The sequence below is a fragment of the Oncorhynchus clarkii genome, chromosome 32 (genome assembly GCF_045791955.1).
Source record: "Oncorhynchus clarkii lewisi isolate Uvic-CL-2024 chromosome 32, UVic_Ocla_1.0, whole genome shotgun sequence".
NCBI lineage: Eukaryota > Metazoa > Chordata > Actinopteri > Salmoniformes > Salmonidae > Oncorhynchus > Oncorhynchus clarkii.
In genome coordinates this window covers 22,205,291-22,277,379 of record NC_092178.1, presented here as the reverse complement: position 1 = coordinate 22,277,379, position 72,089 = coordinate 22,205,291, and the positions used below count along the sequence as shown (strand labels likewise).

The 72,089-nt window shown below is 42.4% G+C and overlaps 3 protein-coding genes across 5 annotated transcripts; all 3 read left to right on the top strand.

Moving 5' to 3' along the window:
• The first annotated feature begins 29,989 nt into the window (after positions 1 to 29,989).
• LOC139391668 (transmembrane protein 106B-like) lies at positions 29,990 to 41,755 on the top strand. 3 transcript variants are annotated; one of them, XM_071139091.1, is made up of 9 exons: positions 29,990 to 30,074; positions 30,536 to 30,640; positions 34,589 to 34,780; positions 37,407 to 37,470; positions 37,614 to 37,773; positions 38,069 to 38,209; positions 38,484 to 38,533; positions 39,137 to 39,190; positions 39,502 to 41,755. In XM_071139091.1, exons 3-9 carry the CDS (start codon positions 34,597 to 34,599, stop codon positions 39,641 to 39,643), a joined length of 795 nt encoding a protein of 264 aa, XP_070995192.1. In that variant the 5' UTR covers positions 29,990 to 30,074; positions 30,536 to 30,640; positions 34,589 to 34,596; the 3' UTR covers positions 39,644 to 41,755. The 3 variants fall into 3 exon arrangements, with proteins under 3 accessions (XP_070995192.1, XP_070995193.1, XP_070995191.1); XM_071139092.1 differs by lacking the exon at positions 29,990 to 30,074 and having other exon boundaries at positions 30,628 to 31,739; XM_071139090.1 differs by lacking the exons at positions 29,990 to 30,074; positions 30,536 to 30,640 and having other exon boundaries at positions 34,124 to 34,780.
• Positions 41,756 to 47,270: 5,515 nt separating this feature from the next.
• Positions 47,271 to 62,757, top strand: LOC139392468 (scinderin-like). Its single transcript, XM_071140482.1, has 16 exons — positions 47,271 to 47,586; positions 50,642 to 50,796; positions 51,457 to 51,618; positions 52,248 to 52,397; positions 52,593 to 52,685; positions 52,804 to 52,936; positions 53,058 to 53,146; positions 53,323 to 53,538; positions 53,806 to 53,927; positions 54,044 to 54,134; positions 57,009 to 57,179; positions 57,423 to 57,600; positions 57,940 to 58,058; positions 58,180 to 58,257; positions 58,353 to 58,413; positions 59,968 to 62,757. Exons 1-16 carry the CDS (start codon positions 47,394 to 47,396, stop codon positions 60,135 to 60,137), a joined length of 2,181 nt encoding a protein of 726 aa, XP_070996583.1. The 5' UTR covers positions 47,271 to 47,393; the 3' UTR covers positions 60,138 to 62,757.
• A 1,138-nt stretch (positions 62,758 to 63,895) lies between these two features.
• On the top strand, positions 63,896 to 67,202 carry LOC139392467 (ADP-ribosylation factor-like protein 4A). Its single transcript, XM_071140481.1, has 2 exons — positions 63,896 to 64,067; positions 64,873 to 67,202. The coding sequence occupies exon 2, from the start codon at positions 64,982 to 64,984 to the stop codon at positions 65,588 to 65,590; it is 609 nt and encodes a 202-aa protein (XP_070996582.1). The 5' UTR covers positions 63,896 to 64,067; positions 64,873 to 64,981; the 3' UTR covers positions 65,591 to 67,202.
• Positions 67,203 to 72,089: the final 4,887 nt, after the last annotated feature.

The window sequence follows — 72,089 nt, the reverse complement described above, 5'->3', positions numbered from 1 at the left end:
GCAGCAGCAATGGCGTGAAAATTATAATTTGCGGTGTGAAAAGCAATTGGGGCATCTGTTATTTAAGGTGTGTGTGTGTGTGTGTGTGTGTGTGTATATATGTGTGTATGGGGGGTGGATGGGTGTATTGTGTGTGTGAGGGTTGTTGTGACCCCTTCCCAATCAGGAACAAAGAGACTGAACACTAATCCAAACAGCTCATATCCGTCAAGGCAAATCAACCCTGAAATGAGTTCACTCAGGCGGAATCCCAGGACCTGTGTGTGTGTACATGCATGTGCATAAGTGTGTATGTGCATGCGCAAGTGTTTGTGTGACTACGGACCCTCAGCCCAACCAATGGTCCCATTGTCTTCTGCTCCATTGGTTTAGAGCGCTTCCTAGATTGGGGGAACAAAGCGACCAAAGCACCCTGCTTTTAGCCTGCACGCACGCAAGCACGCACGCACGCACACGCACACGCACACACACACACACAGAGAGGATTTAAAGCACCCCAAAGAGGATTTAAAGGGGTTAAGGCCAACCCCTGGAGATTCACGTAAACAACAAACAACAACGTAAACAGAGGTATTGTCTGGGGGGTCAACATGTGATGCCTGACAAAGGTCTATGTGACCGAATAGGTAGGTTCCTTTGCATAATGTTAGAGCAATCTGTTCAACTGTTCACTGTTAAAATCGGTGAACAATCTGTTTCGTCAGCATGGCTCATAACTCCTTGCTTACACTGACAGTATTTGTCCATTCTTGTCATACAATTTTCTTCCAATTGTCATATTCTAACATAATTACCTGAGATGTGGTAGATAAATTCACAATGAATTTGCTGAAAACAGATATGCAAATAGAGACGGTGGTGGTGGAGGTCATTTATTAACCATCTGAGAGAGCGAGCGAGAGAGAGAGATCCCACCAAATCATGAGAAAACAATAAGATAAAGAATTGACACATTGGAAAGAATGAACAAACGGAGCAAACTAGAATGCTATTTGGCCCTAAACAGAGAGTATAGAGTGGCAGAATACCTGACCACTGTGACTGACCTAAACTTAAGGAAAGCTTTGACTATGTACAGACTCAGTGAGCATGGCCTTACTATTGAGAGAGGCAGACCCGACTCTCAAGAGAAGACAGGCTATGTGCTCACTGCCCACAAAATGAGGTGGAAACTGAGCTGCACTTCCTAACCTCCTGCTAAATGTATGACCATATTAGAGACACATACAGTGCATTTGGGAAAGTAGTCAGACCCCTTGACTTATGTTACAGCGTTATTCTAAAATTGAATAAAATGTTGTTTTTTTTATCATCAATCCACAAACAAAACCCCATAATGACAAAGAAAAAAAACATGTCTTTGCAAATGTATTAAAAATAAAAAACAGAAATATCACATTTACATTAGTATTCAGACACTTTACTTAGTACGTTGTTGAAGCACCTTTGGCAGCGATTACAGCCTCGATTCGTCTTGGGTATGACGCTACAAGCATGGCACACCTATATTTTGGCAGTTTCTCCCATTCTTCTCTCCAAACTAGCTCTGTCAGGTTGGATGGGGAGTGTCGCTGCACAGCTATTTTCATGTCTCTGAGATGTTCGATTGGGAAATTGCCAAGTCCGGGCTCTGGCTGAGCCACTCAAGGACATTCAGAGACTTGTTCCAAAGCCACTCTTGCGTTGTCTTGACTGTATGCTTAGGGTCGTTGTCCTGTTGGAAGGTGAACTGTTGCCCCAGTCCGAGGTCCTGAGCGCTCTGGTGCAGGTTTTCAACAAGGATCTCTGTACTTTGCTCCGTACATCTTTCCCTCGATCCTGACTAGTCTCTCAGTCCCTGCTGCTGAAAAACATCCCAACAGCTTGATGCTGCCACCACCTTACTTCACCGTAGTGATGTTGCCAGGTTTCCTCCAGACGTGACGCTCGGCATTCAGGCCAAATCTTGGTTTTATCAGATCAGAGAATGTGGTTTCTCATGGTCCGAGTCCTTTAGGTGGCTTTTGGAAAACTCCAAGCGGGTTGTCATGCGCCTTAAAAAATGTTTTTAAATAATTTAATCAATTTTAGAAAAAGGCTGTTACAACAAAATATGGAAAAGTGAAAGGGGCCTGAATACTTTCCAAATGCACTGTATTTCCCTCAGATTAAACAGACCCACAAAGAATTCAAAAATAAATCAGATTTTGATAAACTTCCATATCTATTGGTTTAAATTCCACAGATTTGTGAACTGTTGCCATAATAAAAGGGCAACAAGTGAAGAACAAACACCATTGTAAATATAACCCCATATTTCAGTTTATTTCTTCCCCATTTTGTACTTTAACTATTTGCACATTGTTACAACACAGTTTATAGATATAATATGACATTTTAATTGTCTCTATTCCCTTGTAACCTTTGTGAGTGTAATGTTTACTGTTTACTTTTCTATCTATTTCACTTGCTTTGGCAATGTAAACATGTTTCCCATGCCAATAATAATTTGAATTGAATTGAGAGAGAGAAAGGGAGAGGTGGTTTTGGATTTGTCCCTTTCATGCCAATTTGAATATGAACTTGAGAGAGGAGTTGGAGGGCAGAGAGATTCTAACCTCCCCCCTCCCATTTGGCCATTGTATCCTTCAGAACAAGAAACTGCTAAACCCCATGTGACTGTCAGCCTCTGTGTTCAATAGATTCCTTCTGTAATGACCTTGTCTACATGAAGTAGTGTGGTAGCAGGAAGATCTTTCTACCTCTCGTCCAAACTCTAAACCTTTCTTGGAGACAGAAGACAGGTGTCTGCAGGCAGGGCCCAGGGAACATGTGTGTGTCAGGTGCACTCCACTGGTCCTGAAGTACTCAGGCTGTGCTGTCAGAGTGAGGGGATGAGCTCTAGCTGGGGTTAGACCACAACATCTGTTCTAGCTGCTATACAAAGCCTGATCTGAGATTCAGATATCCCTCAGCAGGCAGGCAGAGCTACACTCTTAAAGAAAAAGGTGCTATCAAGAACCTAAAAGATTTCTTCGGCTGTCCCTTTAAAGAACCATTTTGGGTTCCAGGTAGAACCCTTTTGGTTCCAGGTAGAACCAAAAGGGTTCTACCTGTAACCAAAAAGAGTTTGCCTATGGGGACCATTTTTTCTCATTTCGAACACCTTGGTTGCATACACAGCAACTGTCTGTTGAATAAATGGCCACCTAGACATTCTCATCTCAGAGACTTCTCTGTTTCCTCCAGTGAAAAGGCTCTGAGTGGTATAGTCCATGTCCTGTAGAGCATGTCTAACCTGTAAAGGTGAGACTGGTGAAATCTCCTTCCTGATTACTTCTTGACAGATTTGGCATGACGGGGGCAGCCACCCGCCCACCGGTGACCGTGACAGCAAACGATGCCTGGGAAACCACACCAAGAGGTTTGTGTGACACAGCTCGGAACATCTAACACACACACACACACACACACAAAAGGACAAGCTTGCGTGACACTGATTGGCACGTGCTCTGAATGTCCAACTCAATGACACATTCAGAATTGTTCCTGCTTTTACATAAGAGATAAGGAGATGGAGTCCTTCACACACACAATCGAGCATGTCACTGTCTGTGGCAATACTGTATGGACAGCCAGCCATGGCTTTCGTCTTACAGTCTACTATCTCAGTGAGAGAGAGAGAGAGAGAGAGAGAGAGAGAGAGAGAGAGAGAGAGAGAAAGAGATGGGAGAAATAGAGCGAGTGTGTGTGAATGCTTGTGCACTTGGGTACGTGTACCTGAAAGGAGTATAGGTAGCTGAGGACTAAATCCCCCCGGATGGCGCCGAAGGAGATGGCTACGATCCGGTAACCAATTGTGCTATTGTGTGTGTTTTTTTGCGTTATTTGTAACTTATTTTGTACATAATGTGTCTTATGACTGAAAAGAGCTTCTAGATATCAGGACAGAGATTACTCACCTCGTACTGGAGGAACACTTCTTCTTTAACGAGTCAGACGGGAAGGATTTAATTCAGACGCCCGACAAGGCCCTCATCCCTGTCATTCGCAGGAGAAACTCGACACCCTGCGTCATAACATTCTAAATCACCGCAAATCAAATCTACATTTGCATAAGCCGATGGGAAAACAGAAAATATTTATTGTGCCCAAAAAGAGGAAAAAAGTCAAAACACCAGCCACGTATGATACAGCACATCCACACCCAATGTGAATACACAGCTCCCCTCTCTCATTCCCCTTATCTTATCTCAGCACATGCGGCTTTTGATTGATTGATTTCTAATTGCACAAACAGGGCCCAACCTATCCCCCCCCCCCCCGCCATCCGGTCCGATGGTCGGTTTTCAATTCCCAGTGGAATTTAGGGGGAGATGGGGGTAGATTCACACACACAGAGAGAGAGAGAGACACACACACACACACACAATTTAGGGGTAAGATGCTGACTCGACAGCTGTCACAGCCACTTTACCCTGGACCGACAAGATCCACCGATTGATTTCTGATACAACTCTGCTTGACAGGCTGGGGCAAGGAGGGGAGGGGTTAAGAAAACAGACAATAGAAATAGTAAGTGTTCTTTACGGATGTACTGTCGACCAGCAAAGTGGCTAGAAGTCATACTGGTTGCAGGTTTGTGGAAACGCTCTCTGTACGTTGATAATGCAATGGGGTTATTTGTTGCATTAGTGGTGTTACTAGTAGTGGTGGGGAAAAAGTCAATACAGTCACATATTGTGATTTTTGTAAGATAATTGTTTTGGCTAGGTAGCGTTAGCTAGCTCTAGCTCCAAAATCGGTATTTTTCATATAGCTTCTTGTCCATCTTCGTTTTAAACAGTGAGCCAACATGTTTTTTTTTATTTTCTCATGCTTTCTCTTGTCCCTCTGCAGCAGACATTTAGTGAGCAATATGTTTGAAACATCAAATCGCAATAAAAATCACAGTATTGAATCTTAATACATATGGAAATCGGGAGAATCTCAATACATATCGCAAAGGCAGTTATGTTTCGTGATAATATTGTACCGGGGGTCCCTGGCATTTCCCAGACCTAGTTACTAGGTGTGTTAATGAATGTGAGTTCACACCTTAAATTAACAGCTAAGGGTCGTCATTCACAAGAATGAGCTGGTGCCATGTATTATCACCAATCATACTCGGCCTACAATTGTTTTATGTGTCAAAAAGGATTTCTGCCTAAGAAAAGTTTTACTTGTCACTTTGGTTGATATTCAGTCACTTCGAGGGAAACTTTCTGTCGACAAAGCAACCTGTCTGCTGAGTATAAATAAGTTCAGGAACAGAGAGGTGCTGATGAAGACAATTGGGGGAAAAAATGATATTTTACAAGGAAAAAAATAAACATTCAGTGCAGTTTTCATTAGATGTATTTTAGAAATGTATTACCGCAAAAAACATGAACCACATTCCCATGTGCCAAAAAACACGAACCACATTCCCATGTGCCAAAAAACATCAACCACATTCCCATGTGCCAAAAAACACAAACCACATTCCCATGTGCCAAAAAACACGAACCACATTCCCATGTGCCAAAAAACATCAACCACATTCCCATGTGCCAAAAAACATGAACCACATTCCCATGTGCCAAAAAACATCAACCACATTCCCATGTGCCAAAAAACATGAACCACATTCCCATGTGCCAAAAAACATGAACCACATTCCCATGTGCCAAAAAACATGAACCACATTCCCATGTGCCAAAAAACATGAACCACATTCCCATGTGTCAAAAAACATGAACCACATTCCCATGTGCCAAAAAACACAAACCACATTCCCATGTGCCAAAAAACACAAACCACATTCCCATGTGCCAAAAAACATGAACCACATTCCCATGTGCCAAAAAACACAAACCACATTCCCATGTGCCAAAAAACACAAACCACATTCCCATGTGCCAAAAAACATCAACCACATTCCCATGTGCCAAAAAACACGAACCACATTCCCATGTGCCAAAAAACATCAACCACATTCCCATGTGCCAAAAAACACGAACCACATTCCCATGTGCCAAAAAACACAAACCACATTCCCATGTGCCAAAAAACATGAACCACATTCCCATGTGCCAAAAAACACGAACCACATTCCCATGTGCCAAAAAACATGAACCACATTCCCATGTGCCAAAAAACATGAACCACATTCCCATGTGCCAAAAAACACGAACCACATTCCCATGTGCCAAAAAACATGAACCACATTCCCATGTGCCAAAAAACATGAACCACATTCCCATGTGCCAAAAAACATGAACCACATTCCCATGTGTCAAAAAACATGAACCACATTCCCATGTGCCAAAAAACATGAACCACATTCCCATGTGCCAAAAAACATGAACCACATTCCCATGTGCCAAAAAACATGAACCACATTCCCATGTGCCAAAAAACATGAACCACATTCCCATGTGCCAAAAAACATGAACCACATTCACATGTGCCAAAAAACATGAACCACATTCCCATGTGCCAAAAAACACGAACCACATTCCCATGTGCCAAAAAACATGAACCACATTCCCATGTGCCAAAAAACATGAACCACATTCCCATGTGCCAAAAAACATGAACCACATTCCCATGTGTCAAAAAACATGAACCACATGCCCATGTGCCAAAAAACATGAACCACATTCCCATGTGTCAAAAAACATGAACCACATTCCCATGTGCCAAAAAACATGAACCACATTCCCATGTGCCAAAAAACATGAACCACATTCCCATGTGCCAAAAAACATGAACCACATTCCCATGTGTCAAAAAACATGAACCACATTCCCATGTGTCAAAAAACATGAACCACATTCCCATGTGCCAAAAAACATGAACCACATTCCCATGTGCCAAAAAACATGAACCACATTCCCATGTGCCAAAAAACATGAACCACATTCCCATGTGCCAAAAAACATGAACCACATTCCCATGTGCCAAAAAACATGAACCACATTCCCATGTGTCAAAAAACATGAACCACATTCCCATGTGCCAAAAAACATGAACCACATTCCCATGTGCCAAAAAACATGAACCACATTCCCATGTGCCAAAAAACATGAACCACATTCCCATGTGCCAAAAAACATGAACCACATTCCTATGTGCCAAAAAGAAAGAAGAAAGAATGGCGGATGAAATGTGATGAATAATGTTTATACGGGTGAGATCAAGAGAAGCTGTGACACATCCACGTGTGCTCATCAATATATTCAGTATGTGGAATCCTTTCTAAAAGGTGGTGCTTCTTGTAGCTGATGGAGGATCGAGCTTATTTCAGACTTAGGAGACCAAAGTGACAGACGTAAAAAATCCTCCTAAGTCCCTTCCTTTAATTATGGCTAGAAAGACAACGAGGGAGGAAGGATGGGATGAACAAACGAGAGAACGAGAGAAGCGCATGGAGAAGGCATTTTTTCATCTTCCTTAGTCTTTCCATTTCCCTCCCTTTTCGCCCTCCCCCAACATGTGCCCCCACACCACAACCACCGCGACCCCCGGAATCTTCAGCCCAGCACTCCAAGCCAATGAGTGCTCTACGTTCCACATTCCTTCCCGGAGACAGGGGAACCTCTAGTTCGGCTACATAGCAACCCCTTCCTCGTTCTGTTCTGCCAGTCACGCAGCTTAACACCAATCATATGCTGCTACCCCGGCGCATTCCGCATCCCAGATCTCCCATTTGGCAAAGCGCACAATATGGGGCTTTTCAAGTTTTGGTTAGTTACTACCCACAGGCATGACGACTGCCTGAGCCTGGTGAAAGACAGGCAAAGCAAGCCATGCTCACTTACAGCACAGACAGATAAATAATGGGAATTATGTTTGTTACATTCCGGTGTATGATTCTGAGCATTGTTCTTGTCTTTGATTGTGATTGGGAATGTTAGCTCCTTGTGGTTCCTATTGAGATGGATACTGAGCCTTGAAAGTCCGCTCAAGGACTCTTCTGATCAATACCGTTCAGCTCATCGTTGGCTCGTATTATATCTCCGCCTGCTATGGCATATGCACATGCACGCAAAAACACACACGCGCACGCACACACGCGCACGCACACACACACACACACACACACACACACACACACACACGCACACACACACACACACACACACACACACACACACACACACACACACACACACACACACACACACACACACACACACAGGTCTTACTCGACCTGCTTTGGGTCATAAAGGAAACACAAGTGCCTGTAGATTAGGTGCAATCAGCTCAACATCCATTCAGTATCAACAGAACAATATACCATCTGCGTGGAAAGGAGATTCCATTTCATTTTATTTCTAGCTTTCATTCAATTCACCCTCTGTTGTGGGGAAAATCATCTCCTGATGGAAATGATGTGAGCTGAGGGGTTTACATTAGGTTGTGAATTCATAATAGATACTGTATTTCAGAAATCCATTGGGAGAAGTGTAAAAGCCACAACAATGACATTAATAAAGATAGTGAAACACAACAAAGCCGTTCGTCACTGCAGGGCAGTAACGTACTCTACATCATTAAAGTTAATAAGACTGTGTCCCAAATGGCAACCTATTCCCCTTTCTATACTCTTTATATTCCTCCTTTCCTTTACACTATAAAATGAAAGGGAATAGGATGCCATGTGGGACACAGCCTAAGGGATCTCTGAACAGATGGGCCACAATGTCCGCTGCTACAATATGGTTGTTTTTTTTCCTTTCACAGCAATAGCCTAGAAGGCTATAATCAGGTCAGGGAAAGGTGAGAACAGCAGTACCTTCTCTTTCAGATCAACTCAACCACACCACAAGCCCGTGACACAGAAGTAAAGAGAGAAATATGCCAACTCATTTGAAACCAGATCCCCTGACAAGTAGGTGAGCAAAATTGTTTGTGTCTCTCTTCCGTTGCATACCCTTTCCATTTATTTGATCCAAGCAACATGATAAGGGGAAATTCATTAGATCCTAGCTGCATTCGAAGGCAAAAGGAAGTAGCTATCTCCAGGAGTGTTGCCGCACACCGCCTCTGTCCGGCAGGGCTTACCGTACCGTACTGTACGCCTCCCGATTCCCGCCTAGAAATTACCTCTCAATCCTCACCAAGAGGAGTCTGGGTAATGGAAGTGTTCCGCCAGCTGAAGGAACACAGCAGGGTTAATAGGAGCCACTTGTTTCAGCATGGCGACACAAACACACACACACACCACACACAGACACACACACACACCACACACAGACACACACCACACACAGACACACACCACACACAGACACACACAGACACACACACACAGACACACACACACACACCACACACCACACACAGACACACACACCACACACACAACACACAGACACACACACACCACACACAGACACACACACACACACACACACAGAAACACACACACACACACCACAAACACCACACACCACACACCACAAACAGACACCACACACACACACACACACACACACACACACACACACACACACACACACACACACACACACACACACACACACACACCACACACACACACCACACACACAGACACCACACACACAGACACCACACACACAGACACCACACACACAGGTAATTGATGTCCACAGGCGCCCAGCCTGCCTGTTGGATTGGAAACGTTGATCTCTTAACCAGCTCAGCTCACCGTGACAATCAGAGACATCTACTGCTGAGCTACAGAAGGGACATGAACAAGGAAAGAAAAGACAGATGTTTCAGAGGAGGGAAGGAAAGAAAAGAAGGGATGAAAGGAGATGTGTTAAAGAGGGGGGGGATTGTGTTCAAGAGCTGGGGCTTGATATGGAGATAAAGAAGAAAAACTCATGGTAACACTTTAAAGCCAACCAGTATGAAGCTTTGTTACAGCTTAAAAGCATGAATGAACCTTTACGAAGTTTTCCTGTGAGTACAAGAAATGTAGGGAAGCATGTCCTGAAAAGACAGAGGAAACAGATAGGCTGTGCAGGGACACACACACATAGACACAATATACAGGGACACACACACATAGACACAATATACAGGGACATACACACATAGACACAATATACAGGGACACACACACATAGACACAATATACAGGGACACACACACATAGACACAATACGCAGGGACACACACACATAGACACAATACGCAGGGACAAACACACATAGACACAATATGCAGGGACACACACACATAGACACAATATACAGGGACATACACACATAGACACAATATGCAGGGACACACACACATAGACACAATATACAGGGACACACACACATAGACACAATATACAGGGACACACACACACATAGACACAATATGCAGGGACACACACACATAGACACAATATACAGGGACACACACACACATAGACACAATATACAGGGACACACACACACATAGACACAATATACAGGGACACACACACATAGACACAATATACAGGGACACACACACATAGACACAATATACAGGGACACACACACACATAGACACAATATGCAGGGACACACACACATAGACACAATATACAGGGACACACACACACATAGACACAATATACAGGGACACACACACATAGACACAATATACAGGGACACACACACATAGACACAATATACAGGGACACACACACATAGACACAATATACAGGGACACACACACATAGACACAATATACAGGGACACACACACATAGACACAATATACAGGGACACACACACATAGACACAATATACAGGGACACACACACATAGACACATTATACAGGGACACACACACACATAGACACAATATACAGGGACACACACACATAGACACAATTTACAGGGACACACACACATAGACACAATATACAGGGACACACACAGATAGACACAATATACAGGGACATAAAGGATTAGATGCACTGTAGACTGAGAGCTGTAGAAAGGTGCAGAACATCTTGCCTACACACACTGTGACGTTAGGGAAACACGACACAGGGACAGTGATTGGAGCAACAGGATGTACTGTAGGCAGAGGAGGGTATACACAACAAGCTGAGAGTGAGAGAGGCCTGTGATCTGCGATTAAGGGATAATCTGCCATCCGGCCATTTTAAGACACACACCTGCTGGGACTGGCGTGGCTGGCGTGAGCAAAATCAATTACACAGACACAGTGATAAATGTGGTGGGACACACGTACACATGCACACACACACAGGTCGTAATAGTTTACACACACACCACTTAGGTCATATGATTTCTCAAAATGGTCACAAGACCATAAGCCCAAATCTCCAGGGTGAATTTATGCAGACAAATCTGACACCAGAGGTCTGCATTCAAACAGCTTAAAAAAACAAATACATTGTTGGAATAAAAGCGTTTTTTTGTGTGAATATAATATTTAAAGGGTCTAGTTTACATACAACATGTGCCTTCATTTTCAATACATTAGGGCCACTGTATTGTCATATACCATCAGCATCATGGATTCAATGTATTATATACTGTTCAGTATATAGTAGATTCATCATTTTTTCATTAGATTGAAGTTGAGTTGGGTTATGGATATGCTTGATCAAGATGATATTACAGATGATTTTACCATTAGCCATTCACTTTTACATATGTTTAGATTAGTGATGAGCGGGATTAGATGCTTTTGGGAATAGGCAAAAAAAGATCCACGGAGGCAAAAAGGACAATGTTGGAGTTGTGTAACAGAATAGTTGCGAAAGGGAAAGTTGTGTCATGCCTATTGCCGCTCTCTCGCTCCGGTGCTCGACGTTTCTACGAACCATCGGTCTTGGCAACCCAAATTACGCACACCTGGCAACCATCATTACGCACACCTGACAACCATCATTATGCACACCTGGCAACCATCATTACGCACACCTGGCAAACATCATTACGCACACCTGGCAAACATCATTACGCACACCTGCTCCCCATCGTTATGCACACCTGGACTTCATAAACTTTATTAGTCTCCCTTATTCAGCCCTCAGTAGCCTCAGTCTTCAGACAATATTGGTTTTGTTTTCATGTCCAGTATGCTTCTCTTGTTTTGTATATCATCATGGTCCTTGTTATTAAACTCACCAACTGCACTTGCTGTGTCTACGTTACAGAATACTGCCTCAACAAATGGAAGCAGCAGGAAATGAAGACATCTCCCAGAAGGTCAGCGAACAAGGACACCTAATCCGCCAACACCACAGCCAACTGGTGCAAAAGGGTACGGCTATGGATGAGGTCCTCCGCGTTCTCCAACGCCTCTACATCACCCGTGGGGCATCACCTCCAACTAGCAGAGGACCCTCTACAACGAGTCGTCCAAGCTAGCCAGTCTCCCAGCCCATCCAGCAGTCGGCCCAGGTCAGCGATGCCCAATTGTCCCTACCGAACAAATATGACGAGACTCCATCTAAATGCCAGGGATTCCTACTCCAGTGCTTCCTCTATTTCGCCCATCAAACGGGAGCCCCTACCACTAAGAGGTCCAAGGTTACCATGGTAATTTCCCTGCTGACCGGACAGGCGCTGGATTGTGTCAGGACCGTCTCGTAAAGAGAAAGAGCTGGGTTCCTATGAGAGATCCATGGCTCTGTTCAGGGCGGTCTTCGATCATCCACTGAGAGGGAGGTGAGAGCCTACTCCAACTATGGCAGTGTGCCTAGACCGCTGCAGAGTACGCCCTGACCGCTGCGGAGTACGCCCTCACCTTCTGGAACATGGCAGACTCCAGCGGATGGATTGAGACGGCGCTCCACATCATATTCAGAAGAGGACTGTGCGAAGAGGTCCAGATGGTGCTGGTGTGTCGAGACGATGACCTCTCCTTGGACGCACTCATAGCAATGGCCATTCGTCTGGATAACCTTCTTCAGGAGTGTCGGCACCTCCATCGCCTCTCGCCCTCCTCCTTTGGCCGTCCTGAGACAAAGCCTGAACCCATGGAGGGAGGGTTCACACACCTCCCCGGGGCAGAGCGACACCGCCGGAGACAGCTGGGGCTCTGTCCCTATTGAGGTCAGGATGAGCACCAGCTTCAACTGTGTCCGGTGTGTCCCAATCAGGGGTCCACGAGGGCAGCGTGATGATCACGGGGTCGTCCATCTCACGGGGTAGATGTGAGTATTCCATCATCACTTTCCGCCAAACCCTTTCTGGTTTCAATTTCACTGGCTCTCTGTTCCTCATGTATTGTCTCTGCATCTCTAGTGGGCCCCGGTGCCACAGGGAATTTAATTGACCGGGCCCTTGCGCTGTGGACCCTTACCTTAACCATTCCTATGCTTAAGAATTCACTGTTGTGGTGCAGTGGTCTAGGGCACTGCATCGCAATGCTAGCTGTGCCACCAGAGACTCTGGGCCCATACGGGAAGTTATAGCGATGAGACAAGATAGTAACTACTAACAATTGGATACCACGAAAATTGGGGAGAAAAGGGGGGTAAAATTAAAAAATATATATTAAAACAATTCACAGTTAATGCCTAAATTTAACCTTAAACACTTTGAAATTTGGAACAACTGCTAAATTTGACGTTTGAGAAACATTATTGAACGTCTAATACTGATGTGAGACTGAGAGCTGGTAGTGTGAACCTGTTCCATATGGGTATTTGGGCTGAGATATGCAGGTGTAGATCTGGTTTATATTAGTATTGGGACTCAGTCAAAAGTGTAGACCTGGTTTGTAGGTGTACTGGAGCTGAGGTGCAGGGGTATACCGTGTTTACAGTTTATGGGTATTCAGGCTTTGGCACATTTAGACCTAGCTTAGTTGACTAATTGGATTCAAGCACAGGTGCAGACTTTGAGGTATGTAAATTGGAGCTGAAATGCAGGAGTAGACCTGGCTTGCATAGATATTTGGGCTGAAATGCAGGAGTAGACCTGGCTTGTATAGATATTTGGGCTGAAATGCAGGAGTACACCTGGCTTGTATAGATATTTGGGCTGAAATGCAGGAGTACACCTGGCTTGTATAGATATTTGGGCTGAAATGCAGGACTACACCTGGCTTGTATAGATATTTGGGCTGAAATGCAGGAGTAGACCTGGCTTGTATAGATATTTGGGCTGAAATGCAGGAGTACACCTGGCTTGTATAGATATTTGGGCTGAAATGCAGGAGTAGACCTGGCATGTATAGATATTTGGGCTGAAATGCAGGAGTAGACCTGGCTTGTATAGATATTTGGGCTGAAATGCAGGAGTAGACCTGGCTTGTATAGATATTTGGGCTGAAATGCTGGAGTAGACCAGGCTTGTATAGATATTTAGGCTGAAATGCAGGAGTAGACCTGGCTTGTATAGATATTTGGGCTGAAATGCAGGAGTACACCTGGCTTGTATAGATATTTGGGCTGAAATGCAGGAGTACCCTGGCTTGTATAGATATTTGGGCTGAAAGGCAGGAGTAGACCTGGCTTGTATAGATATTTGGCCTGAAATGCTGGAGTAGACCGGGCTTGTATAGATATTTGGGCTGAAATGCAGGAGTAGACCTGGCTTGTATAGATATTTGGGCTGAAATGCAGGAGTACACCTGGCTTGTATAGATATTTGGGCTGAAATGCAGGAGTAGACCTGGCTTGTATAGATATTTGGGCTGAAATGCAGGAGTAGACCTGGCTTGTATAGATATTTGGGCTGAAATGCAGGACTAGACCTGGCTTGTACAGATATTTGGGCTGAAATGCAGGAGTAGACCTGGCTTGTATAGATATTTGGGCTGAAATGCTGGAGTACACCTATTTTTATGATAATTGGGAATGACTTAGCAGATGACCTGTTTTTTTGTAATCAATATTGGGTTAGACGTGCAGGTGTGCACCTGGTTTGTATGAATGTTGAGGCTTGGGCACTTGGTTAGATCTGTTTTATATGAGAATGCCCATGGATTAACAGTGTTTATATGAGTAATGAGGTGTAGGATACACAAGGCTTATACCGGTGATGGGTATGGATTCAAATACTTGGCACAAGTTTGTGGTAGGAAAAAGTGAATGGGGCTGGGGAACATATGTTATACCACTGTACTATTAGTGTATCTATGGTCAGAGGTCACAGGACTAAAATATGCAAACAACAGGGTTGGTGTGTGCAGCAAATAGTTGGGAATACAGGCCTAAGGAAAGTGGGTCACAGGGCTGAGGGAGGAGGGGATTAGGTGTTTTGGCAAAGGAACGGAGTCTATGAGTAACATAAGGTATTTAGGGCTAGGATGTGAGTGTATCTGTACTTGATTGTATCACTATTAGGATATTGACATGTGGGTGTTTGGGTTAGGGCATGGGGGTAACAGGGCTGGGGTGTGTGGGTCACTGGGTTTAAGTGTGTGGGAAAGTGGTCTGAGTTATATACGGTGCCTTGCGAAAGTATTCGGCCCCCTTGAACTTTGCGACCTTTTGCCACATTTCAGGCTTCAAACATAAAGATATAAAACTGTATTTTTTTGTGAAGATCCAACAACAAGTGGGACACAATCATGAAGTGGAACGACATTTTTAACAATTCAAAAACTGAAAAATTGGGCGTGCAAAATTATTCAGCCCCTTTACTTTCAGTGCAGCAAACTCTCTCCAGAAGTTCAGTGAGGATCTCTGAATGATCCAATGTTGACCTAAATGACTAATGATGATAAATACAATCCACCTGTGTGTAATCAAGTCTCCGTATAAATGCACCTGCACTGTGATAGTCTCAGAGGTCCGTTAAAAGCGCAGAGAGCATCATGAAGAACAAGGAACACACCAGGCAGGGCCGAGATACTGTTGTGAAGAAGTTTAAAGCCGGATTTGGATACAAAAAGATTTCCAAAGCTTTAAACATCCCAAGGAGCACTGTGCAAGCGATAATATTGAAATGGAAGGAGTATCAGACCACTGCAAATCTACCAAGACCTGGCCGTCCCTCTAAACTTTCAGCTCATACAAGGAGAAGACTGATCAGAGATGCAGCCAAGAGGTCCATGATCACTCTGGATGAACTGCAGAGATCTACAGCTGAGGTGGGAGACTCTGTCCATAGGACAACAATCAGTCGTATATTGCACAAATCTGGCCTTTATGGAAGAGTGGCAAGAAGAAAGCCATTTCTTAAAGATATCCATAAAAAGTGTTGTTTAAAGTTTGCCACAAGCCACCTGGGAGACACACCAAACATGTGGAAGAAGGTGCTCTGGTCAGATGAAACCAAAATTGAACTTTTTGGCAACAATGCAAAACGTTATGTTTGGCGTAAAAGCAACACAGCTCATCACCCTGAACACACCATCCCCACTGTCAAACATGGTGGTGGCAGCATCATGGTTTGGGCCTGCTTTTCTTCAGCAGGGACAGGGAAGATGGTTAAAATTGATGGGAAGATGGATGGAGCCAAATACAGGACCATTCTGGAAGAAAACCTGATGGAGTCTGCAAAAGACCTGAGACTGGGACGGAGATTTGTCTTCCAACAAGACAATGATCCAAAACATAAAGCAAAATCTACAATGGAATGGTTCAAAAATAAACATATCCAGGTGTTAGAATGGCCAAGTCAAAGTCCAGACCTGAATCCAATCGAGAATCTGTGGAAAGAACTGAAAACTGCTGTTCACAAATGCTCTCCATCCAACCTCACTGAGCTCGAGCTGTTTTGCAAGGAGGAATGGGAAAAAATGTCAGTCTCTCGATGTGCAAAACTGATAGAGACATACCCCAAGCGACTTACAGCTGTAATCACAGCAAAAGGTGGCGCTACAAAGTATTAACTTAAGGGGGCTGAAAAATTTTGCATGCCCAATTTTTCAGTTTTTGATTTGTTAAAAAAGTTTGAAATATCCAATAAATGTCGTTCCACTTCATGATTGTGTCCCACTTGTTGTTGATTCTTCACAAAAAAATACAGTTTTATATCTTTATGTTTGAAGCCTGAAATGTGGCAAAAGGTCGCAAAGTTCAAGGGGGCCGAATACTTTCGCAAGGCACTGTAGATATTGGTGCTGAGGAATAGAGGTAAATGTCTGTTCATTTTACTATACGCAGAGCACTGTATGTTCCCATCGGTTGCAATTTTGACCGAGAATAAAATGTGCTTTTTTACATACTTATATTTATGAAAGCAATATGGATTACATGTTCGGGTTACGAATGGCACAGTATTTGCATAGTGGCATGTCTGGGGAACATGTGGGAACGAATGGGTTAACAGAGGTGGCTCAGTGCCTAGGCTTTAGCTCAGCATGCAAACACAGTCTTACGCAAGAGAAGCAGGTTCAAACCTTCACGTCACTGACTGCCGTGACCATGCAAGGAAATTGATTGCATTCAGTTTAATGGCGAGGAGAGAGTGCCCAAGACAAATTACAGTAATTACTTTGGGTCGAGATAGATATCAGCCATCTGATCAATTGAAATGTAAAATGAGGTCGTCCCGGTCCGAGGTGGGAGCTGATGCTAATTTGATTTACATCACATTTGGAACCCCAGAGTGCTTTTTGATAGGGCCACAATGACAGGTTACAGCTGCATTAGCCAACCACAACCTTTGGAGGGTAATGATTTTCTCAGTTCACCACCTGTGACGTCAATTCTACAGGGAATTGTGGGTAGTGGGGCGCTGGGTGGTCGGCTCATTTCCCATGTGACCCGTAGTGCTGATAGGAGAGACGGTGAACGGCCGCTCAATTATTAACACCACCTTATTCCCATGAGCCTTTGCAGGTTGTTCATTATCATCAATGTCACCCTCCTAATGTTAGAAACAAAATGATGACAACTGTCCTGTTTATGTAAATCTTTTTTTTTTATATGCCTGACCATATAATTCACAAGAAATGCACTAGATGTGAAGTGTTGGGTTTAGTCTTCTGTTTAATTAACAATGTCATCAAATGATCCAAAATCATCAGCTAAAACTGAACAACTGGATTACATGTCCTCCCTCTGTTACAGTGTGGTATGAGGGGTAATGTAAAAGGTATGAGGGATAATGACTTCTTTCTCTCTCCTTCACTACTTTCACACTCTTTTACTCCATACTCTCTCTTTCTATGTCTGGTCTAATAAGGTGGAAATAAAATCATATTCGGGCAATTTCACGCCAAGACAGTCCAAAAATATTTGTGGGTATCTTAGATTGTTCTAGGACTTTTCACAAACGATATTGTGATGAAGGATGTTTGACATGCCTTTTAAATTAGTATCAAAAATATGTATATTTTTCAATCATGATGAAAGTGTCCATTTTAGACCAATACAATACATGCCTCCTGTAAGACCCGATGATCTGTTAACCGTACATGATACAGACAACATCTTGGTGTCATTATACTCCTAATAGTGATAAAAACGTCCTTTTTAATTTTGTACAAAATAAAATTGGGCCTAAAATAGCCACTTTCCCCATGGATTTTCAAGAAAGAAATTGTGATACAAATACAAAAAGCATGTCAAACATCCTTCCTCCCAATTAAGTTTCTATGTGAGAATTGCCAGAACAATCTGAGACATATTTTCGTCTGTCCTGGTGAGGAATTGCCCATTTTTCCATTGTTATTCCCTTCAGTTTTTCAATTGGCCCTGTCTGGAGACAGAAAGCCCGGCCTTACCAGATCAGTTCATATTTGTCTAAGATAAACACGTTAAAGCACAGGGATTATTCAACCAGCCAAGATTGGATTGGGCAGCGCTCAATCATTTATTTCATTTTAATTTCAATTCCAAAAGTAAAAAATAAGCATTATCAGCATATCCTGATTCTCTGATTAGCACCATAATGTATGGCTGATACGGATATGAGAAGTGTCCTGAGAAGCCTTGATAACCCACAGTTTCAGTGTGATTTGGCTTAGGGCGTAAATCCTTCTGAGACATTCAGAGAAATGTTTCTGATTTAATAGAGGGCAGAACAGGGAGTGAGAACCTACTCTTCACTGGGTTAATCTTCAAATATTTTACCACAGGTTTTTCCATTTTGATATGAATTCTCGTAACAAATCAGAGGCCCTCATCACAATAGCGATGCCGAAGCTATTTAATGGGCGTGTGTGTGTGTATGTATGTGTGTCTGTTTCTGTCTGTATCCTTTATGACCTTTGTTGATGAGAGAGATGACTAGAGTCTCAGTCTCTCTGGTGATGTCATTATGGCCTGCCGTACAATGGCATCCTGGTCTCTTCAGTCCTTCTATAAACTACACATCCCAAAGGAAGTAGACAACAAAAGGAGTGGCCGTCACCCTCTGCCACCATGGCGACCATCTTATTCACAGCAGCATGGCACACGCACACACTCTGATGGAGCATGACAGACAGAGAGAGAAGGGCTGACAATCATTAACCTCTCCCAGCTGCTAATTACCACAACCACTATATACTTGTTATAGGAGGGGAGAAGAGGGGAAGTCAGACAAAGAAGAACTGAGCACTTGGGTAGTTAGCCCAACCTGAGCTCAAAAAGCACAGCTCACACGCACAGAGACAAATACATGTGTACACTCTTATACACTCACACACAGAGACACAAACACACGGGCAAACCTCTGCTTCTCTCCCCTCCCCCACCCACTATAAGGAGGGCCATTGTGTCCCTCTCTTGTGAAGGTGAGAAAATATCTGCTGCTGTGTGCATTTTCAGGTCTGGTCCACCGTTCGCTCTCCAAGGTACTGATTATACCAACCTGCCCCATCTTTATACAATCACTGCAGTTTATACAGGGAACAACAACATCATTATATCCATTAGGTCCTTTACAATCACTATAGCACTTTATATAGGGAACAACCTTGTTAACTCCATCTTCAGCCAATACACATTCACTATCATTTTGTAAGAGGCCTGTTATGTGCCTGAGGCCAATTTAATTGATGTGTTCATCAGTAGTAATGAATAGCACCCACCCTTCTCTGATTGGAACTCTACAGTCGCTTCTCAGTGGAAATAGCGTATATCACATCCTCCATGACATTATGATGACTTGTGGCCAAAAAGAACATAGCTTTTCATGTGTTGTGACCAAAGATGTAGAGATAATGTACTTATTACTATTATTACTTCTATGCTAAATTCATGTTCTCACTGCCTTGTCACTACTGAGCCATGTCACGGTAGGACACAAACCACACAGACACACTGGGGATTAGACTGTTCTTATCTCCCCTGGCCTCATCTGACTGCTGGTGGACACACAACACTGTCATCACGCTTCAACACTGTCATCACTGAGAGAGAAACAGAATATGAGATTTGGAAACACTGCTTTGCCAACCCAGCATATACAGAATCATCCAAGTGCATCAACTACTGGACAGGACTCCTCTTTCCTCCCCTATCAGGGCTCTACAGTGTGACCATTCTATTCGCATATGCGCCTAAATACCTTACTGTGCGACCTGGCATTTTTATTTAGGATACACTGAGTGCAGATGCATGAATGTCATGCTTTTACCATTACTACAAAGAAAACAGCTTGTACAACCATCCCAGATTTTGCTGTGAAGAGACATCATGTTTTTGGTCACAGGTCCAGGAATGGCTGAAAAATTGCAACATTTAGCTGGAGCTAACTCTTCAAATAGCACTGTTGGGTGATTTGAAAAGTCATAGTTAATCGAGCAATATTATAATAATACTCTTAGCAATTAAAAAAAAAAATTGCAATCTGTATAAACTGAGAATAGAAAGGTTCTGAAGCTTTGTGTGACAAATATATGGCAATTAGAAATCAAAACTGGATGGTATTCAGAGATAGATGAGAGGGGTTGAGAGTAGCTGAACAGTAGGACGAAAAATATTTAATAAAGATGACTAATGTAAAATATACTGTCTGTAAAATGTATATAGTAGGCGTCTACTTCCAGCTTTTGCATTAGTATTGTTGTCCATTAGTTTACTTAAATTAGGGGAGGGGTGTTAGGGTTATGAGTAAATAATAAAGGAGGAAAATATACAGTTATATACAGTTAAACAATTTAAAGGCAATGCTACCAAATACTAATTGAGTGTATGTCAACTTCTGACCCACTGGGAATATGATGAATGAAATAAATCACTCTACTATTATTCTGACATTTCACATTCTTAAAATAAAGTGGTGATCCCAACTGACCTAAAACAGGGATTTTTTACTAGGATTAAATGTCAGGAATTGTGTAAAAACTGAGTTTAAATGTATTTGGCTAAGGTGTATGTAAAGTTCCAACTTTAAATGTATAATATGATTTGTTTAAGACTTTTTTGGTTACTACATGATTCCATGTGTTTTTTCATAGTTTTGATGTCTTCACTATTATTCTACAATGTAGAAAATAAAGAAAAACCCTTGAATGAGTAGGTGTGTCCAAACTTGTGACTGGTACTGTGTATATACAGTGCCTTGCGAAAGTATTCGGCCCCCTTGAACTTTGCGACCTTTTGCCACATTTCAGGCTTCAAACATAAAGATATAAAACTGTATTTTTTTGTGAAGAATCAACAACAAGTGGGACACAATCATGAAGTGGAACGACATTTATTGGATATTTCAAACTTTTTTAACAAATCAAAAACTGAAAAATTGGGCGTGCAAAATTATTCAGCCCCTTTACTTTCAGTGCAGCAAACTCTCTCCAGAAGTTCAGTGAGGATCTCTGAATGATCCAATGTTGACCTAAATGACTAATGATGATAAATACAATCCACCTGTGTGTAATCAAGTCTCCGTATAAATGCACCTGCACTGTGATAGTCTCAGAGGTCCGTTAAAAGCGCAGAGAGCATCATGAAGAACAAGGAACACACCAGGCAGGGCCGAGATACTGTTGTGAAGAAGTTTAAAGCCGGATTTGGATACAAAAAGATTTCCAAAGCTTTAAACATCCCAAGGAGCACTGTGCAAGCGATAATATTGAAATGGAAGGAGTATCAGACCACTGCAAATCTACCAAGACCTGGCCGTCCCTCTAAACTTTCAGCTCATACAAGGAGAAGACTGATCAGAGATGCAGCCAAGAGGCCCATGATCACTCTGGATGAACTGCAGAGATCTACAGCTGAGGTGGGAGACTCGGTCCATAGGACAACAATCAGTCGTATATTGCACAAATCTGGCCTTTATGGAAGAGTGGCAAGAAGAAAGCCATTTCTTAAAGATATCCATAAAAAGTGTTGTTTAAAGTTTGCCACAAGCCACCTGGGAGACACACCAAACATGTGGAAGAAGGTGCTCTGGTCAGATGAAACCAAAATTGAACTTTTTGGCAACAATGCAAAACGTTATGTTTGGCGTAAAAGCAACACAGCTGAACACACCATCCCCACTGTCAAACATGGTGGTGGCAGCATCGTGGTTTGGGCCTGATTTTCTTCAGCAGGGACAGGGAAGATGGTTAAAATTGATGGGAAGATGGATGGAGCCAAATACAGGACCATTCTGGAAGAAAACCTGATGGAGTCTGCAAAAGACCTGAGACTGGGACGGAGATTTGTCTTCCAACAAGACAATGATCCAAAACATAAAGCAAAATCTACAATGGAATGGTTCAAAAATAAACATATCCAGGTGTTAGAATGGCCAAGTCAAAGTCCAGACCTGAATCCAATCGAGAATCTGTGGAAAGAACTGAAAACTGCTGTTCACAAATGCTCTCCATCCAACCTCACTGAGCTCGAGCTGTTTTGCGAGGAGGAATGGGAAAAAAATTCAGTCTCTCGATGTGCAAAACTGATAGAGACATACCCCAAGCGACTTACAGCTGTAATCGCAGCAAAAGGTGGCGCTACAAAGTATTAACTTAAGGGGGCTGAATAATTTTGCACGCCCAATTTTTCAGTTTTTGATTTGTTAAAAAAGTTTGAAATATCCAATAAATGTCGTTCCACTTCATGATTGTGTCCCACTTGTTGTTGATTCTTCACAAAAAAATACAGTTTTATATCTTTATGTTTGAAGCCTGAAATGTGGCAAAAGGTCGCAAAGTTTAAGGGGGCCGAATACTTTCGCAAGGCACTGTATATTTACCCCCGCAAAAAATATATTGCCGATTGGAAATGATGCAGAAAATTACATTGATAAGGCACCATCTATCTGCAATATTGAAGCTGATCCACCCCCCCCCCCCCCCCCAAGAAATATAATAGAATATAAAATACAAAAAAAAGAAAACAGCTTGTAACATCAATTATTTTTCATTGTGCTCCTACATTTCTGCTCTTACATTTGTCAACTTCGGTGCACAAGTGTTCCCTGTAGAAAAGGCAAAGATCTACACTGACGATCTCACTACTGGAGAACTGAACTGGAAACGGGGAGAGAGAGAATGAGAGATGGGGGAGGGGGAATCGATACACTCACAGAGCCAGTAAACTTTGTCTTGACGCTGCAAAAAAAAATAGATTAATGCTCCACTCCTCTCCGGGCCAGACACGGGTTAAGAGAAAATGACCTTGAACATGTTAGAAACCCACCAAATATCATGTCTAACCTTATCTTCAGCCTGGTTCACAGGTCCCCTACATTACTGAGCAATATCACCTATGCATTGTATTATCTGCTATATTAGAGTATTCCGCGGAACATACTGTACAACATAAACGGACCACACACACACACACACACACACACACACACACACACACACACACACGCATGCACAATTTAGTAGTAGACTAATTAATCATAGTCATACAGAATATGGAGGATTGACCAACGGAGCAACCGCATGACCGCATTTCAATTGACCGACATCACGGTTGAAAACACAAGACATTCAAGTACAAAAACAGTCCAGAAATGATCTGCTACTCTAGGCTAGACACAGAGTCGATGACCAGCCCCTCGCGTGTGACAGCTGGTTATTCCTCCCGTGACAAGTGTCAAGTGTTTATATGTTATATGACAGTTGACTGTGGTGGAGGACAAGGTCATACGCTTTGTGTTTTTATACGGAGTGAGCCGTCCTGTCACATGTCGGACTATGAAATATGACAGCTTTTTATCAGAAGAGCATGAAACACACACACATACAGTAAATATAAAATACACCTCTCTGACGTTGGGGGAACCAACTAGTGACAACGTGCTGCTCATTCCAAACTCCAGCTGTGCCAACCATAGTGGAGAGAGTGACAGAGAGAGAGAGAGAGAGAGAGAGAGAGAGAAGGGGAAACACAGAGAGAGAGAGAGATAGAGAGAGAGAGAAGGGGAAACAGAGAGAGAGAGAGAGAGAGAGAGAGAGAGAGAGAAAGAGAGAGAGAGAGAGAAGGGGAAACAGACAGAGAGATAGAAGGGGAAACAGAGAGAGAGAGAGAGAGAGAAACAGGGAGAGAGAGAGAGAGAGAGGAGAGAGAGAGAGAGAAGGGGAAACAGAGAGAGAGAGAGAGAGAGAGAGAGAGAGGGGGGGGGGAAACAGGGAGAGAGAGAGAGAGAGGGAAACAGGGAGAGAGAGAGAAAGGGAAACAGGGAGAGAGAGAACAGTCGCATATATTTCTATGCTACAGTAGTTTGCATCAGCGCTTCTATTCACGCATGACATTGTCCAATGGGGCCATAAACAGGCCTTTCTATCTTCACAGGGCCTTCTTCTTTTCTAAGCATTCTCTATAAAATCCTTATACACTGTATAAACCACATTGTTCATGGCAATCTGTGGGGGTAGCTCAGAGCTTGGCCAGAGGGTTCATCCATACCATAGAAATATAATACATGGTCCATACCATCAGAGTAGACCCTAGAGGTCAGAGCAAAGCACTGATGGACTATAAGCTACTAATAAGCCTCTAACACACAGCTGAGTCACTCCCCTCATTAAGAACAGGCAGTCATCCTGTCCTGCAGAAGACCATGGCCTTTGGGTTAGACTAGAGAAGTAGTAGGGCCTGGCATGAAGCAGAACTAACCAACCATCTCAAGCATGAACAGTCTAAAATGGTTAATTTTTTTCACTAAACATTGCTTATGACGTTGGGATTTCCATTCTTTCTCAGTTACTTGTGGGTTATAGTAGTGGGTTACATTACAGTGCTATATGACATTTGTCTTTTTTTTCGTTCAGCCCACAATGCATTTTCCAAGTATGTAAATGGAGTGAAAACAAGTTATTCGACTATTCAAGAGTTTAGTTTGGTCTGCATTTCTCTAATCATCACACCAACACCAGCACATCGGCCACATACATATTTATGAGCGCCAAAAAGTTGTGCGATCACTTTCCTTTGCCTTGATCGTAATTCCCTCTGTTTTCCCTCTGTTTTCCCTCTGTAAAGGCACATTTAATTTAATACTTTATGATATGACATACTAAGTCTACACGATATAGGCAATTATAACTGGTGTTTTGTATGTTTACTTAAAGGTTTAGTTTAGTATTTAACACAAATCAAATGCTTTCTTTAAAGCCAAGCTCAAGGTCATCTATAACTGCCTTATATTTAACCTTGTTTTTATTCATCATCAATTGTTTCTGAAATATTACATACACCTACAACTATATGACAGACTGGAAATTGAGGCTCGGTATAGTTTGTCCCTGGTACTGTGGCTGTGATAGGATGTGTCTACATTTGTTTGTTTTGTCCTTTTTCAACAATAAAAAAGATTTAAACTTGTGTGATATCATGTCTGCTTTCCTTTTAAATCATGCAACATTGCACTTAAAACAAAATAATCCTGACCTGAAAAAAAAGGTCAGGATCCACATAAAAGCAGAACAGGCCCCACATAAAACAATGCCAGCTTAAATGAGAGAAACCAGGATTAAATGTTTTGTCACATTCCCTTTGTATCATCTCAGTAATGGATAATAAAACCACAAACATGCTGTTATGTAAAGAGAGTAAACAAGGACAGGGATAAACATGACATTAAAAAAAACGCAACATGACAGACTAACTAGAGACTCATTACACTACTGCTCCTAATGCGGAGGAAAAGAGAGAGAACTTAATGATGACAGTGTTTAGTAGCGCTGCCATTGAACCCAGCTCAGCACGCGCACGCACGCACGCACACACTACAAAGACCCATCCGGTGGTGTGAGTGGGACAAATGAGGGCGGAGACAGCAATGCAAACAGAGATGGGGAAATTGTAATATTGGGCTCCAACACACACTGTTATAAGCGTGGCCATTAAAACCTCTTACTGGTGTATAATTGCATGTCAACTGATTACATTTGGTGTGTATAGTGCACTGCACCATAGCAGTCTGCTGCCCCCACCCCACTTCTCCTCTGTGTGTTTTAGTTAAGCCTAACTGCTTTGTACATTTCACTCCTATGAGGAATACAGACACTGTCACTAGTTTGAATATAGATTATCCTATTATGTATATTATTTAAGTCAAAAATAAACATTGACTATAACACTGCAGCAACATTCAACTTGATTTGATGTATGGGGGAAAGATATGCTCTTTATTATGGTGTGGCAGGCTTTATGGTAATCAATGCTGTACTATCTGGGTGATGTCAAGTGATAACAAAGGAATGAGGTCTGGTAAACATTGACATAACAGGAATTAAAAGCCACATGTTTTCAGAAGATATAGGCCTATAATATTATTGTTGCACAATCAAAACACGGATCACAGTAAATTAGCACATTAGGCAGTGGTGGGTGGATTTCAAACACTAAATACTACTGCCACCATGTGGATAGAACCAGAACTGCAGCTCAATAATTAATAAAGACATAGTTTGCAAGAATCAAATCAAATGTTATTTGTCACATACAAGTGTTTAGCAGATGTTATTGCGGGTGTAGCGAAATGCTTGTGTTTGTAGCTCTAACAGTGCAGTAATATCTAAATCCATAATTAGAATCCCCCCACAGCCTCATTGAGGATCTAGATGTTTTTTCTAACCTCTGAATTAAAACCAAATGATGATAAACTATATTACATATTGGATCACAAAAAAATACAACTTTTACATTACCGGGTAGTTTACCAATAAAATCTGACAGGGATGTGGACATCTCCGGAAATAAATGATCTCGTTCCAATGCATTGTTATAGAAAGTTAGGAAAAAATAGATAAGATCTTGCTACCATGAAAAGGAAAATACCTGTTTATTTGTGGAAAAATCACCCTGATTAACTCTTTAGTCATATCCCAGGTTACCTATTTTCTTATGGTTTTGCTTACCCCTTAGCGACCTGTTTTTTAAAATTATATGGGCAAAAAATATTCAATTTTATTTGGAACGGCAAGCCAGACAAAATTAGAAGGGCCTGTTTAAATAATGAATATGAATTCGGATGGACAGAAATGATTAAATATTAAAGCATTAGCCCTCTCACTAAAGGCATCAGTTATAATCCAAAATGGTTTTGTAGTAAATCAGTAAGAATGTCTCACCACATGTTCAAGAATGGCCTTTTCCCCTTTAAATCATCTCCAAAATATCGTTATTTTTTAACAAGCCATAGAAAGTTGGTTGGATTTTCAGTTTAATCCACCTGAAAAGACAGAACAAATAACACAACAAATATTGTGGTTAAACTCAAACATACTAATTTATTTAAAAAACATTCTTTTTTGATAACATTTTTAAAAGAGGTATAATTCTTGTCAATTAAATAATAAATAGGACTGGTGGCGTCATATTACACATGCAGCTAACACAGACATATGTAAATATCTGCTCTACCCAAAATTACAACCAACTAATTGCAGCATTACGACAAAAGTGGAAGGGGGGAAAGTACCAACTTGTCTGTTGGCCCTGCATTAAAACCCCAAATTGGTTAAAGAAAATTGTGATAAATAAAAATATATACCAGTTACATTTAAAACCAAAAAATTGACAGCTGTGGTATATAAATAGCCAAATAGTTGGGAAGAGATTTTCTATGTACCGAATCCATGGCACATGGTTAATCAATTGGCACGCAAAATGGGGCCGGATTCAAAGCTTAGAATTTTTCAATTTAAATTACTAAACGAAATTCTTGCAACAAGTAGAATGTTATATATATATATATATATGGTGGATACAATCTTCCGAACTCTGCAGATTTTTCAGCGAGGGGGCAGAGTCATTAGATCATTTATTTTGGTAAATATATTCCACAGATTCTCAATTGGACTGGGGTCTTAGGCCATTCCAAGACATTTAAATGTTTCCTGGTGGAAGGTGAACCTCCGTCTCAGTCTCAAATCTCTGGAAGACTTAAACAAGATTCCCTAAAGAATATCCTTGTATTTAGCGCCATCCATCATTCCTTCAATTCTGACCAGTCCCTGCCGATGAAAAACATCCCCACAGCATGATGCTGCCACCAGCATGCTTCACTGTGGGGATGGCGTTCTCGGGGTGATGGGAGGTGTTGGGTTTGCGCCAGAGATAGCGTTTTCCTTGGCCAAAAAGCTCAATTTTAGTCTCATCTGACCAGAGTACCTACTTCCATATGTTTGGGGAGTCTCCCACATGGTTTTTGGCAAACAGCAAACTCGTTTGTTAATTCTTTTCTTTAAGCAATGGCTTTTTTCTGGCCACTCTTCCATAAAGACCAGCTCCGTGGAGTGTACTGCTTAAAGTGGACAGATACTCCAATCTCCGCTGTGGAGCTTTGCAGCTCCTTCAGGGTTATCTTTGGTCTCTTTGTTGCCTCTCTGATTAATGCCCTCCTTGCCTGGTCCGTGAGTTTTGGTGGGTTCTTTTTTATAACCCAACCCTGATCTATACTTCTCCACAACTTTGTCCCTGAACTGTTTGGAGAGCTCCTTGGTCTTCATGGTGCCGCTTGCTTGATGGTACCCCCTGCTTAGTAGTGTTGCAGACTCTGGGCCTTTCAGAACAGGTGTATATATACTGAGATCATGTGAGAGATCATGTGACACTTAGATTGCACACAGGTGGACTTTATTTAACTAATTATGTGACTTCTGAAGGTAATTGGTTGCACCAGATCTTATTTAGGAGCTTCATAGCAAAGGGGGTGAATACATATGCACGCAGCTGTTTTCCCTTTTGAATTGTATTTAAACAGGTTATTTTTTTCATTTCATTTCACCGATTTGGACTATTTTGTGTATGTCCATTACATGAAATCCAAATAAAAATCTATTTATATTACAGGTTGTAATGCAACAAAATAGGAAAAACGGCAAGGGAGATGAATACTTTTGCAAGGCAGTGCAGCAGCCGCTAATGTGCTAGTGATGGCTATTTAACAGTCTTCTGGCCTTGAAAGAGAAGCTGTTGTTCAGTCTCTCGGCCCAGCTTTGATGCAACTGTACTGACCTCACCATCTGGATGATAGCGGGGTGAACAGGCAGTGGCTCGGGCGGTTGTTGTCCTTGATGATCTTTTTAGCCTTCCTGTGACATCGGCTGCTGTAGGTGTCCTGGAGGGCAGGTAGTTTGCCCCCGGTGATGCATTGAGCAAACCGCACCACCACTCTGGAGAGTCCTGCGGTTGCGGGTGTGCAGTTGCAGTACTAGGCAGTGATACAGCCTGACAGGATGCTCTCAATTGTGCATCGGTAAAAGCCTCAAGCTTAATGATGAGCTTGGAGGGCACTATGGTGTTGAATGCTGTGCTCTAGTCAATGAACAGCATTCTTACATAGGTATTCCTCTTGTCCAGATGAGCTAGGGCAGTGTGCAGTTCGATGGCGATTGCATAGTCTGTGGATCTATTGGGGCGGTAAGCATATTGAAGTGGGTCTAGGGTGGCAGGTAAGGTGGAGGTGATATGATCCTTGACTAGTCTTTCAAAGCAATTCATGATGACAGAAGTGAGTGGTACAGGGTTGATGGTCATGTAGTTCAGTTACCTTTGCTTTCTTGGGTACAGGAACAATGGTGGACATCTTGAAGCATGGGGGACAATGGAATGGGATAGGGGGAGTGAATATGTCCGTAAACACTCCATCCAGACGTCAGGGCCAGCAGCCTTGCAAGGGTTAACTAGCAAGACGTCAGTGTCCGAGAGGTGGCTGGTATTCCCTTTGTAGTCCGTGGTCTGTAGACCCTGCCATATATGTCTGGTGTCTGAGCCTATGAATTGCGACTCCACTTTGCCTCTATACTGACGTTTTGCCTGGTTATGAACATTTCAAATCAGTAGGACTACAATTGTAGCGACAATTGAAAATAATTAGCTGATTTTGGAGGACATGTATTAGTCATAGGAATGCCTGAAATAGCATAGTACTGCTTTTTAACATTATTACCTCAAAACGTAACAAGGACATATAGAAGTACTTTCTTCTACTTTATATATTTTTAAATTTAGTGCGAGGACCAATCGACATGTCAATTTAGTCGCGGTTAAAAAAAAAACTTTGCAACGCGAAGTTATGGATTTGTATTGTTTGTTGTAGGCGTTGATCGGTTCATGGCTAGAAGGGATCCAGCTTTTGTCAAATAACGTCAGATTTGACTTTTCGTGGCAGGTTAGGATAATTAACGTTGCTGGTTAGGGTTAGCTACAACGCATTAACTTGACAAAAACGGGATCGCTTCTAGCTATATCCCGTTGTCCGAGGTGACTAAAACTTATTTATTTTCTGACTACTCATCAGCTGACAAAGACGTCATCATCTGAAACGTACTGCGCATGTCAGGTTGGTTGACAACAAGAACTGCATGACCTGAAAGGATTGCTAGAAAAAACAACTCGTTTTCTGGTAAGACGGACAATAATAATTTCACTTCACCGTAGAATAAATAGTTAGTATGCTGTTAAATATATTTTATTCCAGCGCGTCTAGCAAACAAGACTGACCTGCTTTGTTGATGCTAGCTAGCAGCGGGTTGGACGTTCCAACAGGAATCTGTTCCAAAAATGAAATATAAGGTTGTATAGCGGCAGAATAAGATACCGGGTAGGAAGTGGGCTATTTCATTACGTTTTTCATTCACCACGTTTATTCCGAAAAAAATGTATGTCATTACTTTGGTAGCCTATGGACAAACATTAAGAATAGGCTACGGTGATGCCTATTCGGCAGCTAGTTAGCTAGGCGAATTGAGCATGCTACTTTATATAACGTTATGCGTTGTTTGCTGGCAACCCTGTACTTTACCAAGTTTTTGGAACAGATTCCTGTTGGAACGTTCCACACATTATACCCACCCGCTAACAGCTGCTATCCTTGGCTAGCCTCCTAACGTTATCCTTTTGCTTCCTTTTTTTTCAAGCTAGTTAACCAGTTTGTTATGATAGTTCATTTACTAGCTAACTTAGTTTACAAACCAGTCGACAGTCAACTGACATTCTTGCTAACTGATGAGTAATTTTAATTAATGGCAATGCCATATAACTAGCTAGTTAGCATAATTTGCACGATGAGTGGACCAGTGAATTAAACAAAGATTAACTTGCCCGTTTGCAAATCATGTTGGCTAGCTTATCTAGCTATAGAACCTGTAGCTAGCTATAGACCTTGATATTTGGCGATTTCTTGTTGATTTGAAGAAGCCAGCCTGCCAATGTTACCCAATCAATGTCTAGATAGCTAACTAACTTCTATTTCTGTCTGTTTGTCAAATGCCGATTGATGTGTAGCAGTTAGCTACGAACACAGCATTGGTTGGCTAACCCTCCTCCTGGAGAGCTACTGCTGGCTGTACAGTAAAGGCTTTCTTTTATCTAGCCCTGTTCTAATACGCATCCAGTAAGACAACATATAGGGATGAAGGCCGTCACTTAGTTAACGAACACTTTTGAAAACATTTATTGTGGGACTTACCTTTCCCAACAAGGTACTCTTGAAGAAAACAAAGGTAAAGTATATGATTTAAAATGTTTTTATTATCGTGGCATTTCGGTATGTGTATGTACAGTTGAAGTTGGAAGTTTACATACACTTATGTTGGAGTCATTAAAACTCGTTTTTCAACCACTCCACAAATTTCTTGTTAAACTATAGTTTTGGCAAGTCGGTTAGGACATCTACATTGTGCATGGCACAATCATTTTTTCCAACAATTGTTTACAGACAGATTATTTCACTTATAATTCACTGTATCACAATTCCAGTGGGTCAGAAGTTTACATACACTAAGTTGTGCCTTTAAACAGACTGTGCCTTTTAAACAGCTTGGTAAATTCCAGAAAATGGTGTCATGGCTTTAGAAGCTTCTGAGAGGCTAATTTAGATAATTTGAGTCAATTGGAGGTGTACCTGTGGATGTATTTCAAGGCCTACCTTCAAATTCAGTGCCTTTTGCTTGACATCATGGGAAAATCAAAAGAAATCAGCCAAGACCTCAGAAAAAAATTGCACACCTTCACAAGTCTGGTTCATCCTTGGGAGCAATTTCCAAATGCCTGAAGGTACCATGTTCATCGGTACAAACAATAGTCCTCTGGTCTGATGGAACAAAAATAGAACTGTTTGGCCATAATGACCATCGTTATGGTTGGAGGAAAAAGGGGGAGTCTTGCAAGCTGAAGAATACCATCCCAACCGTGAAGCACGGGGGTGGCAGCATCATGTTGTGGGGGTGCTTTGCTGCAGGAGGGACTGCAGGCGGTCACAAAATGGATGGCATCAGGAAGGAGAATTGTGGATATATTGAAGCAACACCTCAAGACATCAGCCAGAAAATTAAAGCTTGGTTGCAAATGGGTCTTCCAAATGGACAATGACCCCCAAGCAAAGTTGTGGCAAAATGGCTTAAGGACAATAAAGTTAAGGTATTGGAGTGGCCATCACAAAGCACTGGCCTCAATCCTTTAGAACATTTGTGGGCAGAACTGAAAAAGCGTGTGCCTGACTGAGTTACACCAGCTCTGTCAGGTGGAATGGGCCAAAATTCACCCAACTTATTGTGGGAAGCTTGTGGAAGGCTACCCAAAACATTTGACCCAAGTTAAACAATTTTTAAAGGCAATGCTACCAAATACACTCAATTAGTATGTAAACTTCTGACCCAGTGGAATTTGATGAAAGAAATATATAAAATAAATACATCGCTCTCTACTATTATTCTTGCATTTCACATTCTTAAAATAAAGTGGTGACCTAAAACAGGGAATTTGTGGTGACCTAACTGACCTAAAACAGGGAATTTTTACTAGGATTAAATGTCAGGAATTGTGAAACTGAGTTTAAATGTATTTGGCTAAGGTGTATGTAAACTTCCGACTTCAACTGTATGTGTGTATATAAATGCAGCAAAAAAAGAAACGTCCCCTTTTCAGGACCCTGTTTCAAAGATAATTCGTAAAAATCCAATAACTTCACAGATCTTAATTGTAAAGGGTTTAAACACGGTTTCCCATGCTTGTTCAAAGAACCATAAACAATTAATGAACATGCACCTGTGGAACGGTCGTTAAGACACTAATAGCTTACAGAAGGTAGGCAATTCAAGTCACAGTTATGAAAAATTAGGACACTAAAGAGGCCTTTCTACTGACTCTGGAAAAACACCAAAAGACACCCAGGGTCCCTGCTCATCTGTCTGAATGTGCCTTAGGCATGCTGCAAGGAGGCATGAGGACTGCAGATGTGGCCAGGGCAATAAATTGCAACGGCTGTACTGTGAAACGCCTGAGACAGGACGGACAGCTGAGCTTACTCGCAGTGGCAGACCATGTGTAACAACACCTGCACAGGATCGGTACATCCAAACATCACACCTGTGGGACAGGTACAGGATGGCAACAACTGCCTGAGTTACACCAGGAACACCAATCCCTCCATCAGTGCTCAGACTGTCCGGAATAGGTTGAGAGAGGCTGGGCTGAGGGCTTGTAGGTCTGTTAAGGCATGTCCTCACCAGACATCACCGGCACAATCCAACCGTCGCTGGATCAGACAGGACTGGCAAAAAGTGCTCTTCACTAACGAGTTGCGGTTTTGTTTCACCGGGTGTGATGGTCAGATTAACGTTTATCATCGAAGGATGAGCGTTACACCGAGGCCTGTACTCTGAAGCGGGATCGAGGTGGAGTGTCGTCTGTGGCGGTGTGCCACAGCATCATCGGACTGAGCTTGTTGTCATTGCAGGCCATCTCAACGCTGTGCGTTACAGGGAAGACGATATCCTCCCTTGTGTGGTATCCTTCCTGCAGGCTCATCCTGACTTGACCCTCCAGCATGACAATGCCACCAGCCATACTGCTCGTTCTGTGCGTGATTTCCTGCAAATCAGGAATGTCAGTGTTCTGCCATGTCCAGCGACGGGCCCGGATCTCAATCTCATTGACCACATCTGGGACCTGTTGGATCGGATGGTGAGGGTTAGGGCAACCAAGGTGCCTTGGTAGAAGAGTGGGGTAACCTCTCACAGCAAGAACTGGCAAATCTGGTGCAGTCCATGAGGAAGAGATGCACTGCAGTACTTAATGCAGCTGGTGGCCACACCAGATACTGACTGTTACTTTAGATTTTTACTCCCCCTTTGTTCAGGGACACATTATTCCATTTCTGTTGGTCACATGTCTGTGGAACTTGTTCAGTTTGTCTCAGTTGTTGAATTTTGTTATGTTCATACAAATATTTACATGTTAAGTTTTCTGAAAGTACCACTGTTGACAGTGAGAGGACTTTTCTTTTTTGTGTTGTGTGTGTTTGCCTCAAACATGACAAACAAACGCCAACCGGTAACCTCTGACCCTCCAGCTGTCACCATGGGGAAAGCCCTCTCCCTCCTGCCCAAGCAGGCTTGCCATGAAGACTCCCAGGACAGCCTGACCACCACCCAGGAGGATGATGGGAAGAGAGAGGATGTGTCCCAGTTCCCCTACGTAGAGTTCACAGGCCGCGACAGCGTCACATGTCCCAGCTGCCAGGGCACTGGGAGGATACCTAGAGGTGAGCAACACACACCTATGTAGAGTTCACTGACAGGGACAGCGTCACATGTCCCAGCTGTCAGGGTACAGACCGGATACCTGGAGGTAAACAGGATTTAAGATGCTATACCATTTGAATGAATATGACTGGGTAAGAGTTTTGTTCTGTTCAGTGTCACAGTCAGACTGCAGTTGATGATGTGTGTGATAAAACCACAAAGGTGCTCTCTTGTGGATAATGGATAGTGTGACTGAATCACTCTGTGAGCTTGAGGGAACCATTGACTGAATTTGGCATATGAATGACTCATGCTTTGCCTGTAAACTCACTGTAATCAAGCTGTGTTTGTGGTTCATTATTTTTATCCCCAGAGCCTGGTGAATTTCCCCTCTGAGGGATAATGTTGTACAGTATTGCCTAGGGATGTGAATCTCTTCTTTCAAGCATGACTCAATAAGTATCTAGATAAATACATTAGCTCTGACACAATACAGGAACGATACTTTTAGTCTGAAACGATTCGGTTTGATAAGTGGAACAAATCGATTCAGTAAAATTAAAATCTGATCCTGATCAAGTTGGACCTCTTTGAGCTGTATCTGTCTGAGATTACTTCTCTGAGGTGTGTGTGTGTGTGGGAGTCAGAGAATGAGTTATATGTTGAGCTGAGCCATAGGGCAGACTGAGCATTTAGGCCTTTTGTCCCCCACTTTGTATCTGAAATCCCCATTGACTGATTAACTTGTCATTTTATCACATCAAAAATGTGTTGAGAAAGTAATATGTTTATATTTATGTGTAGAACTTAGCTATGACTAGCTATGATTTTTTGGTAGGACAAAACGTCCCGATATCAATATATATCTGCTGATTATAGCCTACTGTTTTTACAGTGAGGAAAAAGTGAAATTTTCCCACACTAAGTTCTCATAAATTGCCATTGTGCTCCAAATGTTAATTTGTGACATTGTGACAATAATGAGATCATTAGATGGGCTGCAAGTATTCTGATAAGCATGATATTCCCTTTGTCATCCTATATATCGGTGCAATTTTCGGGCCGATATAGCTATCTTTCAGTAAAAGGCCAATATCAACCGATGATATCGGTGAAACTACATATCGGTCGAGCCCTAAGTTTATAGTCTATCAGTTGGTGGTTAAAACCAACTGCTAGAACAGGCTGTCTCCACTGGTGGGTGTGATGTGACATGCCGTAATATCCTCAAACAAGTGTATGAATATCTTGTTCCAAAGTTCAAATACTTTTCTGTTTTGTGTGACAAAACTATGGGTACCGCGTGGGGTTTTGTAGCCTAGGGAGAAACTGTCAGGGCAGTAAGGCTGTTGGAACTTGTACTCCCTCTCCCTTTGACTGTCATAATGCCAAGAATCATTATATACCTATATTCACAACAGTCATAAATTATTTCACAATTTAATGAAACCAATCTTATGGATAATAAGCTATTTGAGATTTTATTTTCCCTCCCAAGGCGACACAGGTGCCAATAGCATAGGAGAAAAATCAACCAACACCTTGGAACACCACATGATGAAACACAGACCAAAACCCACACACAGATTCTGGCACAACATGAACACAAACATGCACAATTATTAATAACCCCTGGGTTTTATAGGAAAAACACTGCAGCTGTGAAGTCACGCCTTCATGTCTGCATGACAAATAACTTGACTGTGCTACTTCACAGCTCTGTTCTCCTCTCTGAAGCACATGCATATTTGGAACCAGGCTAGCTCTGAGGTTTTGCTGTGTGTTTTCCTGCTGTCCTGTAATTACCTCTTCTTTAAGCCTCCCAACCTTAATTATCAAGTAAACAGTTTAATTTATTTATCGAATATCGGTGCAATTATCGGCCGGTTTTGAACAATTGGTAAAATAGCCTTATTTGCCAATAATATCGGTGAAATTATTTATCAGTCAGGTTCTTGCTATGAGTTAATATAGCACAGCTTCAGATTTCATTAGAACTTTACAGAGGAGAGCTGCTCTTCTCCCGCTCTGACTATAGGCCTACAGTACAGCTCACAAAAATGGTTGGTGTCCTTGTTATGAAATTACAACTTCATGTAAAAATGACCAAATGCACTGACTGTTAAAAGCAAAACAATTTTATGGTGAACCTGGCAATGGAAAAAGTCACCCAACTAATAAAGCCTATGATTTTACATTGCCAAAGCCATTTTACAATAATTTGAATGCTGAAGGTGCTGCGCAGATATTAGAGGCTCTCGTTGGTGTGAGCAGCTGAGCTCTGTACAGTTATCTGACTTGGAGGTCAATGACTGACATGCTTATTTTAAATAGCTACTGAAAGAGAGGCCGCATCAATTCGGTCACAAAAGATTTAGGTATTTTCGTATTAGGGAAATAATAGGTTATGAATTGCCGGTTCACTGTTTTTTACTCATAACATTTTAAACGATTTTCTGACTGATTCACGCCACATTTGGATCAGTTTAGGGTCCTGCGAACCGATGCACTCATATCTTAGGCATCGGTCCCTGGATCAATGGTTTATCAGTGAATTGTTACATCCCTAGTGTTGCTGTTATGTTGTGCTGTAGTTGTGTCCGATGATTAGCCTAAGTGTTGTAAATGTTTCCTTGCATTATGCAGGCCAAGAGAACCAGCTTGTAGCATTGATCCCATACAGTGACCAGAGACTCAGGCCCAGGAGAACGTAAGTGGAATGTCGTGGTTGGGTTGGTATCTCTAGGCTAAACGTAGCTGTTCCTTTCTTGTTATAATGTTCTTTGTACTCTGCCATTGTCAAACTGCTATTTAACTTCTGACCCTGCCTTTTGTTCTCCTGCCTCTCCACAGAAAGCTGTATGTGATGTCCTCGGTGGTTGTGTGTCTGCTGCTGTCCAGCCTGGCTGTCTTCTTCCTGTTCCCTCGTACCATAGACGTCTCCTACGTGGGCGTCAAGTCGATCTTCGTCACCTATGACGAGGACAAGAGGATTGTCTATCTCAACGTGACAGTGAGCCTCTCCTCTGGTCTAACCACATGATGATTTGGGTCACATTGTGGACAGTCACAGGAGGAGACTGCTTTTCCTTATCAACCTGTACTATCCTAAAGTTGGCCATGTTTGGGCAAATAAGTTTGGTCACAAATGTTGCAGGACTCTAGGTATTCTGCCATCCCCTGTAATTTTGTATTAACTCCTAAACTGTTCCTGGTTTGCCGCACTGGCTAACTCTGGCTTCAAACTGCTCAGTGTGTGTGTTTCTCTGAGGGTAAAATTATAAGGTATTCATTCTTCTTCCTTCCAGAACACTCTGAACATCACCAATAACAACTACTACAGTGTAGAGGTGTCCAACGTCACAGCCCAAGTCCAGTTCTCCAAGACAGTGATTGGGAAGTCCCGCATCAATAACATCACTGCTATTAGTCCTCTGGGCATGGAGCAGGTACACAACTCTGTAATAGCATGGCAACAGGGCGTTAACAGCGCACTAGCAACAATGTAAAAGTTGTGGTAACAACTCTATCATCATTATTGGACATGCAGCAGAAAGTCCTGTTTCACTAAATTCAAGAGCCAACAAGCCATAGCTGTTTTTAGTGGACTCAGACCCCTATTCCTGGTCCTAAGTTGCTCAACTTGTCACATTATGTATTTTGGCACTTCAAATACTTTCTCCTGGTCATCTTTTTGATCATAACCCTGTGTGTTGTTCCCAGGTTGATTACATGGTTCCCACCATCCTAGCAGATGAGATGAGCTACATGTAGTAAGTACAGCACACCCCAACACAGCACATAGCTTTTTGAGAACACGGAACCTGATAAAGACCTCATGGTCGAGACTTTGTTTCAATAAATCCTATGTGAGTACAGATTGCAGCCTGCTTTTAGTTTTTGCTTAACCTATTCCCCAGGCTCATATAGAGCCTGAAAACCGTGTGGAACAAAGTCAGACTTGAAAGGGGCATGTTGTAGTTGAGGTGGGAGAGGGACAGCCTGCCATAGCTGGATTAGATGCATTTGGGCATATAAACTTTATATGTGAAAACAAATTCTTAGATTCATACTTTCTGATTTCCCCAACTCCCTTTCGTTCATTGTTTAGCCTATCACTTGTGCTGCTCCTGCTTTAAAATCCACAACATGGAGGGGAGGTTCAAGGGTTACGCTAGATGGTGATGGATTGAGACATCAGCCAATGAAAATCCAGCGGGACCTTTTCCCACTCTTGCCATAGGCTCCATTCAAGTCCATTTCTGAAACCCAATGAAACCAGACGGTTCGACAGAGTAAAAGCCGGCTGGTGGACAAATGTAACTTTTTGCTCATCACATGAAACTGACTGAAGTGTCTGTTCCTCTGTGTCCTAGTGATTACTGCAGCCTGCAGACCATAAAGGTGCACAACATCGTTGTCATGATGCAGTAAGTACCTCCCTTTTATCATTCTCACAGGACCACGAGGCCTTGCTCCCATGTCATACGTATTAATGTACTCAGAACAGTTAGTCAACCTTGTTCTGTGTGGTTAATGACCTCCCTTTATTAATAAGGAACTTTTCTGATACCGTCCTCTATTCATACAGAATGGAAATTGACCTAATCCCATATCCAACCAATATCCTCTTTTGTATTTTTCTATATTGACTGGATGTGATCACATCCCTGCTTGTTATTCTCCTAAAGGGTACAAAAAAAGCCATTTGAATGAAATTAAATCCTCTTGTTGTTTTCAGGGTGACGGTGACGACAATGTACTTTGGCCACATGGAGCAGGTCACGCAGGAGATGTACCAGTATGTAGACTGTGGAGGTAACACCACCACTCTGAGGGGGGCGCAGCCCAAGGTGTCTAATGCCCCAATACCCCCAGAGTAACCCCCTTGCCCTACCTGACCTGGAGAAGTTCCTTGGAAGCCAGTCTAACATCAGAGATCTTGCAGAACTACTGGTTGTTTAGGCTTGTGCTCCAGCCCTTCTCTAACACAGCTGGTCAATTGAAGGTGGTATGTTCGAGCAGGGATACGTGTTTGCACCCAGTAGTTCTCCAGGAGGAGAGTTGGCCACCCCAGCCATAGATGGATCACTGTGTTTCTCCCTCCACCACCCCTCTACCGATGAAGACCCCACTGTAGATGTCATGTAATTCTGTGTTCGCTCACCATTGTGTTGGGAGTATATGCCAGGTGTGCGGTGGGGGGATGTGTCTACAGACAAAAATATTTGTTTTTAATGTCTAAACACTAAGTACCATACTGTTTCAGTACCAAACCATTATGCACTTTATTAATGCATTTAACATTCAACTTCTCATTGTGTTAATGAAAAATGTTACGAAGCCACTCCACACTCCTCCAAACCACTTGAACTGTAGATGTCTGAACTAATAATCCTCAATCTATGGATGAGGATGACCTCAGACTTCTCTCAGTAAGCTGGTCTCAAATCTGTATCTCTATGATAGTCGAAGGAGTTGAACCAACAGATCTGGGACCAGTCAACTATTCTCAAAGTCGTACCTCACGTAACACATTAATAATGTGTATTATTTTGACAGGTGAATCTAGTGTATTATTTAATTCTGCTGAAAAGTCAGAGGCACAGTGAGCCAAGTCTGAAATGACACCTATATGACTATAGAACACACTACTAGGCCTCTAGCCAAAGGTAGTGCGCTATATAGGTTTCTCAAACTAAACTCTGGACCTCGAAGCCAGTTCCACTGTGCTTTGTTCATGGTTCCCTTCTAATCTGGGACTGATTTTAGACCTGGAACACCAGGTGTGTGCAATTGAATTATCAGGTAGAACAAAAAACTATCAGGCTCCGGACCTCGTAGAGAGAGTTGAATACCCCTGGTATAGGGGATAAGTCAGAATGTGGCATTTCTCATATGTATAAGCTTGTAATGACCGGGCTCTCCTCTAGAGGGCTCTCTGTACAATCTGGATTTGGACCAGTTGTTTACTAATATTACCCTCTGTTGGGTGATCCAACTGTGTTAATGTGTGATCCATTGATTGAATTAAAAGGCTTATGTCCCTAAAATGGAGTTATTTAAAGAAATTAAGATGTTAAAAGTTCCTTCCACCACTCTGTTCCCAATTGGTACAATAAAAAGATTGATTGATAGTGATTCATTATCAGTAATTGACCTCTTCCTTCTGAGTTCGTGCCTACGAGGGACGCGCATAATGTTTTGTGATACCAACCTACTGCTGACTTGAATTCGACCAACTTAGTTTTTACATGCATGAAGAGAATAACCTGCAAGGGACTTTGTACATTTTTGATAAATGACTTCCCTGCATATCAAACTCAGTTGGAGAGTTTAGAACTACCTAGATTTAATACCACGTTTGTAATATGATTCCTACCCACATTGCGGAAAACCTTTTTGAAATGTACAACTCAAATAGAAACTACCCTCTGTCATAGAAATATACCTTGAATTTCTTTATGAATTATCATACTTAGTAGTTTGCCGTTATCTAATTTGCAGTTTCCTGGGTTATCGTAGAGCACAACATTTAACATGTGTACAGTCGTTTGTTCCTAATCAATTAATCTTGTATGGAAGAGTGGATATCTAATTTGCAGTTTCCTGGGTTATCGTAGAGCACAACATTTAACATGTGTACAGTTGTTTGTTCCTAATCAATTAATCTTGTATGGAAGAGTGGATCAGCTTTTGAATGAATGTTAGGATTGAGTGAAGACTTGCAGTACTACTGACACATCAACTAGAAAAGTGGTTTATCGGATTAGGTTGTTCTTTCCTAATGTCTACTTCTGCTGTGGGGTACTGACATTTATTTTGATTAACGGTATTTGACAATGTAAATACAAGCAATTTTTTAATGTAGTTGATGTTTTTATTATTTGCTTTTCATCATGATACATTCAAAATGGGTGATCACGATTTGTCCTACCTAGTTTAATTGCGTGGTTACCCTTTCTGAAAGCGTGAATAAAGTTTTCGACATCTCATTTGTCTGTCTTGTATTTTCTTCTGTCTTTGTTCATGCCTTTTTATTTAACCAACCTCAGAGGAACTGGTAAGAAATGGAACACTCACAAGCAAATTAGCACATGAATCAGTGTGACATCACAATGCACTCATGAACCCATCGATTTGTAATAATACTGGAATTCTGACTGCATGTTTGCAAAACTTGTCTCCTGAGCAGAAGTGAACTCACACAATGTTACCATGGGGACAGTTGACAGCCAGTGGGGACAGTTTTTACATCATAAACACCATATGTGACGTCAAACACCTGTCTGCATAAATAGCCTGTTTCGGTGGCATTTGGTACATTTAATTTCCCTAGGTGGCTGAAGGTACGTTGGTAACTATGCACTTTCAGCCCAATTTGGAAGAGGATCTTTCTTTTGCCTTACAGCTAGATCATGGTAAGTTGATATTACTGATGACATGTTGATGCAAACTTGTATTGTAAATAACTTGTACACTGTCAGATGAGCTGTAACATGGCTGTAGCCTCAAGGTTGTTTGGCTTGACAGCAATGGAGCAAGAGTACCAATAGATCCTGGACCAGGCTAGTAACCAGAGTTTGAATCCCAGGGCAAACAGGGAAATCTGGAGGAATTTGCATCCAGAGAGTAGCTGGCTTCAATTTAATATGTTCTATACCCAGGACTATTGTGCCCTGGGGCAAAGCACTTAACGCCAGCTGACCCTATGCTGCTCCCAGCCTGTCGTGTGTGTGGTGCGTGTGTCAGGTTGGGTCCTTTGCTTTGACAGCGAATATGAAAAAAATGTTTCTGCGAATAGTATTGTATATTACACATATTGTCATTTATTTTTGCATTTTGTGTATGCAGGATCAGCAGTGACATTACTTGTGAACAATGCTGCCCCTTACAGTGCAGGTGGGGTATACCAGATGTACCACGCAGCACCATCGGCCTCCTGGCACGGTCTTCCTGTGTACCAAGGTTCCCCACCTCACCAGCTGGCCTTGATCACTTCAGAGACACACAGGGAGACTATTCCTATGGGTCCTGTTGAAACACCTGAGACAAGCCAGCATCAGGACGTTTTAGACTTGAGCCAGAGTTCAGAGTCTCCTGAGCCACTCAAGAGGAAGAGAAAGAAGAAGAAGAAGCATGCTGCACCTAAACAGAGGAACCCACATGGCAGCTTTGATTGGACCAGCCAAGAACACAGCACTACAGAGAAGTACAAGAGGATAATGTCACTGCTGAGGAAAGACGGGGTAGAGGTGGTGGATGAGACAGGGACTAGGGGACTAACAGACACTGACAGTGAGTCTGACCAACATGTGAATCAAATGAGGAGAAAGAGAGCAGTGAGTAAAGGAAAAAAACAGAGCATCAAAGTGAAAAAAGCAACAGTGAAAAGTAGGAGCCGAAACCAGGCTAACCGACTAAACCGAGATTTTCAGCAATCTGACATATCCTCATCTCTGCTGGAGACACATGCCATTGGGCCTGCACTGAAGCGGTTATTCTACCTACCAGCAGAGGGCAATGATGAGGAAGACCTGCTCGCCGAAGTGTTGGAAGAGCTCTCAGGGGTTCCAAGATACCCAGACCTCTCAGAGGAAGCTTTGAGCAACATGACCCTTTCACAATATGCCACTCTCATGAACATGTTCCCCCATCCGCAGCTTCCGCCCTTACCCGTACCCTCCTTCCTCCTTCTGCGACCTGACGTCGGCCCAGTCTATAGAGAGACTCCAGAGTTACTCACACCATCTACCCACTGTGACTGGGTCACCCATGGCAACCCCAGTGATGCCAGCTACACCAATACAGTTAGCCATTTTGAGGACCACTATCCTGCCTCTCCAGAACCTCAGCAGCCAGGTGATTCCGACTACACCAATATCTACAGCCGTTTTGGCAACCCTTTAGCTATAACTCCAGAACCCCTGCAGCCAGGTGACTACACCAATACAGGCAACCATTTGGAAGACCAATACATTGCCTTGCCTGACAATGTGGTTAGCCAATTTTTGGAGTCTGACTATATTTCCCCTGAGCCTGCCTCCTCCCCAGAGCCAGAGCTTCAGCCTTTAGTGCTGAGTGTAGAGAGGGAGCCAATGAAGAGAGAGGCCCAGAGACTGAGGCAGCAGACAGCCAGGATGACGTTATATTGCCTGGAGCACAACCCACTGGCCGACAGAGAGGACTTCACACTGGAGCGCTACCTGGACATGTTCACTGACGAAAACACAGTGACTGTGACTACGGAACATTAACCACAGGAAATTGTATTGTGATTTTTCACCAATAAACATTTGGAATAAAGGCAACGCTCTGCTGTTGTTAATTCTAATCTAACGTACATTTGTTTGCACTTTATATAATCTGTTGTAGAGAATATAATACCATCATAATAGATTAGCTAGTGTACATACCGTCACACTGTTAGTCATTTTGATATCTCCATGTCTCAGGGAGATGAAATGTAGTTGGTGGATTTACGATTGATATCAGGCAGCAATGATGATAACATATAAGATATCAGTGCTTGACATGGACTGAAATAGGCGCCGGTACTCATTTTGCTTGCTGGTACTGTTTATATTTAGGTACAGGAGCTCCACAATACTTTTTAACTAATATTCTAGAAGAGGAATAGGGGCTCAAGCATTAGAAAATGTGAGGTGTAGGAACTCCGGTAACTCCTACCCAAGTCGAGCACCGAGTGTTATGCCTATTCAATGGGTAAGATTCAGTATGGTGATGTTTGGAATTTAGCTGGTATTTATGATGTCGTAGCTGTTCTTTACAAAAGGAATTAAACCTCTCAAAGATCCAATTCCCAGCAGATGTTGATGTTCCTCTCTACGTTGAAACAGTGCCAGTAAGAAGTTATTGAATTCCAGTAAATGATTGATTAATAATGAGCCATCTAAAATACTTGTAATAGATGACACGACTGAGAACTTGTTTGTTTAACTGCACGTAATCACTAACTGGTGGAGTGGTCACAGCCTGTCTGTCTCTAACACAGACCTTTACTGCGTGTAATATCTGTTGTTAAATGAAGACCAAGGTGCAGCGTGGTAGGCGTACATTTTCTTTTTAATTATAAATGTTCCACCAAAAACAATAAACAACTCAACGAACGTAAAGCTAGGAGTGCAAACACATGCAACAACCAAAGACAAGATCCCACAACTCCCGGCCGCAAACCTGAACCTATAGGGGAGGGTCCGGGTGGGCATCTACCCTCGGTGGCGGCTCCGGTTCGGGCCGTAGCCCCCGCTCCCTACGCTGATCCCTCCGCTTCTGTGGAACCGGACCGTGGATCGTCGCTGGAGGAACCGGACCGTGAATCGCCGCCGGAGGTTCAGAACCGGGAACCGCCGCCGGAGGCGCCGAACCGGGAACCGCCGCCGGATGCTCTGGACTGGGGACTGTCGCCGGAGGCTCCGTGACCTTGATTTTCACTGCAAGCTCCGGGCCATGGATTATCACTGGAGGCTCCGGGCCATGGATTATCACTGGAGGCTCCGGGCCATTGATTATCACTGGAGGCTCCGGGCCATAGATTATCACTGGAGGCTCCGGGCCATGGATTATCACTGGAGGCTCCGGGCCATTGATTATCACTGGAGGCTTTGGGCCATGGATTATCACTGGAGGCTTCGTACGTGGAGCCGGAATAGGTCTCACCGGACTGAGGAGACGTACTGGAAACCTGGTATGTGGAGCTGCCACAGGTCTTACCAGGCTGGGGAGACATACTGGAGGCCTGGTACGTGGAACCGGCCATCAGATTTGCCACCAATGCTCCTTATAGGACACATCACTGCACTCTATACTCTGTAAACTGGTCATCTCTGTATACATGTCGCAAGACCCGTTCTGCCAGTCGCATTCTGTTAATGGTCCCCAAAGCACACACATCCCTGGGTTGCTCCTCTTTTCAGTTCGCTGCAGCTAGCGACTGGAACGAGCTGCAACAAACACTCAAACTGGACAGTTTTATCTCAATCTTTTCGATCAATGACTCAATCATGGACACTCTTACTGACAGTTGTATCTGCTTTGCGTGGTGTATTGTTGTCGCTAGCTTCTTGCCCTTTGTGTTGTTGTCTGTGCCCAATAATGTTTGTACCATGTTTTCTGCTGCTACCATGTTGTGTTACTACCATGTTGTTGTCATGTTGTGTTGCTACCATGCTGTGTTGTCATGTGTTGCTGACTTGCTATGTTGTTGTCTTAGGTCTCTCTTTATGTAGTGTTGTGTTGTCTATCTTGTCGTGATGTGTTTTGTCCTATATTTATATATATTTTTTATTTTTAATCCCAGCCCCCATCCCCGCAGGAGGCTTTTTTGCCTTTTGGTAGTTTATTTTGGTAATTTATTTAAAAAAAGGTTAAATAAAATAAAAAATAAAAATAAATCCATGATAAACGATCCATCTCTTGACTGTCTCCTCCTCTTCTATCGCTCACATTAATAGACACTAAGTGGAAACTGGTCACAAGCTTCACCGACATGAAAATAAAATTACTTTTAGGGGAAAAAAACAATACTCGAAACAGATTAGTTACACAACATTAACAGATCGGTCTTGTAATCGAACACTTACGTAGTAGTTAGTAGTGAGTAGTACACACTATCATAGTCTTTCAAGACTTGTGAGGAAAATGCTTGCGAAATGTGTTGGAATGTAGCAGGTATGGCTGGTAAATCTATACATTTCGAATACCATTGCAGACACCTTGAACTCCCCTAAGCCATAACCTTCAGAGACCAGTCTAATATTAAACAACTGATCCAATTGTGGGGATTTTTTTTCTGGTTCTCTATATTCATAAGTGCAGCGACAAATAACCACACACTGCTGAGCTGTGTTGAAACTACAAGATACACATCTTGTCACACCCTGACCATAGTTTGCTTTGTATGTTTCTATGTTTTGTTTGGTCAGGGTATGATCTGAGTGGGCATTCTATGTTGGATGTCTAGTTTGTCTGTTTCTGTGTTTGGCCTGATATGGTTCTCAATCAGAGGCAGGTGTTAGTCATTGTCTCTGATTGGGAGCCATATTTAGGTAGCCTGTTTTGTCATTGTGGGTTGTGGGTCATTGTCTATGTTAGTTGCTTGTGTCAGCACAGTTCTCATTATAGCGTCACGGTTGTTATTCGTTTATTGTTTTGTATAGTTTGTTTTCAGTGTTCAGTGCTTTCTTTAATTAAAAAATCATCATGAACACACCACGCTGCATTTTGGTCCGCTCCTTACGACGATCGTGACACATCTCTATCGATCTGAATGCAAGTTATTTAAAGCCTAATATTATGATGTGATACATTTATTAGAGCAGCACCTTAACTGGAAACACTGAGTATGAATAGAGACAGTAATATGCATGTATAGTAAAAACAAGTGTAAAAACCAGACTGTGTGTGTACTTTGGCAGCATCTAAGACACACCCACCCCTTCTCAGCCTCCAACTTATAGCCCTGCACACTGCTGCTATTGACTCACTCCTCCCCATGACCAAACAGAGAACAGAGCAGCAGTCCGAGCTCCTCTCTCACCCTACGCTCATCTCACCACACCTGGGATCCACATCCAGCCGTCCCTCTTCTGCTATCAGACAACCAAAGGAACCATGGTGCTCTACCACAGGGAGTTTGACAAGGCGGGCAAGGCAGCCGGTCTCCAGATATGGAGGATAGAGAAGATTGAGCTGGTCCCTGTGCCTGAGAACCTGCACGGGAACTTCTATGTTGGGGACGCATATGTGGTCCTCCACACTGTCAAACAGCGGGAGAGCTGCTTCTACGATCTGCACTACTGGCTGGGTGAGAAAGTGTGTGTGTGTGCTTTAGTGCGTGTTTCCTCAGGCTGTTCAGGATGTCACATGCTGGATGATTTGTTTACTGACGGAGGCTTATCAAATATTGGAGATTAATGTGAACATATTTTAGGGAGTGCCTCAAAGATGTTCACGTTTTATATCTACAGGCTGAAATCAACGGCATCATTTTATCATAATATTGTCATTAACATTAATAAATACATTGGCAAAAGAAAACAACTTAGCATCAAAGGCCATACGGTACTAACGGTGTTATAACACATTCAGTTCGTCATAGGATCATATCTGTGTAGATGTATTCATATAGGAGAAGAACAGGTTGTACATACAAGACAGAACAAGAGAGATGGTTTGGCTTGTATTGGAGAAGGAATGGTGACACCACAAATTCAGATATAGGATGCTAACGATGTTGAGAAAGATGGTTGAGAAATGGATACAATAATCACTATTATGTGGTTTTCAGTTAAATGTTTCAGTTAATACTCTGTGCCCATTCACACTCTGAATGGCACACATACGTAATCCATATCTCAATTGTCTCGAGGCTAAAAGATCCTTCTTTAACCTGTCTCCTCCCCTTTATCTACACTGATTGAAGAGGATTTAACAAGTGACATCAATAAGGGATCATAGCTTTCACTTGGATTCACCTGGCCTGTCTATGTCAAGGAAGAAGAGGTGTTCCTAATGTTTCGTACACTCAGTGTATGTGTTATTGTCCCCCATAGTAGTGTCACTGTCATTTCACAACTGTGTGAGCCCTCGAGGTGCTGTTGTCTGTTACTGTAGACAGAAGAAAGTCAAACAATTTTGTCATCAGCTGAGCTAAAAAAAAAAAGGTTTTGCCTGAAGTAGGAAACAAAAGTGATTATCTGGTTAAAGGCCAGGCGATTTGCCATATCCTGAAGCTTCCTGGACAATTCTCAGATTTTAAGATTCTGAGATAAGGACATTCCAGGCAGAGGTCATAAACTATATCAGTCATCTTTGCACACATCATGGGACGGTGATGTTTTCCCTTCCTATCAGGACTATAGCCACTCTGGAAAACAATCAAGGCATTTCATGAACCTTTGAGTAACTACTCTGTTCAGCTGTCTCAGAGTACACACTACCTGAAAGTACTGTCAGATTAAGGTAGATTATTGTAGACACATGGTGTTGTACAGCTGTTGTGGTGGAGCTATGGAACCATGCAAGTCAAGTCTACTGATCTGTAACACTAGCTTCCTTCCTTGACACATCTCGCTCTCTCTCTCATCCTCTCTCTCTCTCCCCACTCACCAACTCCCATCTGAATACAAACATCAATAGCACCACTAAAATGTTAGGCTGTCCTTCCTCTCCTCCCGCATCCCCCCCATCATCATCATCATGAATCATTAACCAGTAACGACACTAATGGGCCTCCGATAGGTTTCTTTGCCATTTTGCTTGCTGCTATGGGCTTTAATTTCTTCCTCATTATGACTTGGTATGACATGGACTGTTAACCACGAGGCCTTCAAGGTATCCCGAACAGGATGCCAGATCCTGGGATTAAACCTCTGTAGTGGTGTTTATTTTGTATTTAACCTTTATTTAACTAGTCAGTTAAGAACAAATTCTTATTTACCAAAAGGCAAAAGGCCTCCTACAAGGACAGAGCTGGGATTTAAAATAACAAATATAGGACTAAACACACATCACGACAAGAGAGACACCACAACACTACATAAAGAGAGACCTGACAGCACATGCAACACATGACAACACAACATGGTACAGTAGCAACACCACATGACAACAACTTGGTAGCAACACAACATGGCAGCAGCACAACATGGTACAGTAGCAGCACAAAATATGGTACAAACATTATTGGGAAATAAAAACATTATTGGGCACAGACAACAGCACAAAGGTCAAGAAGGTAGAGACAATAATACATAACGCAAAGCAGATACAACTGTCAGTAAGAGTGTCCATGATTGAGTCTTTGAATGAAGAAAGTGTTTGTTGCAGCTCGTTCCAGTCGCTAGCTGCAGTGAACTGAAAAGAGGAGCGACCCAAGGATGTGTGTGCTTTGGGGATTTTTAACAGAATGTGAGTGGCAGAAACGGGTGTTGAATGTCGAGGATGAGGGTTGCAGTAGATATCTCAGATAGGGGGGAGTGAGTTCTAAGGGGGTTTTATAAATGCGTATCAACCAGTGGGTTTTGCGACGGGTATACAGAGATGACCAGTTTACAGAGGAGTATAGAGTGCAGTAATGTGTCCTATAAGGAGCATTGGTGGCAATTCTGATGGACGAATGGTAAATAACATCTAGCCGCTATAGAGCACCTTTACCTGCAATCTATAAATTACATCTCCGTAATCGAGCATGGGTAGGATGGTATGAATCAGGGTTAGTTTGGCAGCTGGGGTGAAAGAGGAGCAATTACGATAGAGGAAACCAAGTCTAGATTTAACTTTAGCCTGCAGCTTTGATATGTGTTAAGAGAAGGACAGTGTACCATCTAGCCATACTCCCAAGTACTTGTATGAGGTGACTACCTCAAACTTTAAACCCTCAGATGTAATAATCACACCTGTGGGGCATTCTTCCTACCAAACCACATGACCTTTGTTTTGGAGGTGTTCAGAACAAGGTTAAGGGCAGAGAAAGCTTTTTGGACACTGAGAAAGCTTTGTTGTAGAGTGTTTCACACAAAATCCTGGGAGGGGCCAGCTGAGTATAATACTGTATAATCTGCATATAAATGAGTGAGAGAGCATCCTACTGCCTGAACTACAGTATGTTGTTGTAATGTATGGGTGGTGTACAGCCACCCATACATTTACAATGGCAACATACAAAGCTGGTAGACTCTGTTGCAGAGTGAAAATGCATTAAAGTACTAAAATAAAGCTTACTATGAGCATTAGAGTCATAACATCAACCAGGCAGTTTGTGTTAAAGTTCCTCTGTCTAAACTTGAATAGTCTCTCATTTCATGCTAACATTTATCACATTGTATTTAAGTACTGTACCACTCATGATCTCTCCTCAGGTAAGGAGTGCAGCCAGGACGAGAGCACGGCGGCGGCCATCTTTACTGTTCAGCTGGATGATTTCCTAGGAGGGAAGCCTGTTCAGTACCGAGAACTGCAGGGGTTCGAGTCCACTGCCTTCACACGATACTTCAAGGGAGGCATCACATACAAAGTACGGTATTGTTTTACTGATGCATTTTATTTCACTAATATTAGATTTGTTCCTTTATCTGTGTTACTGCTATTTACTACTAGAGTATATGGTGTTATACTGAACCAGAACGCACACTTATTTTTTAGCAGTGAACATTCATTCCATTTGCCACATTTTACATTTCAGACCCTGGGCATCATATGCTGAAGGTGTGCTATTAAATAATCACTTGTTGCAACGTTTTGTTTGGCCCTGACCATGGGCAGCAACAGTGACTCATGGGTATGAAAAGGAGCTTGGTGTAGAGGGAAAAGGAAAACAGTTCTGTGTTCCACACGTTGTTTGTTTTCTTGGTCCTGAACATTTCGTGGTTTTCCGTAATATTGCCTAATCGCTAGAAGGAAATACTTGACACGCTACCCTTGTTCAACCTCATAGGGTACTTATAGGCCCTGACATTTCCTTTTGTATGTTGTCTCAGGGATGTTTGTGTTGGGTACTACGTAACTGTGTACCTCGTTTTGTATGTGATGTATAATACGTATGTACATCTGCGTCTTGAACTGCTTTTAAACTGAGCAAGACAAATTCCCTCTCGAGGGCAATAAAGTATTCTATCCTAATCTACTCTTTTCTATTCTACTCTATTTTATTCTATTCTACCCTGTTCTATTCTAGGCCGGAGGCGTGGCCTCTGGGTTCCATCACGTGGTCACCAACGACTTGTCAGCTCTGAGACTATTCCACATCAAAGGTCGCCGTGTCGTCAGGGCAACCGAGGTCACCCTCAACTGGTCCAGCTTCAACAGAGGGGACTGCTTCATCGTGGACCTGGGAGCAGTATGTTTTGGTTGATTGATCTACCGATTGACTGATTAAGTCATTGATGGATCGGTAGATTGTACTCTGGCCTCCCTCTATGTGAGAGTTTACCATATAGATATAGAACATGTTTCAATGATATAGTGTCTATGATAGTAACACTGCCTCTACCAAGAGGTCCAGACTTTCATGGCACATGTGGTAGTGCCCTCAGTGGCCCTGTAACAACAGTTAATTTGTTTGACTGTCACTATCCTGAGAAATCTGACTCATTGCCTAGACTTCACTGTGTAAGCAAACTTCAAATTCTGCTGAAACACAAACATTGTCCGTTCGGCTTGAGTTCTTATTAAATCCCAAACATATGAAGGCCTGTGGTATGTTGACTTAAGGTGGGTATCAAGATAATTTGATATACAAGGTATTCTAATGTTTACCTAATTAAATTCGAAAGCTATTCTCTTCTGTTTGAATATTGCCAGAAGCAGTGACCCAACAGTGACCCACTGGTTTTGAACCGGGGTTGTCTGATTGCCACAAGATTGTGTTAGTTAGCCCTCGAAGCTAAAGCCTTTATGCACCTGGAACTTCATAAAGTGTGCAACAGCCCTCTTTCCAACTGAACCATATCTGTTACCTGTCTCTAGGTTATCTACCAGTGGTGCGGTTCAGAGTGCAACAAGTTTGAGCTCCTGAAGGCAGCACAGGTGGCTGCCGGTATCCGTGACAATGAGAGGAATGGCCGAGCAAAACTGGTTGTCGTGGAGGAAGGGAGAGAGCCGTCTACGTTAACTGAGGTGACAGATGTTCATTCAACACAACATTTAACTTTCATTCCCTAGTCTAGTGTTTGCACTCTTGAATTGAAATTAGCTGCAAAACTGTATGACAGTTAAGTAATCTACTTTTGTGTGCCATCATTTCGCTATCTCCATTGTCAATGTTATCTTCGTGGTTTTTGTCTTTGTGTTTTTACCTGTCAACCCTAACAGGTACTCGGCAACAAGCCAAATCTACCAGAAGGTGATGACAATGACGATATGGTGGCAGATATCTCCAACAGGAAGATGGCCAAACTCTACATGGTATGGTCACACTCTTTCTTACACACACACACACACACACACACACACACACACACACACACACACACACACACACACACACACACACTAAAACTCATCTCGTTGTTGCTCCTTCCAGGTATCTGATGCATCCGGAGCGATGCAGGTGACCCTGGTCTCAGAGGAGAACCCGTTCTCTCAGAGCCATCTGCTGTCTGACGAGTGCTTCATCCTGGACCACGGGAAGAGCAGGATGATCTTCATCTGGAAAGGTACGTAATTTAAACTGCTGAACATCTTTATCTTGACAAATCATCTAAATTCATCCCTCATCCTTTTATACCTTTTATGTACCTCTTCTTCTGCATGAATCATCCAACATCACCCATAAAGGCCGTAACGCCAACCCCAGCGAGAGGAAGACTGCCATGAAGACTGCTGAGGGCTTCATCAAGCAGATGGGCTACCCACCTAACACACAGGTTCATGCTCGTTATCATCCATCTAGCATCAGTCATAATTGCTATGTTTGAATAATTTGGTTGAATCAACTCGTGACTCAAATATCATGTCAGTTCACGTCCTGCTAAACTGATCGGGACTGAAGGGGAGTTGATCCCCAACCCTGACGTTCATAGGAACAACTCTTTATCTCCAGATCCAGGTACTTCCAGAGGGTGGGGAGACTCCTATCTTCAAACAGTTCTTCCAGGGGTGGAGGGATAAGAACCAGAGCGAGGGGTTCGGGAAAGTATTTGTGACAGAGAGGATTGCTAAGATACATCAGGTGGAGTTCGATGCCTCCAAGCTCCATGAGTCCCAAAGCATGGCAGCCCAGCATAACATGGTGGACGACGGCACAGGGGACACTCAGGTACAGGACCAAGTGTTACCACCACAAGACGTGGTTAGCCCACTGAGCTAAGGTCTAAGCTATAGGTTGGGACACTAACACAGGCCTTCAGGTATCAGGCAAGCTTCCTCATTAGCCAAGTGTTACAAGGAGTGAATAAGCACATATCCTAATACATGCTAATGTACAAATGAGTCAGGTGTTTTATTCCACTGACAATCCCAATCACATAGATTGATAAACAAATTATAGTAGAATAACCAGCCAGACGTATGTTTCATGTTCCAGATCTTCAGAGTGGAGAGCAGTGGTCGAGTCCCAGTTGACCCAAAGACGTATGGTCAGTTCTATGGAGGAGACTGTTACATCATCCTCTATACATATAAGAGAGGACAGATCATCTACACCTGGTGAGTCTGGTAGACCTGTACTTATATTTTCAATTAGATTGATTGGTTGGTTGATTGGTTGATTGGTTGGATGGGTGGGTGGATGGATGGATTGATCCCAATACTTCCTGTGGCAGGCAGGGGGCTAGCAGCACTGTAGATGAGCTCACAGCTTCAGCCTTCCTAACTGTGGAGCTGGATCGCTCTCTGGGAGGGAACGTAGTTCAGGTAGGACTAACCCAAATTAAGATGAGCATCTCTTCTTGTTCAATGTCTATGAATGTCCAATGGAAATGTGTGTTCTGCTTTATCCCAACCCCTCTGAAAGACACCCACACACACACTGAGGCTGAAGAGGTTGGAGAAGATCGCCTCGGTGGAAATGTGTCAAAACTGTATAAAGTTTGTAAATGGATGTTTTTTATATCACAGCAGTAACGTGTGATACTAGAGGACGTTATTCTCTCCAGTCTACTGTGTATTAAATCCCCTAATTTGACTGCCGTATCAGGGTTTACTTTCCATGCCTTCGGGGGCAGAACGGAATCTTTTCTCTGAATGTGAAATTGGCATCCCTTAATCTGATTCAATGATTTATGACCAACAGGTAGCACAGGGTGCTGCTTGTAGAGAGACACTGGGAGATTCTCAATTGGTTTTACTAACTCCCTTGTCCCCTCCATTTTTTGAAAAAGTTGAAAGGTAATCAAGAGGAGGGGAGGAAAGGAAATGTGGAAACAAATTCACTTGTATGAAATGAGACTCTCCTTCTCCGCTCGTGCATCATCAAGCAAACCAAGAGAGTAGGACTGTAAGGTTCTATCTGCAAAAAGATGATTCTGAGATGTTTGGTTTTAAAGTTCCAACCACTCATTGGTTTGCATGGTATCAGCAATTTTTATCTTGTATTATTTTAAACTCAATTACATGACCTAGGGAATTTACAGTGCTACTGTTGAAGTCGGAAGTTTATATAAACCTTAGCCAAATACATTTAAACTCAGTTTTTCACAATTCCTGACATTTAATCAGAGTAAAAATTCCGTCTTAGGTCAGTTAAGATCACAACTTTATTTTAAGAATATGAAATGCCAGAATAATAGTAGAGAGAAGTTTACATACACTCAATTCGTATTTGGTAGCATTGCCTTTAAATTGTTTAACTTGGGACAACGTTTCGGGTAGCCTTCCCACAATAAGTTGGGTGAATTTTGCCCCCTTCCTCCTGACAGAGTTGGTATAACTGAGTCAGGTTTGTAAGCCTCCTTGCTCGCACACACTTTTTCAGTTCTGCCCACAAATTTTCTATAGGATTGAGGTCAGGGATTTGTGATTGTCACTCCAATACCTTGAATTTGTTGTCCTCAAGCCATTTTGCCACAACTTTGCTTGCAAGTATGCTTGGGGTCCATTTGGAAGACCTATTTGCGACCAAGCTTTAACTTCCTGACTGATGTCTTGAGATGTTGCTTCAATATATCCACAATTTTCCTACCTTATGATGCCATCTATTTTGTGAAGTGCCTCCTGCAGTCCCTCCTGCAGCAAAGCACCACCACAACATGATGCTGTCATCCCCGTGCTTCACGGTTGGGATGGTGTTCTTCGGCTTGCAAGCCTCCCCCTTTTTCCTCCAAACATAACGATGGTCATTATGGCCAAACAGTTCTAATTCAATTTCATCAGACCAGAGGACATTTCCCCAAAAAGTACGATGCTTGTCCCCATGTGCAGTTGCAAACTGTAGCAGGGCTTTTTTATGCGGTTATGGAGCAGTGGCTTCTTCCTTGCTGAGCTCCCTTTCAGGTTTTGTTGATGTAGGACTCGTTTTACTGTGGATATAGATATTTTGTACCTGTTTCCTCCAACATCTTCACAAGGTCCTTTGCTGTTGTTCTGGGATTGATTTGCACTTTTCACACCAAAGTACGTTCATCTCTAGGAGACAGAATACATCTCCTTCCTGAGCAGTATGACGGCTGCGTGGTCCCATGATGTTTATACTTGCATACTATTGTTTGTACAGATGAACGTGGTATCTTCAGGTGTTTGGAAATTGCTCCCGAGGATGAACCAGACTTGCAAGGTCTACAATTATTTTTCTGTGGTCTTGGCTGATTTCTTTTGATTTTCCCATGATGTCAAGCAAAGAGGCACTGAGTTTGAAGGTTGTACTCGAAATACATCCACAGGTACACCTCCTATTGACTCAAATGATGTCAATTAGCCTATCAGAAGCTTCTAAAGCCATGACATCATATTCTGGAATTTTCCAAGCTGTTTAAAGGCACAGTCAACTTAGTGTATGTAAACTGGAAATTGTGATACAGTAGATTATAAGTGAAATAATCTGTCTGCAAACAATTGTCGGAAAAATTACTTGTGTCATGCACAAAGTAGATTTGCCAGAACTATAGTTTGTTAACAAGAAATTTGTTGAGTGGTTGAAAAACGAGTTCTAATGACTACAACCTAAGTGTATGTAAACTTCCGACTTCAACTGTATATTCTGTAGATAAACATTGAAGAGAACAAGGCTATGTCAATAGCTGAATTTGGACAAAAATACAGATGGAACCTTTTAGCCCAAACTTTCAAAATTATGTTTGCAGGGGAGGATTCCCAAAATAAATGTGTAAAGTGATACAACAAATGTAGCTAGTTGTGGCAGACATTGTATAGATAAACATTAAGTAGAGTATTGTTTTTAAATGTGTGCATGCTTTTCTCCATCAAGAAAACAACAGCTGATTCAAAGGGGTGTGGCATATTGTAAAACACTGTGCTAGATGCCGTGAGGACGCTCTTGTGCATCCTCTGTCAATGTAGGTAATTGAGGAGTGGAGCAGACACCTTTGTTTGCCTACTAACGAATTGACCACTTATCAGTTTCTGGGTCATGGAGGAGAGAGGACGGAGGAGTCCAGGAGAGGACGTTCTTTTTGGCCAAATGAGAATCTCCCACTGTATATGTGTTATAGTGCCCCCTAATGACTGTCTGTACAACATAGGTCTCTACCTTGCCCTCCAGCAATGGCTTCGCTATCCATGACCTCCTGTACCAAATTGCATATGCGTTAATAATCTATTTTGGTTTCCTAGGTGAGAGTGTCCCAAGGTAAAGAGCCTGCCCATCTTCTGAGTCTGTTCAAAGACAAGCCCCTCATCGTGTACAAGAGTGGTACCTCACGCATCAGAGGCCAGGCACCTGCGGCCCCCACACGCCTGTTCCAGGTCCGATGTAACCTGGGCACCATCACACGCATCGCAGAGGTTAGAATGTTCTCCCACACAGACACACACCTCTGGCTGTTTCATTGGCAGTGATGGAAGGTAAACACACATAAATGGAGTTTACACACATTTTTCTGAAAAGGGTTTATTCACCGATCATGCTAAATTACATTTATGATGCTCGTTTGTCGTTTCCTGTCATCTAGATGGAGGTCAGCATTTCCTCAGCTTTTATTCTCGCCACTAGATCCCAGTTGCCTTGTCTGTTGTGTGTTGTGGTAGGTGGAGGCGGAGGCTAGCAGCCTGAACTCTAACGATGCCTACCTGCTGAAGATGCCCGCAGGGCAGAGCTACCTATGGGTGGGTAAGGGCGCCATCGAGGACGAGGAGCGGGGAGCCCGGTACCTGAGTCAGGTGCTGAAGTGTCAGACACAACGCATCGTAGAGGGACAGGAACCAGGTGAGAACACAGATTCCTTGGCCTGGGCCCATATTCAGAAAGCGTCTCAGGGGAGGAGTACTAATCCAGTACCAGTTTTCCTTTTAACTCATAATAAGTAAGAGTATATGGACAGGGTCCTGCTATTGGATCAGAACTGCTGCTCTGAGAAGCTTTATGAATATGGGCCCTGATATGGCACCATGATAATGATGTGTGATGTAGTACTCAGGAGAGTCACCAGGGGGCACACTGAGACAAGCAAAGTTTTGAGGCAGATTGAGGATTTTAGTCCTAAAATGAATATCACCAGTTCAAGATGCACAGAAACTCAAGCAGATGTGTTATGTTTGGTTGTAGCGGACCTCTGGGCAGCGTTAGGGGGGAAGAAGGAGTACCAGACATCAGAGAGACTGGAGAGTAGCCGCACTCAACAACCTCGCCTGTTCGCCTGCTCCAACAAGACTGGCAGGTTCATGGTGAGTACCACACACACATGCTCACCCACACACACACACGCACGCTCACACACAAACACACAAACACACACACACACGCAAATAGATAGCTAGCTAGATAGATTATAAATGCTGTCTACAGATTGAGGAGGTTCCAGGAGAGTTCAGTCAGGAGGACCTGGCAGAGGATGACGTGATGCTGTTGGACGTCTGGGATCAGGTATGGAGCTTGTTACCCTTCCCCAAATTAAAATGTTCAGCCCATTTTTACCTCTATGGAGGTTGAATTATATTGATGTTAATGTTTTGTGATAGGTGTTTATCTGGATTGGCAAAGATGCCAATGAAGTTGAGAAAACTGAATCTGTAAAATCTGGTGAGTTTTGGTCTTTGTCTTATGTGTGTATATGGTAGTTAATTTTTTGTATAGTAAGTTTAATGTGTAGTTTAATATGTCGCCTCTTCACTGTTGACGTTGAGACTGGTGTTTTGCGGGTACTATTTAATGACGCTGCCAGTTGAGGACTTGTGAGGCATCTGTTTCTCAAACTAGACACTCTAATGTACTTGTCCTCTTGCTCAGTTGTGAACCGGGGCTTCCTGCTCCTCTTTCTATTCTGGTTAGAGCCAGTTCTGTTCTGTGAAGGGAGTAGTACACAGCGTTGTACAAGATCTTCAGTTTCTTGGCAATTTCTCACATGGAATAGCCTTCATTTCTCAGAACAAGAATAGACTGACGAGTTTCAGAAGAAAGTTATTTGTTTCTGGCCATTTTGGGCCTGCAATCGAACCCACAAATGCTGATGCTCCAGATACTCAACTAGTCTAAAGAAGGCCAGTTTTATTGCTTCTTTAAACAGAACAACGGTTTTCAGCTGTGCTAACATAATTGCAAAAGGGTTTTCTAATGATAAATTAGCCTTTTCAAATGATAATCTTGGATTAGCTAACACAATGTGTCATTGGAACACAGGAGTGATGGTTGCTGATAATGGGCCTCTGTTTGCCTATGTAGATATTCCATTAAAAATCAGCCGTTTCCAGCTACAATAGTCATTTACAACATTAACAATGTCTACACTATATTTCTGATCAATTTGATGTTATTTTAATGGACAAAAAAACGTGTTTTGCTTTCAAAAGCAAGGATATTTCTAAGTGACCCCAAACTTTTGAACGGTAGTGTATATATATATATCAGTATTTCCCTTTTAATATACACTGAGTGTACAAAACATTAATGCTCTTTCCATGACAAAGACTGATCAAGTAAATCCAGGTGAAAGCTATGATCCCTTATTGATATCACTTGTTAAATCTTCTTCAATCAGTGGAGATGAGCATTGAGATATGGATTGTGTATGTGTGCCATTCAGAGTGGCAAGACATAAGATTTAAGTGCCTTTGAACTTGATATAGTAGTAGGTTGGCACATTGGTTTGTGTCGAGAACTGCAATGCTGCTGGGTTTTTCACACTCAACAGTTTCCTGTGTGTATCGAGAATGGTCCACCACCCAAAGGACATCCAGCCAACTTGATACAACTGTGGGAAGCATTGGAGTCAACAAGAGCCAGCATCCCTGTGGAAAGCTTTTGACTCCTTGTACAGTCCATGCCCCTACGAACCGAGGCTGTTCTGAGGGCAAAGGGGAGGGCAACTCAATATTAGGAAAGTGTTCCTGTCTGTTTTGTACACTCAGAAAAGAGTGTGTTCCCACTCCCAGCACTTCCCAGAGCTGACAAGGTACAAATCTGTCGTTCTGCCCCTGAACAGGCAGTTAACCCACTGTTCCTAGGCCGTCATTGAAAATAAGAATTTGTTCTTAACTGACTTGCCTGGTTAAATAAAGGTAAAATAAAAATAAAATAAAAAATACACTATGGTTAATCCCATTGATTGACAGTGTCTATGTGCTCCCTTCCTTACAGCCAAGACATACATAGAGACGGATCCGGGGGTTCGGGATAAGAGGACCGCCATAGTGATGGTGAAGCAGGGTCATGAACCCCCCACCTTCACAGGGTGGTTCCTGGGCTGGGACACGGCACGCTGGGACTCACACACCGTGGCCAGGACCATGAAGACACTGCAGATTTAGCATAAATGAATCCCAACAGTTATAACACTGTAATAACACAGTTTAGACATTTATAACATTCACTCTGTATTCAGCCAAGGGTTTACAGATACTAGTGTGAAATGAGGGTTAACTAGTAATTCGTGGACTAGTGTTTGTTTGCTTTACTTTTAGGCCTGCTATGTGTCATTTGATTTGACATTTGAGTCATTTAGCAGATGCTCTTATCCAAAGCAACATACTGTAGCGAGTGCGTACATTATTTTATTTTTTCTTGCTGGTCCCCTGTGGGAATCAAACCCACAACCATGGCATTGCAAGCACCATGCTCTACCAGCTGAGCACACGGGACATCGTCTGATGTGCACTGCTTGGACATCTTTGTTGTTTATTTTATTATTTTATTTTTTTCTCGTTACAAAGATGAAACCCGAAAATATATGATATATTAGGTTGATTTGAATGCAGGTCTTTACATTTGGACTTCTATAACTGTCTGGAAATGAATGTTGCTATTTGCTTTTTTTTATGATATAAAATGTGTAAAGCCTGCTGAGAGCTTTTTTTCTAACTTCACATTTCTGAAGTTGTTCTCCAATCCAGCCTCGCCTCGCGAGCTTATGTGAAGGATTTGATCATCAGTCTGGTAATTACGAGGCTAAAAGTCTAACCCAGGGGATCCCAACATTTTTTGGCCCACAACACCGTTTTGATATCTGAATATTCTTGTGACCCCAACCGTGTGAAAAAAACAGCCAATGTTAACTTTTCTTATTTGACTCTGTGGCAGACAATTGAAAAACATTCTAACAGTATTTCTGATTGTCTTCTCAACTCACCATAACATACCTTTAATGGGAGGCTATGACAGTCAATTGCAAATTAGTCTGACATATAATGTCTCTAACATCACCATCACTAATGAGATGGGTGTGCTAGATGAATGTCTCGTCGGAGCATCTCATAGTCAGGGGGGCTTGGTCAACAGTGGTCAAGCTCAGACTGTGCTCATCCCTGCTGACACATCCAACCTGGGTCGATATTTGGTTTTAATGCAGATGAGAGCATGGTTTGCTTTTGAAAGACTCTAAATCAATCAATTAAATGTATTTATAAAGCCTTCTTACATCAACTGATGTCACAAAGTACTGTACAGAAACCCAGCCTAAAACCCCAAACAGCAAGCAATGCAGGTATAGAAGCACAGTGGCTAGGAAAAAGTCCCTAAAAAAGAGTTGCTCCGGTTCGTTGCTCTAAAGAGCTCTTTCCTCTGAATCCACTGATTTGGTCTCTCATCTGTAGAAGGTTTTTCTATTTCCCCTGTATGCTTGCGTTCAGTTTACCAAAATGTCTCTTAAATAGGCAAGGACACACATTAAACCCATTGTGAATGACAACATTTCCTCTCTCAATGCGAAAACCCCCCTCGATAACCACCAAGCCTCTGTGTGAAATAAGACATTGTCATGCTCAGACCCCATATCTCCACATAGTTTTGTGAACAGGCGTGATCGCAATGGATGTGGTTTGATGTAGTTTCCAATCTAAGTTACTTGCTGCAGTGCCTTCAGCCTTATTCTAAAATTGATTCAGTAAAACAATTTCCTCAGCAATCTACACACAATACCCCATAATGACATAAGTGAAAACAGGTTTTTAGAAATGTTTGGAAATGTATTAAAAACAGAAAACAGAAACACCTAATTTACATAAGTATTCAGACGCTATGCTATAAACCTCTATATTGAGCTCAGGTGCATCCTGTTTCCATTGATCATCCTTGAGATGTTTCTATAACTGGATTGGAATCCGCCTGTGGTAAATTCAATTGATTGGACATGATTTGAACTCTTTGGCCTGAATGCCAAGCATCACGTCTGGAGGAAACCTGTCACCATCCCTACGGTGAAGCATGGTGGTGGAAGCGTCATGCTGTGGGGGTGATTTTCAGCAGCAGGGACAAGGAGACTCGTCAGGATCGAGGCAAAGATGAACGGAGCAAAGTACAGAGAGATCCTTAATGAAAACCTGCTCCAGAGCGCTCTGGACCTCAGACTGGGGCAAAGGTTGACCTTCCAGCACGACAACGACCCTAAGCACACAGCCAAGACAATGCAAGAGTGGCTTCGGGACAAGTCTTTGAATGTCATTGAGTGGACCAACCAGAGCCCGGACTTGAACCTGATCGAACATCTCTGGAGAGACCTGGAAATAGCTGTACAGTGACGCTCCCCATCCAGCCTGACAGAGCTTGAGAGGATCTGCAGAGAAGAATGGGAGAAACTCCCCAAATACAGGTGTGCCAAGCTTGTAGGGTCATATCCAAGAAGACTTGAGGCTGTAATCGCTGCCAAAGGTGCTTCAACAAAGTACTGTGTAAAGGGTCTGAATACTTATGTAAATATGATATTTCAGTTTATTTATTTTAATTTGCAAGAATAAAAAAAAAAAAACGTTTTTTTGCTTTGACATTATAGGGTATTGTGTGTAGACTGCTGAGGGAAAAAACAGTGTAATCAATTTTAGAATAAGTCTGTAATGTAACAAAATGTGGAAAAAGTGAAGGGGTCTCATTACTTTCCGAATGCACTGTAAGCTGGGGAGTTTCCTCTTGATTGCATAAATTCTTTGTTTAACAGCGTTATCTGACATTGGAAATTGTTTTCACCATGTCAATTGCAGGCGGTAATATCAGTCTCTGTAATAGTGTATGGTTTCGTAGCGTAGCGGACCTAGACATTCACCATGGGAATGGCTAAGTGCCTCGGTCAAGTGCGACCTTTTTTCCATGATCTGTGGGTGCACTGTAGCTGAATTTTATCTTTTAGATTTTGATCATTGTAATAAAGAGTTTTAAGGTTAACCACATTACAATGATTTTGAGATATAAGGACAATATTATAATATATGTATTTTTTTTCTCCAGATTTTTAAAATTCTCCTATGACCCCATTTTCATATCAGGCGACCCCTAGTGTGGATAGCCTGTCAAATTAACTTGTAATTCATATCTGGCAATATTCTAGAACTTGAAAAAATCCCTTTTGATCACTTTACGATATTGAAAGAGGGACATAGGCTTTCCAATGGGGGATATCAGTTTCACTAGTAAATTGAGTGCACCATCCTACTGGACACATACGTCAATTCAACATCTATTCCAAGTTGGTTCAATGTCAAATTACGTGGAAACAATGTTGACTCAACCATTGTGTGACCTGTGGGATTTCACTGCATTCTCATTTCAAATGTCAATTTCCCGCCATTCCAGTGTCTGCGTCTGAGGAGCCTAATTTCAGATAGAACTATTGAAACCGCTAAGAGATCAGACCAGATCTGAGAGACTACCCAAACCACAGTAAATGTGTTATTGATGGTCCTCGCCTCCTTAAATAAAGGAAATCACCCTGCTCTATGATCTTGCATGATTGCTTTTTTTCTCACATTGCACAGATATTCGGATCTAATTATAAAATTATTTTTAAAAATCGTCATACATTGGCCCTATCTTTATTTAAAAATATAAATATCTTTCAAAATATATATATCTAGATCTTCATATTCTTCATATTCGTGACGTTTGTTGCAATCAAAGAATCTTGAAAGTGAAAAATGAGCTAAATCTATCACCAGCCACACGTGTGGCCTATAGATGAGTTCCAGATAAGAGACAGGCACGGCTCTCCACCAATCGTACAAGGAGAAAATGTTCCACCAATCGGACAAGGAGAAAACGGAGCGCGCTGGGACGTTAACCACCCAGAGCTCGCGCTAGAAACATTCTGGGTTGAACCTGGGGTGCGGGAATGGAATAGAGAGGGAGTCCGTCTACTTTTATCTTTCAGTAGTCGTGTGGTCGTGATAGTGAGCAAGAGAGAGGAGATCATACAGGAAACCCTGCAACGATTTCGCTTTCATGTTTTGGAAAGTCCATATGCCTACATCACAAAGGTAGGTGTGCAGTCTACAAATGATATATATTTTTTTCCATGCAAGGAGATTATGCACAGTACAATATGTGGAATAAATTAGCCTATACCCAACCCATCGTCGGCAGTTTTTCATGACGGCTTGTCTACCTAGACTGCCTGTTATTGAGTGCAAGATGATTGAGTAGCAAACTAGCAATAGCCTACTAATATATCAGAGCATTCGATTCATAGTTTTTTTTTCATAGCACTTGTTGGCATAACACCTGTCTGCTTGTCAAGTCATTTGTTTTACCATTAGTGGTAGTAGGCTGATGCTGCCGTGTAACAGCTTCTTGATGGCCAGCAAGTCAGTCTTGTGTAGCCTAGATAATTCTCTCAATTTAGGATTTGGCAGAATAATGCCATTCCATGCTTTTGTGCTAACGGCAATGATTATCAACCCCGAAGACAGTTCAAATCGGATTTTGGTTGGGAGCGCGCCGGCGTACTTGTCATTCAATGTCGATAGCCTACTGGGTATGAATGAGAATTAGCGTATGAAATCCACCGAGCTCCGAGCGCTAATCAATACGCTACATGTGCAAATAGTCTCCTCTTATTCATCTCCTACGTCCCGAAATATTAGATGTGAATCCGTAAGAAAGAGGGGTAGAGAGTGAGTATATTCACTTACAATGAGAAAGAGAATTAAGAGACTATAGGCCGGGGCTATATTCACTTACAGTTTAAAGCCCCTCCAATTATAAAGCAGTAGACTGCTGTTCTTTTTGGTTGTTGAGTGCTTTTCACAGCTGCTTACATTGTATCCTCTCCTTTATTTCCAGGTGAATGCTGCAGCACAGCCCCCTCTGAAGGGAATGAGAAGCCTTGTGATTATTTGTTGACGCAGCACCAGCTCGACACTCCCCTGTCTCCCTCAACGTGAATAACAAGATGGGGAATGGATTATCAGACCAGATCTTCCCCAGCCTTCCTTCCTTCCAGGCCCTCCATATTGTCATCCTGGGTCTGGACTGCGCCGGGAAGACCACTGTCCTCTACCGCCTTCGCTTCAATGAGTTTGTGAACACGGTCCCCACTAAAGGATTCAACACGGAGAAGATCAAAGTGTCCCTGAGCGCGGGCGGAAAGTCCTGGCGGAAAGCGGCGTTCCACTTCTGGGACGTGGGTGGTCAGGAGAAGCTCCGCCCCCTGTGGCGCTCGTACACGCGGTGTGCTGACGGCATTGTGTTCGTGGTGGATTCCGTCGACATCGAGCGCCTAGAGGAAGCCAAGACGGAGCTCCATAAGATCACGAGGTTAGCGGAGAACCAGGGGGTGCCGGTTCTAGTGGTGGCCAACAAGCAGGACCTGAGGAACTCTCTGCCGCTTCACGAGATGGAGCGCTCTCTGGCGCTAGGGGAGCTGGGTAATGGAACGCCCTGGCACCTGCAGCCCGCCTGCGCTATCATAGGGGAGGGGCTACAGGAAGGTCTGGAGAAGCTCCACGCCATGATCAACAAACGGAAGAAGACACAGAAAGCACAACAGAAGAAGAGATGATCTGAATAGTCGCGCACACAACCGCCATCTTGTTGGAGCTACACAAGGACTTAAGCTAACAATGGTGGTGGATGGGGACTCACCTGTTGTGGTGTTAACCATGAGCAGGACACGTGGTGTTGACTGTAGCATGATGTACTACAGTACCCACAATGCTCAGTGTCTCGTGGAGCCCTCAGTGATGGGTCCGCTGCTTGCCTGCCTGTCTGGTGGCTGAGTTGTATTAGTCATATGGAATGGGACTAAGTCTGTTCAGGGCTGTTGTCACGCTGTCCTCACTGGAACTGATGGAATAGATTTTCATGGACTTTGGATGGCAACTATCCTGGCTGGCACAGCATCACAGGACAGTGGACACTAATGTATGTTTAAAGGAAGTGTTATTCTATACCATGAGGCACACAGGGGTTCTCAGAGACAAAACAATCAAAACACTGTTGAAGTGTCAGAAGTCAAATGTATTGTGTTCTGTCTACACTCTTAAGTGTTACAAATGTATGTAGCCTGCTTTTCAATCAGTTTGAAGCATGAAAACACATTGAAATGATCGGTTTACCAAAGCCTGTGTTGACAATGAGATTATATGTGGAAAACACAAAGGACAATCAAGTTGCAGTCAGTCACTTGTTAGTGTGACCTCAAAGTTAGTCTTACAATCAGTCAGTATTCTGTCTCCATGTTGCTCAATGGAAGTCGAGAGGGTCTAGATAGACGAGTTTAGCATAAGCTTGATGATTCACTGAGAAGAGAATACAGAGATGGATGTTTTTTAAACGATATGTAACAACCTTATTGTTTCATCAGCGATAAATGATCATCTACAGCAGTTGGGCTATTTAATGTGACTGTCATTTGGGTTAGGTGGGAGGTAGGGGTAAAAAAACAGCTGTCAGGCAGTGTGGTTGTCTTGTGTAATTCTGTTGATTTGACATGCTGGTTGGCTCAGCATACCCTGAATATTCTTTCCTGGCTTGGCTAGCTGTCTGATCTGGACCCTGTACTCCAAGTGTCAGGCATCTGTCAGATCCAGTCCTAGTACCAGCCTAAGACTGGGTGCAAGGACCTAAGTAGAATGAGGGTATCTGGAACGCACCCAAAATTTTAGATAGATGGTGAAGTAGGGCTGGATCTGTAGATTTAGCCCTCCTTCGCTATCTACCTAAAACTTTGGGTGTGTTCCAGATACTCATTCTACTTAGGTCCTTGCAGTTTATAGGATTGTTATATCATGTTGATGTGGTTCCTAAGACATGAAATAGTTCCGCAGATGTAAAGATCTGATCAGATCTCAGACTTGTGCAGAGTTTGTGTACCTGGAACGCACCCATGGACTTCCATGTTGATTAGACAGTCAAATAAAGGCACTTTATTGGTCTGTTTTCTGACCTTAGAACTTGCATCAGCTTTTTGTATGAGGTTTATTATGATACTTAAAGAAGTGACATGTTGATATTGCTTCGAAGGAAGCGTTAACTAATATTGTTATGCTGTTATCACATTGGAATGTCAGTTGTCCCCCTGTTTACTCTGTGTGAGGGGGAGGGGTGCTCATATTTATGTATTTGTTTGTATAAATGTGTTCACCTTGAATAAAGCAACAATTAAACACTAACATGATATTGAACAGTTTTTTTCCCTCTCATCAAAAGTGGTAAATTAATTTCCTAGATGGCTTCAGACATTGGGTAACAGGTTTGAATACTATTTTCAGAGGAAGAATATTTAAGTTGCGTTTCTGTCCTAGCTTATCAGCAGTTATGGCATTTACACTGCCTCGGGTGTTGGGGGCAAATAACATGTCCACTCACTATTTCCTCATGCAATAGGTTCCTGCCCTCATGTTCAGTGTAGAAACGGAGAATAACAAACTAGAGCGGCTGCACTACAATCAGAATCGAGTGTGTTCATTACACCATCTACTTTACTGTTCAGACACACACTTTCACTTTTCACCAACCTGATCTCACTGCCTACGCCCCAAACCCCCTGAATTCAGTGGTGAAACAAACTCCGGTTCAACAGCCTCTCACTGTTAGCTAGAATTGAGGCTGGTGTTCTAAGGCTCATGAATATTCCTGAGAAACACAAGGAAAAGCCTGATATGCATAATGGACAGGGTCCTAGTGGTGGGATTTTAAGCTGGGCACAGAACTGGCTCAGGTGGTCTTGGGATCGAGGCTACTTACAGAACAGAAGAAACAGTATAACACGTTCTCATTACCAGCTGTTGAAATGTCTTGTCTTATCTGGGGCTGGTTTCAATGGTGTTGGTGACTGTGTTAGGAGAAGAGACAAGCGGACAGTTCTAGCCCAGGAGAACCTGCCCTCCTCAGAACAATAACAGGTTAATAGAGGGAGGGAGGAGAGGGGGCATTGGTCAGAGATGACCCAGTAAGGAGTGATCTCTCTGGAAAGGTTTCCCCTGTTAAGCCCTTTCCTGGTTATTGGATGGATGGAGGTGAGGGCACAGTCATATGAGGGGAGGAAACACTCACATGCGCAGGCACGCCCACAGGTACACACACAAACATATACACACACACACACACAGCGGCTCCAGGTCACCCAGGTATCTATCTGACAGGTATGGATAATGGAGGTGAAACTGAAAATGGCTCACAGTTAATTGTTTCAGAGATTTAAAAAAAAAGTAACTTTTATTTTACTAGGCAAGTCAGTTTTAAGAACAAATTCTTATTTACAATGACGGCCTACACCGGCCAAACCCGGACGACGCTGGGCCAATTGTGCGCCACACTGTAATGAAATATGCAAACAAATTCTCTCTGTATGCATGTTCTCTCACTGCATGTTTGTCTACAGAAAACCTGGTCCTGCACCAACATTTTAAATAATTTATTATTCATTTAATGGAGGAGCAACATGAACATTTTTGCAACTAAATAAGCAGCAGGGAATATAAATAATATTGATTTGGCTTTGTAAAGCTCCATACTACTCTGCTGTAAACGTTGGGATGAAACATTTCAATACTACACCTAACCAAGTTTTACTTCCTAATACATGTGTAAATGACTGAACGACCGGCTAGGGCCTTGCCATGTCAATGGTGGCACTTTCTGTGACATCCCTTCTCCAGGCAAAATGGCCGTTTGCCCAGTGCCCATGTCAATGTTTCCATCATAGTGACGTCAGACAGGTCTGTGTGGCACCAGAGGTTAAGGCCTCACTGTTCCCATGGACAGGGGTACACACATACACACACAGGGTTGGGCAGGTTACTTTCTAAAAGTAATCTGTTACAGTTACTAGTTACCTGTCCAGAATTGTAATCAGTAATGTATCTTTTGGATTACCCAAACTCAGTAATGTGATCTGATTACATTCAGTTACTTTTAGATTACTTTCCCTTTAAGGGGCGTTAGAAGAAGACAAAAATGTATGTTACCAATTGAACAACATCTATTGCAGGATAAATCAATGTTAAAGTTTACATAGCTGGCCATATATGGATGTTACATTTTACTTTATGAGTTCGTTATGTAGGCTTCTTATAACCCATCGCTTTCTACTACATAAGATTAAATGATATCTTTACATTAAAAACTAAAGTCTATCAGAATTCCAGTCATTCCAATAAATGATTTACCCCTTGATCTTCAAGAATAGTACTTGGAAATATGGAAGTATAGATTAACCAAATTGTTTTACCTGAACATAACCCAAAACATAGGACTTAATAGCCAGCTGTGGTGTAAAGTATACTTTAAAGTACTACTTAAGTCGTTTTTTGGGGTATCTGTACTTTACTTTACTATTTATTTATTTGACAACTTTTACTTTTACTTCACTACTTTCCTAAAGAATAATGTACTTTTTACTCCATACATTTTCCCTGACACGCAAAAGTACATTTTGCATGGCAAGCAGGACAGGAAAATGGTCCAATTCACGCACTTATCAAGAGAACACCCCTGGACACTGCTACTGCCTCTGATCTGGCACACTCACTAAACACAAATGCTTAGTTTGTAAATTATGTGTTGGAGTGTGCCCCTGGCTATCCGTAAATAGATAAAAACTAGAAAAGGTTTGTTTAATATAGGGAATTTGAAATTATTTATACTTTTACTTTTACTTTCAATACTTAAGTATATTTTAGAAATTACATTTACTTTTGACACTAAAGTATATAAAACAAATATACTTTTGCTCAAGTAATACTTTACTGGGTGACTTTCACCTTTACTTGAGTAATTTTCTATTAAGGTATCTTTACTTTTACTCAAGTACGACAATTGGTTACTTTTTCCACCACTGTTAGCTGCCCTACTCAAAGCAAAACAAATCCAGTTTGATTTGTCACATGCTCCGAATACAACAGGTGTAGTAGACCTTACCGTCAAATGCTTACTGACAAGCCCTTAACCAACAGTGAGTTCAATAAAGAGTTAAGAAAATATTTACTAAATAAACGAAAGTAAGTAGCAGCAGTGTGTGTGAGGGGGGGGTCAATGTAACATGTGGCCATTTGATTCATTGTTCAGCAGTCTTATGGCTTGGGGATAGAAGCTGTTAAGGACCCTTTTGGACCTAGACTTGATGCTCCGGTACCGCTTGCCATGCGGTAGCAGAGAGAACAGTCTATGACTTAGGTGACTGGAGTCTTTGACAATTTTTGGGGCATTCCTCTGACACCGCCTAGTATATAGGTCCTGGATGTCAGGAAGCTTGGCCCCAGTGATGTACTGGGCAGTACACACTCCCCTCTGTAGCGCCTTACTCTATTGTTTTATGATTTTGTCGTCATGGTGGACTGATTGGGCTCAATGATTTGAGTTGAAAAAGAAATGCTGCACTCATGGAATGGCATGCTTTAAGCACTACTGTAAAGGGCTATTTACATGTGAAAAATGAATGCCATATGCTGCATTTGCTGTAGGCCTATTGTTTACCTTTTTGTTGGTGACATTTAGATATCTTGATAATATGCAGCTACTTAAAGGGCAAATCCACAGATGAAACAATAACAAAATGGTCACCCGCCTCTATTTTGGTAAAAAGCTGAGGGATGGGCCTTGAGAAATGTAACCCCTCTCAGATGAATAGACAGAGCTATGGATGTAAGGACTGACCGTCCATGATATCAAAAGTATTGTTTTAACCATGTTATCAGGCTATACAGTGTTTGTTTACATTTACAATGTTTACAAACATTGGAGAAAAACAAGCTTATATTTTGGGTTCTCATGGAGTGTGACAGTTGAACATTTATAAATTATATTCTTTCAGAATTAATGGATATGTATACAGTTGAAGTCGGATGTTTACATACACCTTAGCCAAATTCATTTAAACTCAGTTTTTCACAATCCCTGACATTTAATCTTAGGAAAAATTCCCTGTCTTAGGTCAGTTAGGATCACCACTTTATTTTAAGAATGTGAAATGTCAGAATAATAGTAGAGAGAATGATTTATTTAAATTTAATTTCTTTCATCACATTCCCAGTGGGTCAGAAGTTTACATTCACTCAATTAGTATTTGGTAGCATTGCCTTTAATAAATTGTTTAACTTGGGTCAAACTTTTTGGGTAGCCTTCCACAAGCTTCCCACAATATATTGGGTGTATTTTGGCAAAATCCTCCTGACAGAGCTGGTGTAACTGAGTCAGGTTTGTAGGCCTCCTTACTCGCACACGCTTTTACAGTTCTGCCCACAAATTTTCTAAGGTTTGAGGTCAGGGCTTTGTATTGTCCTTAAGCCATTTTGCCACTACTTTGGAAGTATGCTTGGGGTCATTGTCCCTTTGGAAGACCCATTTGTGACCAAGCTTTAACTTCCTGACTGATGCCTTGAGATGTTGCTTCAATATATCCACATCATTTTCCATACTCATGATGCAATCTATTTTGTGAAGTGCCTCCTGCAGTCCCTCCTGCAGCAAAGCACCCCCACAACATGATGCTGCCACCCCCTTGCTTTACGGTTGGGATGGTGTTCTTTGGCTTGCAAGCCTCCCCCTTTTTCCTCCAAACATAACAATGGTCATTATGGCCAAACAGTTCTATTTTTGTTTCATCAGACCAGAGGACATTTCTCCAAAAAATACGATCTTTGTTGTACCCATGTGCAGTTGCAAACCGTAATCTGTCTTTTTTATGGCGGTTTTGGAGCAGTGGCTTCTTCCTTGCTGAGCGGCCTTTCAGGTTATGTCGATATAGGACTCGTTTTACTGTGGATATAGATACTTTTGTACCTGTTTCCTCCTGCATCTTCACAAGGTCCTTTGCTGTTTTTCTGGGATTGATTTGCACCTTTCGCACCAAAGTATGTTCACCTCCAGGAGACAGAATGCATCTGCTTCCTGAGCAGTATGATGGCTGCGTGGTCCCATGGTGTTTATACTTGCGTACTATTGTTTTTACAGATGAACGTTGCACCTTCAGGCATTTGTAAATTGCTCCCAAGGATGAGCCAGACTTGTGGAGGTCTCCAATTTTGTTTCTGTGGTCTTGGCTGATTTTCTATTAAGGT

Bases quoted from the DNA above. Each gene is read 5' to 3' on its own strand.
- LOC139391668 (XM_071139090.1), top strand. From the start codon at position 34,312: ATGCAGCTGGTGGCCACACCAGATACTGACTGTTACTTTAGATTTTTA. The intron at 37,471-37,613 runs GTAAGTGGAATG...GCCTCTCCACAG, and splicing joins AGACTCAGGCCCAGGAGAAC to AAAGCTGTATGTGATGTCCT. The intron at 37,774-38,068 runs GTGAGCCTCTCC...TCTTCCTTCCAG, and splicing joins TTGTCTATCTCAACGTGACA to AACACTCTGAACATCACCAA.
- LOC139392468 (XM_071140482.1), top strand. From the start codon at position 47,394: ATGGTGCTCTACCACAGGGAGTTTGACAAGGCGGGCAAGGCAGCCGGT. The intron at 50,797-51,456 runs GTACGGTATTGT...GTTCTATTCTAG, and splicing joins AGGGAGGCATCACATACAAA to GCCGGAGGCGTGGCCTCTGG. The intron at 51,619-52,247 runs GTATGTTTTGGT...ACCTGTCTCTAG, and splicing joins TCATCGTGGACCTGGGAGCA to GTTATCTACCAGTGGTGCGG.
- LOC139392467 (XM_071140481.1), top strand. From the start codon at position 64,982: ATGGGGAATGGATTATCAGACCAGATCTTCCCCAGCCTTCCTTCCTTC.